At 42.6% G+C, this 72,089-nt stretch overlaps 1 pseudogene; it reads left to right on the forward strand.

The window, feature by feature from the left end:
* Nucleotides 1-7,957: 7,957 nt before the first annotated feature.
* LOC143019014 (uncharacterized) lies at nt 7,958-34,095 on the forward strand (annotated as a pseudogene).
* The last annotated feature ends 37,994 nt before the right edge of the window (nt 34,096-72,089 follow it).

The raw sequence follows: 72,089 nt of genomic DNA on the forward strand, positions 1-72,089 counted from the left end.
CGCGTATTCACTTGCTCCCCATGCCGCCTACGTAGGCGGCACCGTATAAAAGGGGCCTCTTCAGTAGGGGCCTTAAATCTCGCGGGCAGCAGCCGATGCCAGCCGTACGACGTGTCGTAATAATACTCACATCATAAAATATAGTCACCGCTTATATCGATCGTTCTCTCTTTCACCCGTGAATTTTGATAACCATAGAAAATGTGATTACAGACAGTTTAGAGAGTATGTCATTACGGAGGGGCAACTACAATAAATATAATCAAGACGCCGATATGGCAGCCTAGCGTATCCACTTGCTCCTCATGACGCCTACGTATGCGGCACCGTATGGAAGGGGAATGGGAAGCTCAGTGACAATCCTACGTGAATTGCAGGATGAAGATGAACAAATGTTTTGCAATTACATGAGAATGAACATAAGCAGCTTTTCTCTTCTCCTTTCGAAAGTGGAGCCATATATACAAAGGCAAGAGACAATTATGAGGAAAAGCATAGCACCAATAGCACGTCTTGTCGAGACCAGTACACACTAGCACTATGTGCGGACATGGTGGTAAAGGTAACTTCGGTCTGTACTGAGCGGGTTTGCTAACTTTGCTCGCACCTCACCTCGTGCGTTTGGCAGCGATGTTAGCCCTCCATCCACAGCCCGCAAATGGCGCCGGGAACGGACAGTTTGATGGTTTGCCCGATGAAATTGCCCGTTGTCGAGCAAAGCCTTCGTGCCCGGCAGACAGTGCTCGACCGTGTGGACGTGGCATAAAAGTCCGAGCACATCTAACAAAGGTCACGACCTCAGTAGAAGCCAAGCCCTATTACGTCAACACTGTTAAGCTAACACTCACTGTCGCCGGAAATGATCTTGTAATCCGATTTTTTTTTTTTTTTTTTTTTTTTTTTTTTTTTTTTTTTTTTTTTTTTTTTTTTTTTTTTTTTTGTTGGCTCGCCCCCAGGAGGCTTTGACCGGACCCTTATCATGCCGTTCCTGAAACCGACGGCTGATTTCACTTCCCGGCAGGTCCCGTCATGCAGAAAGATTACATTATAGATGATAAACTGGAGGGATAGCCTGCGATCGAGCTTAAACTCTTCACTCCACAAACTTTGAGAAAAACTGAAAGGAAAATATACTAAAGAATTTGTAAAATAGATTAAATACTTAGGTAAATAAATGAATAAGTAAAACACATAAAACAAAGGCAAAATAAACTAGAAAGTAGCAAATCAAAATAAACTACATATAGATATAAATATAAATATAAATATAAATATAAGTATAAATATACTGTAAATACAAATATGAATATGAATATAAATATAAATATAAATATAAATATAAATATAAACATGAATATAAATATAAATATAAATATAGATATAAATATAAATATGAAAACAAATATGAATATAAATATGAATATAAATATAAATGATTAGGTTAATAAACAGATAAACCAGTAAAACGTGTGTTGAACCTCAACGAATGGACGTCTTGAGCAGCTTTCGGGCTACACTACCTCATGGTGACCTAAAGAAACTCGTCTCCTGGCCCTCACTACGGCCTGAGTATTGCATGGCATCCAGTACCTAAGCTCCTCACTCCTACAGACATCCACGGAATACTTCTCGTGCCGCCACCGACGTCACGGACGTGAACTGCGACGGAGCAGAAATATCTTGAGTGTGTTTGGTGAGGGAGGGGGTGGGGGTAAGTCTTCTCCCTTTCTTAGCTCTCTTTCTCTCCCCGTGGGGGGGGGGATTGTTGCCTTTACAGAACAGCTGCTGTGCCAGCCTCCACCATAAAATCTCTGATCAACTACAAAACGTTCCTCTCCCTCCCTTATTCACGAAGCTGTTTTTTTTTTTTCATTCTTCTTTTCCAAGTTTCTGATGTCTCGGTTACAGCAGTTTACGCTCACTACATACAATAACTCTTCGCCTCCTCCATTCCCGTAGCAGGTTCCTCTGCTTTAACCTACAGGGTGGTCCGAATATCTTCTTACCCCTACCAATAGAGGTACAAGTATTACAGTAATACAAAATACATCTCCTGGATTCAGGCTGCCTGCAAGTGTATAGGCACATGAGCGTGTGACGTCATATATGACGTCACTGAAAGATTCGGCAAACCAGTTCCTCCGAAGATGACAATACTGCGATGGGACCATTTGGTTCCAGTGTTCTTATTTTGTTCTATTGTTCTTACAGTAAATAAACTGAACCCAGGAGATGTATTTTGTATTACTGTACTGCTTGTACCTCTATTGGAAGGGGTAACAAGACATTCTGACCACTCTGTACTAGTTCCTTCGCTCCAACCTACCCACTTTTCGTCCTTTCCCATGATTACGCAACTCACACATTTCGTCCTGTCCGACGTCACACGCTGAAGTGACACGATTTTTCTTGCCGTCGCGTCGCCAGAGTAAAATCCATTAAGAAGGTTCTCCCGGTTGATGTCGCTTCTAAACCTATTCTCAGCTTCACATTCTTCACATTCTTTCTTGGGCGTCCGTTTGCATTTCTTCTTATTTCAAGACATTTCATGACTTCGTTCCTTTTCAGTTTGCGCGCGTTCTTACGCATAAACGTTTTACGACCCATTCGAATGAAGTCGTCCTCTCCTGGTGCATGACCATTACCATTTCAACTCTTCGTGATTTCTTTTTCTTTTTCATTAACTTTTGCCTGTGATTCACAGGTGACGCGTGGTCGTCAGCCCTGTGACAGGGGGAGGAAGAAAAGAAATGGTCTCAAACTGTCAGGAAGTAGATTTAATTTGGAAGTGGGTGGAAACATATTCGCCAACCGCGTAGTAAATGAATGGAATAAACTTCTTGCAGAGACAGTGCAATGTAATACAGCTCGAAAATTTAAGAGTCATTTAGATAAACACCTAAGCAACATGTTGCAGTGCCTGCCATTTACCTTATTCTAATTATCTATTTATTATTATCATTATTTATTTATTTTTATCATTATAAATTATCATAATTTTTCTGTTTGTTTATTATTTATCATTACCTATTTATCTCATTTATTCATTGACTTATCTATTTATTCAGTTATTTATCTATTACTACTATTTTCATACCCCACCTATTTATAGACCAAAAGGTCTCCTGTCTGCATGCTTTTTCTTTTTAATCCTTTACAAGACTGAGGAGGAAGGACTGAGTGACTGCCGCTTGCACCTTTCCCACTACTGCTCTTCTCTTTTCCATTGTAATCAGTTTTAGAACTCGAACACTTTGGCCTTTTACTACAGACTCTATGTATTTGTATATGTGTTCGTGCGTGCATGTGTGTGTGTGTGTGTGTGTGTGTGTGTGTGTGTGTGTGTGTGTGTGTGTGTGTGTGCGTGTGTGTGTGTGTGTGTAGCGTATATGTGGCTGAAGTGGTTGAACATTCCCTACTAATTCAAATTTGCATAAAGTAGCTTAGTCATTTAATGCAAAAACTCCAAATCTTTTGAAAGCTGTCAGCCAGAATCTCCGTATTTCATTTATTTTTTGTTTATTTATCTATTTATCTATTTATTTATCATTATTATTATTATTATTATTATTATTTACTTCAATGATGTTCATCACATTGTGAAGATGAAACCTAACCATAGGTAAGCTTGGGAGGTGTGTGCGTGTTGTGGAGGGCGGGGCTATGCTGAATGACAGTTTGGTCGCCTTTACAGTTCCACGTAACGTTCCTTCTTTGAAGAGTCAGGGATATCCTTCCCTGTGGACAGTGCACATCTGTACGGTTAAAGACCAAATATTGTTCAACTAGATTCTATTACATCAATTTGAGCGGACACTTTCATCCGTCAAAGTATGACCTTGTAGATTTTCCAATTATTTACACACCGCTTTGGTTCGAGTAGGATATGTCTTTCATACATGGTAGTCTGGTCAGCACTGTAATTGATTCTCCTTACCCAAGTCTCTAGGTTCTGTACTGACCTTCACTACTTCCGTATACGTTCCCTTCCATGCCCCTACCAATTCGCAATCTTTAATCTGCGGAGTTCATCCACAACTTTCCTTTTACCTTAAAAACTCCTTTCCTTTGTCCCTGTGACGTCAGCCTCCCCCTTTCCCTTCTCCAGATATTTTCCTTTCTACAATACAGATCTATCCATTTCCCCACGTCGTTCTCCTTTTCCGATTTCCCTTCGGACGTTGGCGTCAAAGATGTTCCTGTGCTTTTCTCCCCTTGTTCCTTCCTTTCTTTCCTCCCTCTCTGCATTTTTATTCTTCCCTTCTTTCTTTCTGTTTTGTAATCCTCTTTTGTCGCCAGCGTCGGGGAAGGCCTTATCCCTCCATTCCTACTTCTAACCAAGGTCTGTCTGTCTTTCTGTCTGTCTGTCTGTCTGTCTGTCTGTCTGTCTCTCTGTCTCTTATCACCTGCTATCAAATATATGCATGACCTCTCTCTTCCGTTCGGATGGAAGTGACACCATAAACAGAACGCGTGGCTTGGGCAGCCCGCGTGTCATACCATCTTCCTTGCTTCACAAGGAATACAATACAATTATATTACCTCATGGATAGTGTTATAGAGGTGCGCACACATCCGGGACCTCGTCGCCTCTTCTGCGGCACAATTCTTGCTCGCGAGGTCAACCTTAGCCTGTCTTTATCATCTTAGAGTCCTTAAAGAGTCATCCTTCAGCTGAATAAAATCGTCTGGGGACAGACGTAATATACAATTTGAATAAGTTGATAATATGGTCAACTATTTGTCACTCCTTTAAAACCCGTGGGAAATTAAATCTGCTGGATAAAGTTCTAAAAGAGATAACCTAAAATCAAATTAAAAGACAAAGTGAATACGGCAATATCGCGTAGGAGTGCACTTCTGAAAATACACACGCACACACTATATATATATATATATATATATATATATATATATATATATATAAATATACATATATATGTATATATTTATATATATATATATATATATATATATATATATACAGACACACACACAAACAAATTATATATATATATGATTGGTAAGACTGAAAATTACACGATTAGGAGCAGAGACTTTATTACTGACCTGTTTCGCCTTATGAGCCTCATAAGGCGAAACCAGTATATATATATATATATATATATATATATATATATATATATATACATATATATACATATACATATATATACAAATATATATATATATATTACACACACACACACACACACATATATATATATGTATATATATATACATACATAAATTATATATATATATATATATATATATATACATATATATATGTACAATATATATATATATAATATACATACATAAATTATATATATATATGTGTATATATATATATATATATATATATATATATATATATATATATAAAGAGGGTGAGAGAGAGAGAGAGAGAAGAGAATTTTTGTATTGCTCAGATGTCGCGTACGAAGTCCTACAAGCTACATAAGCTGACTATCAGTATCAAAGGATGGGCGTCACCAGAGGAACCACGAGAAGGAAAAGCCAAGGGGACCTTTGATAAAACCAGAAGAAAAATTGTGACAGAGACCGCTAGCCCCAAAAATCTCGTACAAAACGTGAGTTGGCGAAAAACTTCACAGTCGTTGCAGAATATTGCGAATGTTCTCAAAAAGAAAAAAAAATAAGAAAAAATAGAAAAAACTCTAGTCAAGCCGAGCTGATCTCCAACATGGCCGAGAACTTTTGAATTTTCTCGAGCAAGCTCGAGACGACAGAAGAGGATCCTTGAACAATCCTGAAGTTCCTCGGGCAAACTAGAGTCGAACCAAGCTGACCTCGAGCTTGACTTGGCAAATTTGCATCGAGCCGAACAAATATGACTCTCGAACTTGGCCGAGTAAACTCGAGTCAAACCAAACTAAGAGAATCTCCGGGACTTTGTCGAACTAAAGCGATTCTCATACTTGGTCGAGCAAACTCGAGCCAAGCCGACCAAAAATTAATCTCGATCTTGACCGAGCAATCTCGAGTCAAGACGAGCCAATAAAGGTTCTCGAATTTACCTGAGTAATCTCGAGTCAAGCCGAGCAAAGAAGAACCTCGAGCTTGGCCGAGCAATCTCGAGTCAAGACGAGCAGAAAAGAACCTCGACCTTGGCCGAGCAATCTCGAGTCAAGCCGAGCAACCTCGAGTCAAGCCGAGCAAAGAAGAACCTCGAGCTTGGCCGAGCAACCTCGAGTCAAGACGAGCAAAGAACCTCGACATTGGCCGAGCAATCTCGAGTCAAGCCGAGCAGAGAAGAACCTCGAGCTTGGCCGAGCAATCTCGAGTCAAGACGAGCAGAGAAGAACCTCGACCTTGGCCGAGCAATCTCGAGTCAAGCCGAGCAAAGAAGAACTTCGACCTTGGCCGAGCAATCTCGAGTCAAGACGAGCAGAGAAGAACCTCGACCTTGGCCGAGCAATCTCGAGTCAAGACGAGCAACCTCGAGTCAAGCCGAGCAAAGAAGAACCTCGAGCTTGGCCGAGCAACCTCGAGTCAAGACGAGCAAAGAACCTCGACATTGGCCGAGCAATCTCGAGTCAAGCCGAGCAAAGAAGAACCTCGAGCTTGGCCGAGCAATCTCGAGTCAAGACGAGCAGAGAAGAACCTCGAGCTTGGCCGAGCAACCTCGAGTCAAGACGAGCAAAGAACCTCGACCTTGGCCGAGCAATCTCGAGTCAAGACGAGCAAAGAACCTCGAGCTTGGCTGAGCTATCTCGAGTCAAGCCGAGCAAAGAAGAACCTCGAGCTTGGCCGAGCAAACTCGAGTCAAGCCGAGCAAAGAGAAACCTCGACCTTGACCGAGCAAGCTCGAGTCAAGACGAGCAAAAAAGAACCTCGACCTTGGCCGAGCAAGCTCGAGTCAAGACGAGCAAAAAAGAACCTCGACCTTGGCCGAGCAAACTCAAGTCAAGCCGAGCAAAGAAGAACCTCGTGCTTGGCCGAGCAACCTCGAGTCAAGCCGAGCAAAGAAGAACCTCGACCTTGACCGAGCAAGCTCGAGTCAAGACGAGCAAAAAAGAACCTCGACCTTGGCCGAGCAAACTCAAGTCAAGCCGAGCAAAGAAGAACCTCGTGCTTGGCCGAGCAACCTCGAGTCAAGCCGAGCAAAGAAGAACCTCGACCTTGGCCGAGCAAACTCAAGTCAAGCCGAGCAAAGAAGAACCTCGTGCTTGGCCGAGCAACCTCGAGTCAAGCCGAGCAAAGAAGAACCTCGACCTTGACCGAGCAAGCTCGAGTCAAGACGAGCAAAAAAGAACCTCGACCTTGGCCGAGCAAACTCGAGTCAAGCCAAGCAAAGAAGAACCTCGAGCTTGGCCGAGCAATCCCGAGTCAAGCCGAGCAAAGAAGAACCTCGAGCTTGGTCGAACAATCTCGAGTCAAGCCGAGCAATCTCGAGTCAAGCCGAGCAAAAAAGAACCTCGACCTTGACCGAGCAAACTCGAGTTAAGACGAGCAGAGAAGAACCTCGAGCTTGGCCGAGCAAACTCGAGCGAAGATGATCACGCAACGGATTCGGCCGACTGAATCTTGAACTTGACAGAACACTTGACCCGAATCAAGACGAGCGAGCGCCCACGCTGCCGATCAGCACCGGGTCTCGAGCATAGCAGGACAGACACTAACTACACGGAGCTAAGTCCGGGCCTGACCGCTCAGACTTCGTGCTTGACCGAACACACTCGAGTGAAGCCGGGGAGAAAAGTAAATAGGTGAGGGGTCTTTCTCCAGCTCTGACATGGGTAAATCTTACAAGAATTTATTAAGCTGAAAGACAAACCTAAAGGACATACGGTCGAATGTTTGATATCCAATTGCCTCGACGAGACGATTAACGTTCTCTTCCTCTATCTGGGTTGACGTCTCCCAGCCTCATCTGCCATTGGTGAGCAAACTTCGTAATTCTGCAATTAAAACAACTCCGGCAAGAACGATGGCGCTGAGCACCCTCGAACGAGCTCCCCCTGAGTCCACCTGGGATTATAAAACCGTGCTGTAGGTAGAGTCTCACTTGAGTAAAAGCAGCAATGACTGCAACAGCTCTGTAGGGAAGAGGGCAAACGCAGAGTATGGGAGTCCAATATATTTTACGCTTCGCCCTGCATGGCTTCTTCAGAAATAACATCGATATTATTTGTTATTTCTGAAGAAGCCCTGCTGGGCGAAACGTAAAATATATTGGACTCCCATACTCTGCGTTTGGCCTCTTCCCTACAGTCTCACTTCATCTTCGGTGAAAAGTGGCAAAGAATTTACATTTGGAGACGCTTAGCTGCAGAACCTGACAGCTTTGTTTTTGGTACAAGGCCATTTAGGGCAAGTGGCTGTCACTGTTCGCTGCCTCGGATCAAATCCGGGCCTTCGTGGTTAAAATAAGAGGAGGTGGAAAGGTGGCAACGGAAAAGGATAGACGAGCAGAGGAACCTCAGTGTGAGTGCGTGCGTGTGTGTGTGTTCGCGCGCGCGTTTGTGTGTATATGTGTTTATGTGTGTGTATTGGTGTATGTGTGATGTATGAGTATGTGTCTGCATGCATATATATATATATATTATATATATATATATATATATATATATATATATATATGTATATATATATATATATATATGTGTGTGTGTGTGTGTGTGTGTGTGTGTGTGTGTGTGTGTGTGTGTGTGTGTGTGTGTGTGTGTGTGTGTGTGTGTGTGTGTGTGTGTGCGCGTGCGTGTGTGTGTGTGGCGTGCTTACGTATGTGTATAGTGCGTGTGAAAAAAAAAGTCTCAGTACGATTATTTCTCGTTTGACCAAGCCAGCCAGCGTGATTCCATTGGAGTACGTGGGCGGGATGCGTAGGGTGAGAGAAAGGGCCCTGCTCTCGCGAGCTCGCGTTGTCATTGTGTTCTTTACTCTCCTGGCATGTTCAATCCATTTCGTTTGTTCCAGTGACGAGCAGACAGACATACAGAATTAACATTTGCATTGTTTTGCAAAACGCTTGTCCAGAATGAATGGTCGTTGTTAATAACACCATAGCGAATTGGGGTATTGGACTAATCTGGTCTTCCTAATCTATATAGGAAGGCTTTCAATAAGGAAGTCATTTTGATATGAATGTGGTCGTCAGATCAAAGCAGCTTGACAATGTTTGATAATAGTGAATAGTGACAGTTATGGACTTTATCAAGAGTACACATTTCGTTGTCAGGTATTTGATAGATTTATGACAGCTCAGGGTTATATGTACGGGGTGTCCAGTCTTGGACCGTAGTTGCTGGAAAAAGCTGTTTAATGACATAACAGATTTCTTGAAAAGAACACACAAGTGACAGAGACTCACCACAAGGCCTCGAAAGCAACAAAAAAAAAAAAAAAAAAAAAAAAAAAACAAATTGCACACAGTATGTCTGCGTGTGAACACCGAGAGTGACCCAATACCGGAATGTTTAAACAAAACAGTTCTCGAAATTAGGTAACACAGTTCTTCGGGTGCAAGAATTGTCGCGTTGCTGTTACTGGCAGTGCTGGCCCTACCTCCCCGTGCTGGACTCCACTATTGCCAACATGAACTCTGGGCTCAATCTTTACTGTTATGGTCATCCCCACGAGCATTTGCATGAACTCTCTCCGTTCTGTTTATGGCCTACAGACCCGGGTCTTCTTTCCCTGCATGCACACTTTCTCAGCATGAAATTCGCCATTATGCTGTTAGCCATTTCTTTCCTTCAACTACGTCCTTTTCAAACAGAAACACCCGGCATTAGTTGAGGTAACATATTGTGGAAATATGATACAATGAGAAAGAGTTCGTTATATGATGTCGCTGTCCTTGGAGTATAAAGAGCTGCTTGTCAGTTGAATTATATCGCTTAAGAGGGGGTTTACACTGTCTAACGGTTCGTCGAACGCGGTTCGACAGACACGTGTTTAAAGTGATGTGTGAACGTGTGAACGGGGTATTTAGGGTTTAACCTACGTGTTCGACAACCAAATACCCCGTTCACACGTTCACACATCACTTTAAACACGTGTCTGTCGAACCGCGTTCGACGAACCGTTAGACCGTGTAAACCCCCTCTTACCCGTTTGGGGAGAGGGTGAGCCGTGGCTCGGTTGGTAGAGTGTATGTCTGGTAACCGCGCGGGGATTCGTCTCCTACCATGATACAGGTTTTATATTTTTTTACATTTATTCTCTTGTGTACATTTTTTTAAGAGTATGTAGACATTAGGTCGCTTTGATCTCTCGGGATTCGAAGGCTTTTGGACTCTTATCCCTCGGTTAATAACCTCCTTAGATCTCTCCTTTACTATCGATATGACTACCTCTTCAGTACAACATCGTCCCTATAAATAGAAGTACTGGTTGCTGCCAACAAAGTACTTCAGGTCATCGCAGTCATTGGACCATCTGTTATTGAGGGGACTTCGGACAAACTCGATTGAGGTTCATAGAGGCCTTGGAGTTCGTGAAAGGCTTTCTCCATTTATATATACTCTATTTATCTATCTATCTATGGAAGATGTTATGATGCATGAGGTGGAATGGACGGGGGGATGGGGTGGTGTGTGTGAGCAAAATTTTGACGCAGTCCGAAGGGATTTCTCCCCGTCCTCTCCTTTATATGGGGGGACGGAGAGGGGGGGTCGCCGATTTGATGAAGCGGCCTTGCTGTGGATGTGCTGTGTCTTGCGACACTGCTTCTGACCCAGGGCAGTGGACAGGGTGCAGGGATGACCCGTCATCTAGGAGGTGCTAAGATGGGAGGAAGGGTGGAGGGGTGTGGAGTGTTTTCAGGGATGGAATGGGTGGGAATGATTTTATGCCTTTTCCTTTTTGGCTACCTCCCTAGTAAGGGGGAAAAAGCCTTGGTATATGTATTTATCTATCTGTCTATCTTGATGGTACAACAGGCACAGTTTCTGCTAATTAAAGCTTCCTGTGACTGAATAAAACAAAAATGCCCTCATGTTTGAATAGAATTAAAGTCTTCTGAAATGAAGATAGCAATGGCATGCGAAAAGTTTCGTTCAAGTCTGGCCACAGGCTACCGAAGTAGTGTCGTTTTTCTCTTCGAACTTAGAAAAATAGAGAGAAAATATTTAGGAAGGAAAACCATCAGAAGAAAGGAAAGGAAAGAAAGAAAAAAAAATCTGTGGCAACCAGACGGACTAGAACATATTCCGACAGCCTCTAAAGCCAAAGTCTCCGACAGATTTTGGAAGGTCTTGACAAACTTTAATGTATAACAGTATGACAGTGTCTGGCAGGTTTTGACGGACAAAAGACGCATAGGCAGAGACGAAGTCAGAAGAAGAACACACAGGGAAAATGTACAGAAATTATTATTAACAGGGAGTCTAGACTCGATGTCAACACGGAAAAGGACAGACAAAATTAAGATTTCGAGTAATGGAGAGAGATTTTAGGAAACATGATATATTTGGACAAATTTCATTCAGATAGGCTTTGCCCCTAAAAAAAATGCCGGGCATCCTACTTTATAGACTCATCCCGTCCTTATAAACCGCAAGCCTCTGTGGAACAACATAAAGATTAACAAATAACGTGCCTGAGGTTGTCGGCTCCTCTGCATTGTTGTTGTCGTTCAATAAAGACAATGATAATTATATTTCGTAGAAATAGCGAATTTTCAGATTGTTGAAATGAAAATTTCATTCCATAAGAGGTAAAAAGTCTTTTTTGCTCGTGTATGATGAGCGACAATAATCTCTGAGTAAATCCAACGTTAGAGTCAGTTGTCGATCTCACGTAGACGCGCAGCAAAAATAAGGGATGTCGTGAAGGCAACATTACTCATTGGCAACTCTTCGTGTACGTTAACAGTTACCCGCGGGAATGTACTCCTGTCCAGTATAACGTGTGCTTTGGTGAGAAATTAATGTGTGTGATCAGTTTGTTTATGTTCATTCGGTGATAAAGCATGAAAAAGCCTGTGGTAACAAAGGAGGAATGACAAGTCATCTTGGAAACTATCAACTAAGTTTAAGGTATGTGATATGGCATAGACTTCTGTTTTGCATATTATGATATTTTCTATTATGATTATCTACACACTGCACGAGATAGATTAGATTATAATCAATATAGCTTGCATAGGAGTAGAAATTTGATGACGGATACCTAAACTTCTTGCTTTCACGAGTGCTATTTGTATATTCGAAAGTGCCAAACGTCAGTTGTATTTCATTGTAGAATACGAAGTATGTTACACAAGTCTAAGAACAACACATCTTAAAGATATCAATTAGATAAGAAATAAGGCATAGTAATTGAAATGAATATAAGTCGACTACAATTAACCCTTTCTTGTTAAAGTAATGGCGATAGCATATTTCAATTTCGTTGTTTCTACTATTTTATTCCATTACTTTATTTGTGAATTGTTTTATTATTTATCTATTCGTTTATTCTTTTTTTTTATAAAAAGAATTGTCTTCTTGATACTGATACGTGGATTATACTGTTTAGGGAGTGACCAACATGTAAAGATAAAATCGTATTTATTATCTAAACGTTATTCTCGGCGCGCAATTCTCTTGGGAAAGCGTTTCAGCAATTGTCTCATTTGAATGGAGGTGTACCATAATCCGTTCTCACAACAAACTCTAACTACTCACCTTAATAATTAGCAGCTGATAATATTTATGTGAAATTAAAAAGTGTGACATTGTTTCCTCCTATGTGACCGTAGGAACAGTTATAGGCTTTAGCTTCATTCTAAAAGGTGATAATGACACTGATGTCGAAATATGTTAGGATCTTAACGAGGCAGTATAAGGAAGCGCCGTTGCCACTTCTCGTTCTCGGTGCAGTCGTCAGTAGCGCCTCCGTTGTGCAGTGCAATGCAGACAAATTAACTATTCTTTTTTTTTTCGTGGGCTATTAACCTCGTTCTGTTTACTACGGGATTATCTTTATATCCTGGCTGCCACTCATGTGTTTTATTCAGCTGCATGTGACTTTCACCCTCGTCATATTATGTAGGGCATATTAAAGAATGTCGCTTTTGAAGTGGTTGTTAGGCAAAATTATCACAGTAAACCTGCTATGTTGTGGAGGGATGTGTGTGCGTGCGCACGCTCGCCCGTTTCAAGTGTGCCTACGTATTTTTCATGTTGCGAGTGTGTTTTCATGTGTGTGTTCATGTGTGCATATGTGTATTTTCATTGTGTTCATGTGGGCATATGTGTATTTTTATACCTGTGTTCATGTATGCGTGTATGCATTGTTTGCAGAGGTGCCAATTTTCTGATAAACGAGGTTTAACTAGTGTATACATATTAATGTTATATACAGACAGGAGATTTTCTTTTATGCATACCTCATTGAAAGTGATGGCTAGTTGTGCACTTACTATTTTCTTAAGAGTATTTTCCATATGTCTTATCATGGACTTTTTTCCTTTGAATAGTTTATGACTCCATAATTAGCACGGTAAACATTATAGCTGAGTAGCGATTTCGGATACAAGACCCTTCTTCAGTAGTTTGGGATATTCTTACTATATGGTTAGGGAAGGGTGTTCCGAAGAATAGTGATGATGTTATAATTACTTATTACATAAAATATAATATCATCACGCCGTTCTTGAGAATATTCTTCCCTAACCACATAGTAAGAATGTTCCAAGCTACTGGGGAAGGGTCTTGTACCCGATATCGCGATATAGCTATAATAACTACCTTGTGAAGTCATAAACGTAGTTGGAAAATTGAAAGCAATGGTCGCACGCATTTTCTTCCATGGCTTTTGCACATGTGTTGTGTTTATAAGGCAGACGTGATTACGTTTGGTCCCTTAAGTCGGCTTTCTCCTCCTTCTTCCCCTCCTCCTCCTTCTCCACCTCCTTCTCCTTCTTCCCCTCCTCCTCCTTCTCCACCTCCTCCTCCTTCTTTCCCGCTCTTTCTCAAACGTTCGGGTCCTGGGTCGGTCTCCTCTGAAGAATTATGCCAGCGAACTCTTCACCTGTCTCGAGTCCTCCGATGCTATTAGGTGCAGAAATTGCTGTTATTAGTGGTCGATCATACTACATCATTCTTTTTATATATACTAAGCAGGAGAGAGATAGAGAAACTGGGGGGAGGTGAATGGGAGGAGAAGCATGGGGAGGCGACGAATAGGATGCATGATATGAATTATATTTGTGTAATCACGTGATCCAGGTAGGTTCATAAACGAGTAGGTCTATAACAGACATATGTTTGAGCGTGTAATATGACCTTATTGCATGAGGAATTGGTGCAACATTTAGAGTTTTTCACAGGAAGTTGTTAAAAGGATATTAAATCTATCTGAGGAAGTCAGCGCCGTTTTCGTTTCCACCCCGAACAATTTTTAATTTGTGAATTAAACGCCACGAGTCTGATGAAATCGAAATGAAAAATAATTCCAATGGCAAGCACTTTCCCAAGTTTATGATTGCCAGTCACCGAGGTGCAGACACACTTGATATATGACTTGTGCAGGGCACACGCACTCACGCACACACTGACATAAAAAATAAATTAAAAATTCGAGTTAGGAGATGGTTAGTTGCGACCGTGGTGTGCTACCTTTGCCCTATGTGCTTAGACTTCCCTAGCTAGTGGAAATAATCAGTTCGAACGCCGGACTGCGTCGTGAGTAGCGTAATCCAAACCGAGACGCTGAAAGACAAACATGAAAAATATAATTTCAGTGTAGATTATCATGGATTACGAACTATCTCACGAACGTGTTGCTCATACAATTATGTTGCCATGTTTGTCATTATTTGCATGCAGCGTGTTGATTCTATAGCTGAATTGTGATGGGTTTCTTCTAACTATAACTTTCTAAGTCAGAAGTCTGTGAGATGGTATTGCCCGGCGAATTATAGAACAACATCGAAGTAACATTCAGTATGTCGCTCTGGGGTAGAAGCAACTCCATCTCCGTTATAGCTATAGCTCTCTCTCTCTCTCTCTCTCTCTCTCTCTCTCTCTCTCTCTCTCTCTCTCTCTCTCTCTCTCTCTCTCTCTCTCTCTCTCTCTCTCTCTCTCTCTCTCTCTCTCTCTCTCTCTCTCTCTCTCTCTCTCTCTTTCTCTCCATGGTGTGTCCAGGCATGATATTTAATTGTATCTTCTCATCTGGATTTGCACTGCGAATGTTATATGTATTAGGACTACCGTTTGAGCGCATGTGAAATTCCATCTACTTTTGCACCCGTTGTTTGATGTCTGTTTTAAGGCTGTGCCTATGTTTGTGTGTTGGTGTGTTTAGACATTCTGACAAGTTGAAGTGGGGAGGAGGAAAGACCAGAGTCGTAATCCGAGTTTTATTCCTGACTTGTTTTGCTACAACGTTTCTCTCTCTCTCTCTCTCTCTCTCCAAAAGAATATTGCTACAGGGCTAGACACGGTTTAAATTATCCTAACTGTTGTTCATCATCACTCCACCACCATTCCATTATGCATAATTATTTTGCTCTCTTTATTTTATTTATTTATTTTTTATTTTTTATTTATTGTAAAGTAAGGCATATTTCCGCCGAATCCCTGTAGCACTATTATTTTTTTCATTTTCCAACAGAGTTCTCTTCCCTTCCCACAAATACTAATCCCGCGTGAACAGATGGTCTTTTCTAGATAGTTCATAGTGTAGAATCCTTTTTTTTTTTCTTTTCTTTAAAGAAGAAAAAAGGAGCGAAACTAATCAAGAATAAAAAAAAATTATGACACCAGTCGTTCCCCTTCCCACCCACTATATTATATATATATATATATATATATATATATATATATATATTCTCTTTCATATTTGCTTATTCTTGCTTCTCTACACCAGGCACGGTGTAGATATACGGATGAGTGAGGATGACATTGTATGGATGATACTATTATGCAAGGAAGGGAGGGATGGCGGGGGGGGGGGTGTAGGGGTGCTTAGGTGCGAATGATATTTTGGCGCAGCCCAAAGGGATTTCTCCCCGTCTTCTCTTTTTCTGCATGAGGGAACAGGGACGGGTGTCGGGGATTAAGTGAAGCAGCCTTGCTGTGGATGTGCTGTATCTTGTTGTATTCTGTTTGACCCATGGTAGTTGGTGGATGCAAGGATGATCCGTCATCCACGAGGAACTGAGAAAGGAGGGGTGGAAGGTAGGGAAATAGTTGGAAATAGGTACGTGCCTCTGATTCGGCTACCTCCCTTTAAGGGGGAAAAAGATCTCGGTATATATGTGTGTGTTTGTGTATATATATATGTATGTATATATATATATGTATGTATATGTATATACATATATAATGTATATATGTGTGTGTGTGTGTGTATATATATATATATATATATATATATATATATATATATATATGTATATATATATACATACCAACGGCGTTTTCCCCCTTTCAAGGGAGATAGCTAAAATCAAAGGCATAAAACTACTACTCATTTCATTCCATTACTAGTGTTGTTTGATCCTAGTTGTGAGTTCCTTGCCTGTTTGCCCGAGGTAAAACTTCTCACAATCTCTGCAGGGGATTTTGTATACGCAGCCACTTAAATCCTTAGGAGAATTCTTAATTATTAATTTCTTGAAAGTATGTAGATTATTAAAAGCTACTTTGATATTCCGTGTTTTAACTCACCGAGAAACTTGAGTAAAAGTTTCACTGAAAGGTTATATTAAAAGATTTTTGTATCGTAGGGAGGTGCGGGTTTTTATAATTTTTTTAACAGAGGCAAGAGCGTTGTTTAAAAACATTCAAGGGTATTTTAATTTCAAACTGACATTGGAAATATACTCAACTTCCTCATCAATAAACTCATGGCAGCACATACGAAGGGCCCGTAAAACATAGAAGATACTTAGCGTTTTCATTATGGGCTAGATAATAATTAACATATGGGTGAATATTTATAGTTTTTTATATAAATACTAAATTTAAATTCATTATGTTATCTGTGAATAAGGCAATCCAGAAACGGTAACTTACCATTTGTTTCTATTTTTACAGTGAAGTTAATGGAGGGAACAAGTTATTAAGATATTCTAAAAATGAATCTAAACGCTCCGCACATGGTCACAGGCAAAGAACGTCAAAATACTCATACCAGATAGCGTTAGACGGCAAAGTATCACACAATATTTTTTATCCATATATAAATTACTGATAATAGGCGAAAGAGGATTGCCCATTGCTATACCATTTTTTTTTTTTTTTTTTTTTTTTAAGTAATATTCACTATTGAACTCAAACTTGCAATCTCTGATACATAATTTTACTAATTCAATAATAACTGCCAATGGTGATGGAAATGGTATTTTATCCAAATGCTCAGTAAGAAATACAATAAGATCATCAATGGAGATATTGGTTAATAAGGAAGTAATGTCAAAGCTAACGAGTTTGAAATTATGGTTGAATTTTTAATTACTAAGCTTTCGACTAAATCTGTAGTATTTTTTATGTTAAAGTGTAAAAGCCTGCCAACTAAAGGGCTTAATGCACAGACCATTTAGACAAATTATAAGAAATAGATTTGACAGAGCTAATTATGGATCTTACTGGATTGTCTAACATGTATGTTTTAATAAGTCAATACATATATGGAAGAGAGGCGTGATGGAAGTAAATCGCCTTATTAACTTATCTTCCCCTTTGAACAAAGATTTCATTTTTTTTTTTTTTTTTTTTTTTAATGGGCGTTTACATTATTGACGGGGTTGGTTTTCAGTTTAGTATATGTGGTATCATCAGACAATAAATAATTCCTTTTGGACAGATAGTCATCTCGGTTTGAAATAACAATAGTTTTATCCGCTTTAGTAGCATGCAGGTCTTTACATTTTTAATAGCCTTCAATGCTTTAATGAATCTGTTAGGGCGGTTAGGATAATTTTAACTATTCATTGAAGTACACATAATACCCTATATATGATACTCTTTCGCTGGCCGTGCATGGAAGGGGCGAGAGATCACGACAAAGAGAGCGAGAGAAAGAGAGAGCAGGAGGATGTGTATGACGTGAGGGACGAAGACGACGTGAGGGGTCTGGGATGGAGAGAACTGAGATGCGCGCAACGAAGTGTCGGTTCTTCGTGGGTTTGCAGTGGTAATCGAGCGGGATGCCTAATGACCCCTGACTCCCGGCAAGGAGAAGACCCGGAAATGACGTCATGCCTCGTTGGGGGCTGAGGGTTCGGTAGCCACGGCTCTCGGCTAATTGGTCAGTGAGACGAGCTCGCAAATGGGTCGTGGGGTGCTCCTCAGTCGGTCTTGTATCTTTCCTTTCACGCCGAACTCAATGCCACAGGGAGATCGACCATGTTGTTGGTTGCTGTTAGTTTTAGAAAATTGGAAAGGTAGTGCGCCGCAAGTAATAATTGAGTGATTGATGTTCATTTGATGACGGAATTCAACGAAATAATGGCAGGATCCATCATACTGTGTTCAATGCACTCACTAATGTTAGTTTGAGTGATGGCAGTTACTGGGCAGTTAATGGTGACTTTGGGGGAGGGGAGTTGTGGCAGTTGATGGTGACTTTAGGGCAAGTTGGGGTTGAGGGGAGAGCTGTTATGAGGAGGATAGACTATTCTAATATCGGGGGGTAAGCCACGTTCCGTGAAAAATCTGAAATTGATGGCCGTGTGATTACTTTCATTTGTTTCATTGTCGCGTATTGGGGGTGCGAGGCGAGGTACTAGGCAGGAGAGTGTGCATGCATGAATGTAATGATGGTATTTGATAGCGCTGATTGCAAGCTGCCACTCTGTGGATATATTAAAAGCCGAACGAGAAGGCACTTGCTGTCTACCCAGCCCTCGAACCCAGGGGCCAAGTAACGGCCTCCGCTCCACGTAGGTTCCCGCTCCTCCTACTCCTCCCCCTCCTCCTCCTACTCCTCCTCCTCCTCCTCCTTTACTTCGGTACAGTTCCCCTTTACTTTCTCCCATGTGTTCCTTTGCTTTCATTTCGATCGTCTTTTCTCTGTATTTCCTCGGCCGAGCCCAGTCATCTAGTAAATATCCTCACCTCTAATCGCCCCGTCTCAAACTTTCTCCTTCACATGCATATATATATGTACACACAGTCTTCTCTCATCTCTCCCTCACTTCTTTATATATTTTTCGCCTCACCTCTCCCAATTACCCTTCTGATTCCAAGCGTCCGATTCTTGATTCTCTTTCCTTCTCTCTCTCTCTCTCTCTCTCTCTCTCGCTTTATCTATCTCCCCTCGCCATCTTCCTCTCTCTCTCAAAGCTGTTGAAGAATTTTATTTCTTCTCATACCATCAGTCCAAACGTTATTGGTACAGAATAAAACTCCATACTCTAGCCTTAACATTTAATTTGCCACCTAACCACACACACACACACACACACACACACATATATATATATATATATATATATATATATATATATATATATATATATACATATAACAGCTATTGATCACGAGGCTAACATGTGGTCTAAGGCCATGATTAACCATATACATACACGCGCGCGCACACACACACACACACACACACACACACACACACACACACACACACACACACACGCTGTTCCGTCTTCGAACGTACAACTGTGTCGTACACATAAATCTTTCTTTTCTGCGTGTCCCAATGTTCCTGTCACCCTTTTCGCATCTCACCCTTTTCTATCCACCCGTCAACAGCTTTCATTCCTGGACTCCAGTTTACTATTTAATTCGTTTTGCTTTTACATGATTGATTGATTGATTTTTTCTCGGTGTCATGTGGACATAAGGCATTTCCTCTCTCGTCTCGCTTCTTCAGCCAATGTTCGCTCTCTTTCCCCCTTCGCCTCTTCTCTCCCACCACTCCGCCTCCCTACATCTCCCTCTCTCATCTTTCTCTTCTTCCTCTTCTCATCTTCCTCTTCTCCTTCACTTCCCGTTCTTCTTTCTCTTTCGCAGCCACAGCCATCTTCTCTTACTCCTCCTCACCCTTCGAATCCATTTCCTCCCCCTTCTCCTTTTTCTCTTCCCTTCACTTCCCGTTCCTCTTTCTCTTCCGCAGCCACAGTAACCTTCTCTGGCTCTTCCTCATCCTTTGAGTCCTTTTCCTTCCCCTTCTCCTTTTTCTCTTCCCCGTTTTCTTCCTTCTAGTTACCTCCTTCTCTTCCTCATCTTCGTGCTCCTCCAGAAGATTCTGTCCTGAGACTTTGCGGCTTCGGTCGCTCCGAAAGAACCAGACGCAGGCATCCAGAAGCTCGTAATGTTATTAACGGTGATTGGGAAGGTCATTTGCAAGATATGACATTCGTTGCTAAGTTTCTTAATAATCTCCAACTTACGTGTGACAAGAACGAAGGCGGCCGCTTCTGAAGGCACCAACTGCTGACTGCGACGCCAAGACACCACGTCTTTGTAAGATTTACACTCAAAACAGCTTCGGTCGATAAAAACCAGCATGTCGGGAAAGCCTTCCCACATTTTTTTCAGTCCTGTGTGGAAGGGAAAATGTAAGGTCTCCTAGAAGCCGAAGTTTTCAATTTTCGGCGGAAATATATGGGGAGGACATTCGTCTGTTTCAGAATATCCATATATCTGGCAGAACTTGCTATTCTTGGGCCAGCTAGGCCTGGAATATTTAAATCGAATGAAATATGTATGTAAGTCACCGGCCGTTGGCCATCCTGCCTTTCCTCCTCCTCCTCCTCCTCCTCCTCCTCCTCCTCCTCGTTTCCCTCTGTCGAATGGGAGACGGTAGAAGGGGAGGAGAGTGACAGGGATGGAACTAGATTGCTGACATGGGTTGCCCGCTTTCTCCTCTTCTTCCTCCTCCTCCTCCTCCTCCTCCTCCTCCTCCTCCTCCTGTCTGTCGAATGGGAGACGGGAGAAGGGGACTTAGGAGAGTGACAGGGATCGAACTAGATTGCTGACATGGGTTGCCCGCTTTCTCCCCTGTGGTGACCTCCTTCCCGTTTGCCATATGTTTTGGGTTCTATGCGACATCTCTCTCTCTTTCTGTATTTATTCGTTCTTGTTGAATTTAAGCTCTCTTACATTTCTACGTTTTATTCATATCTCGAGTTTTATTGGCGTCGTAGTTTTGGTCCACACACGTAGTTCCTTTCTTCCTCTTGCACGCTGTAGATCCTCTCCCTTCATTATTCACGTCCTCTTCTCTCCCATATCCTTTCGTCTATGTGTCTGAATATTTTTCTCGTTTCATTCATTTTGTGTTAGATATATAATTTCTCGCCTCCCATCTCGCTTTCCCTCCCTCCCCCTCCCCCTCGACCTACTCTTCCCTCTATCCCTCCCTCTCTCTCCTCCCACTTCCCTCACCTCACTTTCCTCCCACTTCCCTCCCTCACTTTCCTCCCACTTCCCTCACCTCACTTTCCTCCCACTTCCCTCCCTCTCTCTCCTCCCACTTCCCTCCCTCTTCCTCTCTCCTTTCTCCCTCCTTCTACCTTTCTTCATTCCCTCCCTCCTGCCTTCCCCTCCCAACCTCTTCCCTTTGCTCCTTCCTTCACTCCCTACCTCCCTCAGTCCCTCCTTAGCTCCCTCCTTTCCTCCCTCTTTTACTCCCACATGTATCAATTGTCTGTATTCCTTCGTCCCCAAGGGTCGTCCCTTCCACTCCCGGGCCTTGCCCTTCTTGTCTTTTTCCTTCCCCAGTAGTCTTTCCTCTGGTGTTCGTGTTTCATTTCTTTTGCTCCATTGTGTCGAGTCAGTCGGCTGCATGGCGATCCATTTTTTCTCTTTGGCTGCATGGCGATCCTTATTTTCTCTTTGGCTGCACAACTCAACTTTTAACACTGCGTGTCATCCTTTTATATCCCAAAGTAGTTTCCAGCAAAGCCAGCCACCCACCCACCCAGTCAGTCAGCTGACAAAGCCAGGGAGGTCTGTCCGGGCCGGACCATTTCGGTAATCGCCTTTCGTCGCTCTCCTTCCCCCACGATTCAGTTTCCCGTATCTCTTCTTCTGACCATCCTTGCCTCTTCTGTCTCACCTCTTTACCATTTGTTATCCCTTCTGTCCACTTATTTCCCCTGCGTTTTCCTCCCTTTTACCCTTTTGTCCTTCTCTTCTTTTCTATCTTCCCTCTTCCTGACTCTCCTCCCTTCTCCCCTCCATTCTTTCCTCCCTTAGCTACCCCCATTCTCTCCCCCATTCTTTCCTCACGTCTCTCCTTCCGTTTTCCTCCCTCCCTCTTGCCACCTCTCCCTCCCTTTTCCCTCTCTTTTATAGTTCCTTCTCCCGTTTTACACCCATCCTCTTTCCTCTTCTTTCTTGTCTCCTCCCCCCTTTCTTTCCCTCCTCCCGCCTTGCTTACCTTCTTCCCATAATTGTTCCTTAATTCTTCCCATTTATTTTTTTTTCTTCTTTTTTTCCTCTTCACCCTTCTCACCCTCCCTCCATTCCTCCCATGCCCTCCTCTCCAACCCCCTTTCAACCAGGTAAGGTCGTGGTGGCATCCGGTAAGAGAGTTTGTTATGAGGCCTTAGTCTGAGGTATCAGAGTAGAATTTTATATATTTTTTTTTTTTTTTTTTTTTTTTTTTTTTCTTCCTAGCGTTAAATCATCTGAGGATATTCGGATGAAATGTATACAGGATCAGGAATCTTTATACCATGTCAGGAAGAAATTAATCTCTGGATATCCAGCATGTAGCTGAAAACGGGTACCGCAGTTAGAACCTAAGACCTAAGAATCTTAATCGTGAATACTCGAGAGCAGTCGTCGTCGTCGTCGTGGAATCGAGCGTCATCGAGCAATTATAATAAAACACTGCCAAAGACTCGAGTTACGCTGAGCCTTCCCAACACAATAGCCCAAGTTTTCCTCATTCATCTCTCGCTGGCACATGCTTTCGTTCACCGCAGGAATTTGCCGCAAGGCCCACGTCGAAGAGGAACGATGCATTATGAAGCGGAGATTAATTGAAGGAAAGAATGAACAACTCAGAGTATGAGTTTGCTTTAGAAAGTGTAAATGGTGATAGGATTTGTTGGCGAAGGTTTTTGGGATGTTGATCGATATAAAGTGATATACTAGGTTCCCATCGGGTAAGTGTCGAGGGTCAGGCCATGATAGAGATGGAAGAGTGGCGTTGTGCAACCCCCACCCCCACCCACGAGGGGAGGGGGGGGCCATCAGGCGAGTTTGGTGTTTGGTTGCAGAGATGGAATGAACGACTCAGATGACGTAACAATGCAAAGTAAGCTCAGAGGATAGATCTAGCAACTGGCTCCGAGTGTGTATGTGTGTGTACATGCGTGTGTGTGTGTACGTGTATTCACTTGGTCTTTGGATCACGTGTTGGACTCGTGATCGACAGCTATTTCCCTGCTGGAAGAGAGCTCAGAACTCGTAGGTCCGATCTCTGGGTAATGCTATGACCTTGCACACACACCCAACTCCCCGCCCACGAGAGTCAGAGTAACGACCCGAGGCACAGCGATACCGAAATAATTTCGGCCCTGAGGGGGTTTCAAACTGGGTACTGCGAGCACTATCGTACTTCCCAGTTCAGCGCTCTACCAACCGTGACACCGAGTGTGTGTACCCGTGTGTGTGTGTGTGTGTGTATGTATGTATGTATGTATCCGCGCGTACGGGGGCTTGTATGCATACATGCGTGTTTACAAAAGAAATCCTCCCAGGAGTCCCTCAGAGATTTGTTCCAAACAAAAGTGAACGGAAAGAATGGTCGAGATGTAAGAAGTACGCTAATATAGGGGTCTGTGTGTGATTTGAAGAGTGAATGGAAACTTAAGAGCTCAACGAAAGGGACCATAATCTAAATGAAATGGATCAGGAGGAAGTCTTAGAGGGGGTTAAGGTCTAACGGTTCGTCGAACGCGGTTCGACAGACACGTGTTTAAAGTGATGTGTGAACGTGTGAACGGGGTATTTGGGGTTTAACCAACGTGTTCGACAACCAAATACCCCGTACACACATCACTTTAAACACGTGTCTGTCGAACCGCGTTCGACCGTGTAAACCCCCTTTTATGCCGGGTAGGAAGTGCATGTGTTGACTAGTTTGTAGTGTTGTTGGTGCTGCTGCGTTGGTAATGGAATTAATGTTGACATCTCACGAAAACAATTTGGACTACAAGGGTGACTCGCATAATGTTATATCGCACAGAAAGTGTTTATGTATGTACCATACCAAAGGCTCTTTCCCCTTAACACGGGAGGTAGTCAAAAAACAAAGGCATAAAATCCACTCCCACCCATTCCATCCCCACAAACTCCACTCCCATTCACCCCCCTCCCTCCCTCTTATCTTGGCTCCTCCTGGATGACAGGTCATCCCTGTATCTCGCCCACTGCCCTGGGTCAGAAGCAGTGTCGCAAGACATAGCACATCCACAGCAACGCCGCTTCATTAAATCGGCGACCCCTCCCTCTTCTCCGTCCCCTCAAGCAAAAAAAGAGAAGACGAGGAGAAATCCCCTGGGGGGGGGGGGGCTCCGTCAAATAATTTTTTCCCACATACTCCCTCACCCTCCCATCTCCCACCCACTCCCTTTCATGCATCACAGCATCATCCATACACAACCATTCTCCATTCACTTCATTAGTAGAAATTAAATAATCCTGTCTTATACATCATTGTCATTTGTTTAATGATCAGTCTGACCTTTCAGAAGTGGAGTTGATCTTTCACTGGTGAGTATCGCTAAATAAATGGTAAAATATCAAAATTCTGAAGTAAGGTGTCTATGTGGTCCGACGGTGCATCTTAGGAAAATAAAAATGAGGACAGACTAGATAAATATTATCGTGGCAAACCGATTTGTAGGCGACAATCGAAATAGATTAATAGACTGAGATGATTTTATAGACTAGACTTTTTTTGTAAAAATAAGTACGACAGTTATCCTGCTCTCTCTCTCTCTCTCTCTCTCTCTCTCTCTCTCTCTCTCTCTCTCTTTCCAACAGGATCGGTGTTAAAAGAAAGACACTGAGAATTCGAACTCTGTTACCAGTTTGACCGACATCGTGTTGCCCGTGCGCGCGTACCAGAGGAGGGCTGGCCGTACGTGGGAGGTTGTCGAGGAAAGGAGTGACAGTAATCCTAAAAGTCAGGGTTTGGTCTTATTAAGAGGCGGAGGAAGCCATAACTGGACAACGGTGATGGACATCTTTCCCTTACCCCAGTGATTCTTAACCCCTGGGTCGCGACCCAAATTTGGGTCGCCAAGCCATTTTATTGGGTCGCTAAGGGTTTGCAGAAAATAATTATTTTCCCACTACAAATATATTATAATTATATACTGTAATAATTAAAATACATGATGCCTAGTTTTAGGATTCTAAGCAGACCATGATTAGATAAAAACTCCAAAGCAGAAAATTTATTTGTAGGCTTGGGTCGCGATGCTTGATTTGTGCAAAATTTTGGGTCGCGATGCTTGATTTGTGCAAAATTTTGGGTCGCGATGCTTGATTTGTGCAAAATTTTGGGTCGCGATGCTTGATTTGTGCAAAATTTTGGGTCGCTGCCAAAAAAGGTTAAGAACCACTGCCTTACCCCAAGCGCTGAGGGTTCTCGTTCGGGCCGCTCACTCGTTGTCGTCTACGTTGTCAAGACGGAGGGAAGGGGTACGCTACGACATTGTTATCTAAGGCCTGGTCGTCGTTAGTTCACGTCTCCCATGAGGGGATCAAAGGAGTACTCTTGTGATGGATGATGATGACGAAACGGTCTCGTCCGAAAACGGCCACGAGGCGTCGGCTCCTCCCCTCTCCCTTCTCATCTTCTGCCTGACTTCTTCCGTTCTCCCTCCCTTTCCTTCGTTCTCCCTTTCACAACCCTATCGCATCTGTCTCGACTTCCTATTTCTGATATCAATCATCCATGTACCAAATACCTTCTCCCAAGAGACTTCCGTTCTTGTCCGTTCTTTATTCCTCTAACCCCCCTCGTTCTTTCTTCATTCAACCATCTTAACGATCTTTTGATACTCCTCCCCATGCTCTAGCCCCAGATCAATCCTTCTCCTACCCATGCTCTAGTCCCAGATCAATTCTTCTCCTGCCCATGCTCTAGCCCCAGATCAATCCTTCTCCTACCCATCCATGCTCTAGCCCAAGATCAATCCTTCTCCTGCCCATGCTCTAGCCCCAGATCAATCCTTCTCCTACCCATGCTCTAGCCCCAGATCAATCCTCCTACCCATGCTCTAGCCCCAGATCAATCCTTCTCCTGCCCATGCTCTAGCCCCAGATCAATCCTTCTCCTGCCCATGCTCTAGCCCCAGATCAATCCTTCTCCTCCCCATGCTCTAGCCCCAGATCAATCCTTCTCCTACCCATGCTCTAGCCCCAGGTCACTCCTTCTCCTGCCCATGCTCTAGCCCCAGATCACTCTTTCTCCTACCCATACTCTAGCCCCAGATCACTCTTTCTCCTACCCATACTCTAGCCCCAGATCAATCCTTCTCCTACCCATGCTCTAGCCCCAGATCAATCCTTCTCCCCATGCTCTAGCCCCAGATCACTCATTCTCCTCCCCTCCTGCCTCACCCCCTGCTCCGGATCACAATCCTGCTGCTGCTATTGGTTCCCCTCCACCTCCACTCCTTTCCCTCTCCCCGTTTCATACCCTCCCCTTCTCACTACGTTTCCTTTTGCACTTGATTCCTTTCCTCTTTCCTGTCCCACTTGTAGCGTAACCTCTAACAGTGTCACTTCCCCCTTCTCCCCTCCCCTTCCTCGATTGCTATGCTCTCCCCTCCAGCGCCTCCTTCTTCCTGTTATCTCCTATAAACCCATTTCAACTTCACCTATTGCCCTTTACTCTCGTCCAGTCCGTTTTGTTCCCCTCTCTTTCACCTGATAGACCATCATGATTTTCCTTCTCTTTAGTTCTTTATTTGTGGCCTGTTGTTTCTTCCTGTTCCCGTTGCTATCCCACTTACACACTTCCTCCTCCTCCTACTGTTCTTCCACTTCCTTCCCCTTCTCTTCCTCCTCTTTCTCCTACTCTTCTTCCACTTCTTTGTCCTTCTCCTCCTACTCTTCTTCAACTTCCTCCTCCTTCTCTTCCTCCTCCTACTCTTCTTCCACTTCCTCCTCCTACTCTTTTTCCACTTCCTCCACCACTCCTCTCACTCCGATTTTTCAGATACACTTCTTTCTCTTGCTCATTCTAACTCTGCTCTTTTTTCCTCTTCTTTCTCCCCCCTCCTATTGCTCTTCCTCCGCATTCCCCTCGTCTTCCTCCTCCCCCTCCTACTGCTCTTCCTCAACATTCCCCTCGTCTTCCTTCCCTTCCTCGCATCCCTCTTCCTCTTTTTACTCTTCTCCTTTCTCCACTCCCTACTTTACAAAAAATGTCCTCCACGCTATAGTCTTTGCTACCCGTATTCTACACCGTGTTCCCAATTTCCTTTTGTCCTCCTTCACATTTCATTTCATTTCATTTAACCTCCCCTGTGTCTGTTCCTTGTTCTTCCGATTAGCCATTTTTCTGTATCTTTTACCCCGAACTGTCTTCTCTTTCTGAAGAACCCCTCGACATATTTGTAATTTAATCCTCGCGGCTATTTCGTTTTTTTGAAAACCGACGTTTTGTGTTGCGAGACAATGTCTTGTCGTGTAGAAGTGATATGATGGCAATCGAGATATGAATATGTATTGGTTGAATATGTATAAATATTGAAGAAGGATTGAAGAAGGACAAGAATAAGTAAAAATGGGGAGATAGTGAGGAATGGAGAGGAAGAGAGGAAAGAAACCAAATAGGTTGGCTGTTTAAGAAAACGGGAGAAATTATGGAAGAAAAGGGACATGACAAAGAAGGTAAATTGTGTGACTGTGTGTCCACATGAACACCAAAGAAAATGAGAGAGAGGGTGGGGACAGGGGGAGGGAAGGGGGAACAGTATGGGAATGAAAATACAATACTGGGTCACGTCTAACGGGATGGAGAGATTAATGTTAAAGGAAGATTTGTATATGTTGTAAGCTGGCAAGGCATATGGACTATCGACTACCTAGGACAGATCACCCGCTCGAGGGAAATCGACACTTGGAGGGGAATAGATGTCTGTATGAAAATGAAAAGATAGTTGTGTATAAAATAGGGCTACTGCCACCGGGTGATTCTTAGGGAAATTTATTTCGTGGGGTCGTGACTTAGGAGGTGGGCAGGAGTCTTGGAGTTGGAGGCTGAAATCAATGCATATGAATTCGTGATACAAGATTAGGAGCATTCCTCACCTCTTCATATCCCACCCCAGTCACTCCCCAGCAGTGTGAAGAGAAGGAGTTGACCGCGGGAGGTGGATTCCGAGAAGACGTATAGAGCGACATGATGTGCACAGTGCAACTGGACAAAAACGAGTGTTATGTCTATCGCCATCATGCGTGGTCATTCTTGCCCGAAGGTACATTTATGTCCCAACAAATGTGCAGGTATATAACCAGCCTCTGCAGGAAGGAAAGAAATCGCAGAAGATAAAGAGAGAGAGAGAGAGAGTAAGCGAAACAGTGTCTGAACAATAACCGGAGTGAAATCAGGTGCGGAGTGACGTTACCTTGTTAGGTATTCTGGATAATTGCAGGCTGCAACAGGCGCGGAGCAATGAGGAGGGAACTGATACGTGCAGTCGAGTGCACGAGCACACATATATAATACAGAGGGAACTGATACGTGTGGGTGCACGCAGTCAAGTGTGCACGCACACATACACACTGGCTCGATAGTGCAGTGGTACCGTTCTCAACCACTCACTCTGCGATCCCCGTCCAGGGCTTAAAAAAATCAGCATCGTTGCACTGCGAGCCTACATTCCCTCTCTTGTGGGCAAGTTGTGCGTGCGCGCGTGTGTAATGGTTATAGCATCACTCATAGATCGTGCCATATATGAGATCTGAGTTCCGATCAGGGTATATGATACCTGTCGATCACATGTCTAACGCGTGATGAATCGTATGATCGTGGTGACACACACACACACACACACACATATGCATACACAGCCATGGAGGACAGGCGTGTCTTCATGACCACATTCGGTGTGACAAAGGCTCTTCGTAGCTGCCTGAGGTGCTTATTGACCAAACCCCACTAGGTTTAGGGGAGTGACGTAATGCGAAGTCCTCCTGTGTACCGATGTCGACCCATTGAATAATTCTAATAGAAACGAGGATGCAGTTAACCACCGTATACAGTGACCAACAACATGGAGAAAGTGCTTCAAACCATGCTTACCACAGGGTAAGTCGCAGGGGTGGAGAGCAGCGCTGTTCAGCCGCGCTCATCTGACCCCACCCTATCCCAGTGCTGACGTTCCCAAGGACTAAAGTCAAACATTCCCTTTCAACCCCCAGCATATCGCACGTATCATGTGCGCGGTGTCAGGTGGGCCCCCTTTTGGAAACTGTCCCTAAAATCATATGTAGAGTGATGACGCCCTACGTTTAAGATATCATCTTCAAGCTGGCTAGCGAGGTTGCAAACCAGCAACGAAAAGTCATCCTTTCACGTTACTTTATCACCACTGATAAGGCCCCTGAACACCCGGTCGCTAGTAAACAAACACCATTTATAATTAACAACTCATAGCACATTACGTGCTTAAAATAGACTGTTGTTATATTTCAAAAATTGTATATTTTCAGTGTATGTCTGTATCACAGTTAGCCTCAGTCGTGTGCCATTCCTTTGTGTTGCGCATTTATTGCATCTGATTCATATATCGAAAAAAGGATGTAAGTGTTAGCATACGGTTTGTGTCGCCACACAAAGGTTTTGGTTCCTTTGTATCCATTTGTGAACCTCTGGCGTGGGTAGCTGCAAAGCCACTGTCCTCCTAGCCGGTGTTGCATTTAAATGCCGGATGTTTTGTCCTCACAAAACTGTCGCCCCGGACATTTCGGCCACATTTTTATACACCCAATCAAACACCTGATAAATCAATCATTTTGCGTTATAGCATAACATAAAAAAACATTTGGTATATCATTTTCATTACTAACCAAGAAAACATATAGACTTCTCCCAAATCAATAACACAGTTATTAAAGTCATTGACAGACTGGAAAAAGTACAATGGCGAGCCACAAACCTGATTCCAAAGATAAAAAATAAATCATACGAAAATCGACTAAAACATATGAATCTGTTTTCTCTAAAAAAAAACCGTAGACTCGGAGGTGACTTGATACAGGTCTTTAAAATTCTAAAAGGGAATTGACATCAAAAGTGCCAAAATTTTCACATTGAATGAGAATCAGACAAGAAACAATGGTCTCAAACTGTCCGGAAATAGATTCAATTTGGAAGTAGGTAGAAACAACTTTGCCAACCGTGTAGTAAAAAAGATTACAATAAGAATATAACATCTTGCAATTATTGTGAGCAAATATTCTAAATCAAAACCACAGTTCATCACCGATAAACTTGTATATCAAGGTCAGGTCTCCCAACTGGGGGACCTTCCTAGCACATAGGTGAGCGGTTGACCTCAGGTCAAAAGTGACATAACCTCTGGAATAACATTACTCGTTTTCTTCCGCTTAGAATAGACAGTAAAATAATGTTCTCATACATTTCATATTTGACTGAACCAAAATTGGGAAGCCATTTTTCTTGGTGGTGAAAATATACATAGATTCCAGTAAGGGTTATGCATTCATAATATAATTTTTTGGTAAGATACTTTTGAAATTCCCTTGTGAAGTCACAATATCTTTGTCTATGATAAATTGATAAAACAAAATTTCCTTTTTAAAAGCTAAATAAGTTGAAATAAGACATCATTTAAAAACGGTAATTATACATGGAGCCGAAACTTCCGGAGTCGACAATTCCATAAGGCCGAAACGTCCGGAGTCGACAATTTCATAAGGCCGAAACGTCCGGAGTCGACAATTCCATAAGGCCGAAACGTCCGGAGTCGACAATTTCATAAGGCCGAAACGTCCGGAGTCGACAATTCCATAAGGCCGAAACGTCCGGAGTCGACAATTCCATAAGGCCGAAACGTCCGGAGTCGACAATTTCATAAGGCCGAAACGTCCGGAGTCGACAATTTCATAAGGCCGAAACGTCCATATTTTTCAAAATGTCGTGGGACAAGCGGATGACCCTGAAAAATTCATGAAAATTAGCAATGTTGCGGTAGAAGTCAATAGATGCAAACACGGCGCACCCACAGTCAACCAGCTCCATTCTCCACTTGTTGGGACGTCTTCATACTATCATTGGGAAAATCAAATCCAAATTTGTACTACTATGGAGACTTAATTATGATATATAATTATATGAAATAGAAAATGATGATAGTCAAAAGAGGATAAAAAACTAATTAGAAATATCAATCATACTAAGTATTCATAAACTCAGTGACTCACGGCATGAGATACGTTCCCATTAAAAAAGATGATAACAAAGAGGAGGAACTAATACGAAGAATCAACTGTACATTGTGATAACAATAATAATTAACTAATTATAAATAGAAGTGAAAAATTAAAGTAGAAGAGAGATTAACTGAATATATGAATCATACTAGGTATTCAATAATTTAATGGCCGTAAATACAGTTTATCTGTGCTGGTTTCCTTAATGAAAATGAAGCTATATGTAATTCTATTAGTATTTATTTCCTCTATAGCCATACCTACAGTCTATTTGTGTTAAACAATCTTAATTAGGTTAATTGTTATTTGTTGTAATGGGTTAGGGGGTAGTTGTCGTATGTGGCAGTTGTCCAGTGGGCAATTGTCTGGGGCAGATGTCCTTGAACCCGTGCACACCCGCGCGCGCGTTAGTTATATGTCAATTTATTATCATTTACTATTTACCTGCTTGTTTTTTATTTAACCATACCTATGCGTTTGTTTATGTATTTTATTTGTTATTTACATTATTATAGTTTTATTTATTAATTTATCATTATTTTTTTCGCTTCCGACCTAAATATGGACCAAAAGATCTCCTGTCGACATGCTCCGCCTTTGTAATCCTTTATTAAAATCAGCAAGAAGATGGCACGGAATAGACAAAGAAAGGGAAGCGGCGACAGAGAAACGAAATGGGAATGACAATGGACCTAAAATGGGAAGCGATATAAAACTGCAGAAGGGAAATGTAGTTTAGATAAGCAAGAATGGAAGAGTGACGGCTATCGGCCCTACAGAGTGCATTCGTGGAACCGTTCGTAGCAAAGGGAGAACCGCTTCCATAGATTTTTAACCTAATCTCTCCCAGAAAATTCTGACATTAGGCAGACATGGGCATGATTATGGTTTCTAAATAAAAAAAGGATCCATGGCTCTGATTACGTAATCATAGCCAAATCATAATAAAAAAAACTAGTTAGCTCGTGTAATCATAATCAAATATTACTCTGCGGTGATAATCATAATCATATTTTTCTTATAATATTAAATTATCAAAATGTGATTACTGTGATTTTATTTATTTGTAATTTCCATGAAGAACTTCACATTCAAGCGCAAGTGTGTTTTAAAAGCTTAACACAGTTTTACTTGCCTCCTATGATATGCGAGTATCAGTTAAATGCACACAAAGCCTATACATGTTTCAGCATGCTTGAAATGCAGTCCTTGTAAAGATTGTTCCTGCCAGGATGGTGTGGGAACGCACAGCCACGGGGTAACATATTTAAACATTTTTCAGTGTATCAACCGTGGAACTGTATATCATTGTATTCACCTTGGTCTTTGGATCACGTGTTGGACTCGTGATCGACAGCTATTTCCCTCCCGGAAGAGAGCTCAGAGCTCGTATGACCGATCTATGACCTTTCACACACACACACACCCAACTCTCCGCCCACGAGAGTCAGAGTAACGACCCGAAGCACAACGATACCGAAATAATTTCGGCCCTGGGCAGGATTCGAACCAGGTACTGCGAGCACCACCGTACTTCCCAGTCCAGTGCTCTACCAACCGCTCCACCGAGTCGTGTGTGTGTGTGTGAGTGACTGTGTATATGTGTATTGTAGTACGGTATGATCCATCACGTTTATACATGCATATGCTGCTGACTATGTAAGGTAAACACGTTTGTACATGATCACGCTGCTGGAGCAACAATGATCCCCGCCAAAAGGATATGGACAAGTTACTCCTTTCCTTAATTGCTAGCTCTCTCCAATCTCTTTCAAGAGTTGTAGGATCCTAACTTTTAAGCTCTTTCTAACAAGGGCCAGGCCGGCTACAGTATCCCAAGCTGCGAGGAGCTCATCAGTAAGATTCTTCCTTTGCAAACTCAAGAACTACAAAAACATCTCAATAAGAAAGTTCGTTCTGTTGGTTATGTCTGTGTTACAGTTGACCTTTGGACAAACAGGCAGATACGGTCGTATATTGGGATCAAATGTCATTAGATTGATAATTTCCAACTCCAATCAACAATGTTGGCCTGCAGAAGATTCAAATGACCCCACACTGCTAAAAAAAAATTATGTCACATTCACCGAAACCATCACTATATTCAATCTAGAAACACAAAGATTTGTGCTATTGTAACCAACAGTGTCTGGAATATGCTTAAATAATTTGTGACACTTCCCGGTCTGGACGGTGCGGACACTAATCAAGACAGTGAAAGTATAATACATAAATATCCTTTTTACAGGATTCAGAGGGATATGTTTTATTTTACTTACAAGATAAATAAAGTTGCTATAATGAATATTGTTATCTATATTAATTAAAATTAGTCGAACGCATGTTCTAAGGGGTGACTATAGTGTATCCTGTGTTTGGCGGTCAAGACGATCACGAGTCTTACAGGGGTAACTACACTACAGAACACTACAAAAGTAAAGAGGAGGATGACACCCTTGGCATTTCTGATAATAATGAGAAGTTCCTGGAGTTATTGCCTGAGAATGTCAGATATTTTTTTGATAATTCACAAAACACTGCAAAAAATGGTCTCGAGGAAGCAGGGCCTGTATCAGGATTTACTGGAAAAGCCTCACATCTAGCATCACACATTCATCATTCTGCAGTGGCATCTGACAATCTCGAAGGTGAATTCAGATCTCAGGCCAAAAATGCAACCCGATGGAACAGCAGTAACAATGTTACTGTGCTAAAATATGGAACTGTGCACTTATAGATGTAGTTCGCTACCTATCTAGGCATTGTACTTAATCATTGCTAATAGTTTTTATAGATAACCACAGAAAAATGTGTATATAAGCATAATCATACACAAAAAGAAAAATCGCTATCAAAAATAGCGAAACTGAAATAATCATAATAAATTCATAATCAGAAAAATTACATACATACATACATACATATATCAAGGCTTTTTCCCCCTTACAAGGGAGGTAGCCAAAAAGGAAAAGGCATAAAATCATTCCCACCCATTCCATCCCTGAATACACTCCACACCCCTCCACCCTCCCTCTTATCTTAGCACCTCCTGGATGACGGGTCATCCCTGCACCTTGTCCACTGCCCCGGGTCAGAAGCAGTGCCGCTTCTGACCCGGGACAGAAAAATTAAAAACAAATAATCACAATTTAATCACAATAGAAATAAAACAAATAATCACAATTTAATCACAATCAAAATAAAACAAATAATCACAATTTAATCATAATAAAAAATTATTCCAGACTATAATCAAAATCAAATCATAATAAATTGATATAATCATGCTCATGTCTGACATCAGGATACATTACCGTTGTATTAACCATAAACAGAAAATTGCTTCGTGTTTCAGTGAGCTCAGAGGTGAACCAGTATTCCCCCAGTGCCTGGTTCGAGTCCTGACCCCGACAGATTCAAGGTGCGGCTGTGATGCTGAAAACCTCTTGCGTTCTGTTTGGCCAGAAAGATAAATTATATATCGTTCTAGATCAGATAACAACACTGCGCACAATTTGCCACAGGAGTACTTTGTGTGCCGACCTGCCATTGGACACTTTGCGATTAATTTTGCTTTATTTCCGCAGCTTTTATCTCGCGAATTGCAATTACCTCGGAGGTTTTCCCAAAAATGCCTCGCAGATATTTTATGCACGAGTCGACGCGTTTATTTGATCTTTATCTGATATTACGTATTCATTAAGGGAGTGGATCCTCTTCGGATTTAAAACTGTGATTCCGTGCATGACGCCGTAGCAACATTGATCAGCCATGCAGTCTTTACACAGGTTTAGCTTGACTGAAGAGCCATTGTTTTTTTCTCTTTTTCCTCAAAGAGTAACGACAGATGGTTAGGGCGTCGTTATGCGGTTCATTGAATTCCAGGCTACAAAGTCATCTGTAAGGGGCACCGTCCTATCAAAGGATTACAAAGGCTGAGCATGCCGACAGGAGACCTTTTGGTCCATATCTATGTCGGATGCGAAAAAATCATAATAATAAATGAACAAATAAAAACTATGATGATGTAAATGATAAATAAAGTACACAAATAAATGCAAAGGTATAGTCAAATAATAAACAAATAGGTAAATAGTAAATAATGATAAATTGACATAACTAATAATGCACGAGGAGCTAATATGAGAGGTGGGGAAGGGTGGTGGGTGGGAGTGGATGCGTGCCTTTGACTTTGCTCTTCCTTATAAGGGGCAAAAGGCTTTTGGTACACAGGTAGATAAACTTTAACGCATAAGGATGAACGACCCAAGGGGCAAAATTCACAACCCGCACACGTCGTATATCACGTACTAACACATTATTTGATAGACCACATAATACAACCATTTCACATGACACTCCAAACCACATTATACCATACCAAATCCTACCACACTACTCGACACTATTTCATTATACCGCACATCTACATACTGTACATGAGACTGGCACATGGATTGTAATGATACACGAAATTAAAATCATTCATGAAGCACCATCATCTTCATCATCGCCATTACCATCACCACCGTCATCAAACTGCTGGCGTCTTGTAGAGCTGTTTAAGGAGTCAGGAAGTGAACGAGCTCAAGTTTGCGAATGAGTAAGGGCAAGCGAGAATAGACGATGAGAGCAAGTGGGGCCCAAATGCGCGCTTCCGCAAGTCCCGTTGAAATCAGAGATGTGACTGTGAAGACGGTAATGTCTTCCAAGTAATAAAGTGTTCTGTGTTGGGAGTGACACTGAAATTTAGGGATGGAGAGGATCCATGAAGATCAGGAGTCGTTCAAGGGAAGGGAGAATCCATACAGAAAGGGGAGAGTGGTGGATTCATGTGGCGTGACTAACGTACTCCAATTCGACAATACAGTCATCCCAAACTATGGCAAAAGAAACGAAATAGATTTAATGTACCTGGACTTCGAGAAGGCTTTTGATACCACTGCGAACGAAATATAAGTGGTAGCGTATTAAGTAGGACGATCGTAAAAAGAGAGCTGTTCTAAATGGTAAAATTTCTTGATGAAAAAATGTTACGAGTGGAGTTCTTCAGGGTTCCGTTCTTGGGCCACTTCTATTCATAATATATGTGGCTATGGTGGTGGTGGCAAAGGTTGATTGGAGTCAACGAGAAGGACATTCGTGGGAGTTCCATAACATGTCTGTTTAGCTCGGCCCTGCAACACTATTTAACCATCCGCTTTGCTGTATGAATAATTTCTCCTGCGGGAATGGATGAAGTATCCATATGCCGAAGCAGCTTTTAGACGACCAGCTTGTACAGTTAAAGTCTTCATAGATTTTGGTTACACAATGGGTTTCTGTCACACATCCTGACACCTTCTTTCCACCACCACGATCGACCTCAACAACCACAAGCAACGCCAACCAGGAAAGGTGATTTCCAGTACATAGATATCCACCGCTTCCACTATCACCACCACCACAACACCACCATCACTACAACAACAACAACAACCACCTTAACCATCACCCTCACCACCAGCAGCTCAACACCACCATTTCCTTAACCACCAAAGAAACCTCACGGGCATCTCCACCACAACGACATTGCCATTAGCTACCTCCCCCCCCCCTCATCGAATTCCACAACTAATTAGGTTTCCAGCAACGGGAGTGTGGGGGCTTCCGTTCTTCTTCGGTGCAGACAGTGTTTCTGTTAACCCATTTGCACCCAGGATGGGGTTGTCACTTAAGTTTGTCCCAGCTGGTGCCATGCGATTCTATTCGGTGAAGGGTAGGGATGGGTGGGTGGGTGAAGGAATTGTTTTTATTTGGGTCTCACTGGACCTTGATGTGATTCTCTCCTGGAAAGTTGTCCGGACAAAGTAGCTCTGATTTTTTTTTTTTTTTTTTTTCTCTCCTCAGCGAATGCATTCGAGTGTCCAATAAGTACTAATGGTCTAGGAATATTATATTCATCGGGAACGTTAAAGTAAATCTATTGTCCTACAGAAAACGCAGTATCTATTTCTATTCTTTTCGCCCTTGTCGGCAATACGAACAGCCTATGTGCAAAACGTTCCCAACATTGTTTCCAGCAACGTTTTCGTTAGCGCGGCGCCGCTGGTGTGGGATGGAATGGCGAAGGAAATTGAGTGGTTACTCACAGGTCCACTCCAGTCCCGCACTGAGAATTTTAGGTATCGACACTGTCTGTTTTTCTGCTGTCCGTCTTTGTTTGTTTGTGTGCATGGGTGTTTGTGTGTGTTTTTCCACGACCTCGCCGAGTGACCCAACCTGAGCTTTCAGGCTTCGGAGAGGAGGGTAAATGTCTCTCTTGTCCTATTTATATTCTGTATATCCACTTTTTTGTACTCACTTTTCTGTTCTCCTTGATAATGTGAATATATCACGAAAGCGCTTGGACTCCGTGTGTTTTTCCTGTTCCTAGTGGACTTTGCATACGTGCGTTTATGTGTGTGTGAGAGAGAATGCGTGTGTGTGTATGAGTTTATGTGTGTGTGCGAGTGTGTGTATGAGTTTATGTGAGTGTGTGTGTGTATGAGTTTATGTGTGAGTGTGTGTGTGTATGAGTTTATGTGTGTGTGTGTGAGTTTATGTATGTGTGTATGAATTTATGTGCGCGTGTGTTTGTATGTGTGTGTGTGTGTGTGTATACTGGAATTTCTGGAACTTGGTACTTTGTTTTTAATATGAAAGTTTTATTCTCAACTGTTACGGCACAAATGTCCGGAAAAGTAAAATCACATAATGGAAACTAAGGAAAAACAATTTCATTGCCCCTTCTTGGATACAAGACTTTCAAGATTTCCCGAAACGGTTTGCAGGACTACAAAAGTCTTAATCTTTTCAACGTAATGTTTCTTGTGTAGATTTCAACGTTCGACCACAGTGAACTGCCCAGTCGAGTCTGTTCTGTCTTGTAACGGGCGAATTCATTTATCACAGGTCCTGGCCACGAATGAAATATGCAACACTGCCATCAATCAGTTGATCAAACTTGATATAATTGTCTTATTCACACTCCCAACATTCATCATGTCCTCCTCGCTCTTCACTCCCCTTTATTCTTCCTCTCCCCTCCCATTCCGTTCCCTCTGCTGACCGCGTCACAGCGGGAACCGCGGGGGGAAATGCCAGGTTCAACTCGTTTAATAACATTGAGATGATATAATCTTAAGAGTTTCCAAGGTTTATTCGTTCAGAGAGCCCAACGTCTGAGTCACCGACCGCTCTGGGATTGTTGGTTACCATCCATCCAGCGGACGAATCCGGTCTTCTTAATATGTGCAGTGTCCAGCCTTCCTAATTTGTGCAGTGTGGACAGACAACCTCGCTCTCGTCTCGCGCACGTGACCCCGAACTATGAAGTTGTATCACAGTAAACAAGTTCATTGATTGAATGAGTTTGGAGAGGTAGTGAGTATGAGCTTTGTGTGGCACTTGTTTAAGGAAATATGGGATCCTATTGTAATATATTGCACAGGGAAGCTATCAGATTAGGCAATAAGATAACCCCAAAAGTGACACCATGTTATTTCCTAAGGAATCCAGAATGAGAAATGTGTGTGTGTATGTTTTTTTTTACATAAAAAAAGAAAAAACGAGCGTCTACTTTGGACAAATTTCTTCATTGCATTACTTGAGAATCATGTCTTTTCTACTGCTCATAAGCGTACAAATTTTGCTCTCGCCTTCTTCCACGAAATATTTTCCATTTTTTAGCTTTCATTTTGTCCTGCAGGGAAAAAGGAATATGCGACGAAAATGTTTCTGCAAAACTTGCACACTCCACTTCCCCTCCTTTCGTGCCTTCCTAATTTCACTGCCCCCCCCTCCTTTTTTTTTTTTTGTCTTTCTTTACAAACCTTTCGGTTATTGAATCATTGCCCCAGCTGAACAGAATGGTCTGGCGCTAACCAGAACAAAATCCATGAACATCGTTTTGAAGGGCTTCATACTTTCTTCATGCTAGTTCATATTCCTTTAAGTCATCCATCTGCCCCAGTATTTTTGTTATATTATACTACTGCCCTCCCCTTCTCTCTTTCTCTTTCTGTCTGTGTGTGCGTGTGTCTCTCCCCCTCTCTCTCTTTTCCCTCCTCCCTCTCTTTCTCTTTTCTCCGTATGTGCGTGTCTCTCCCCTCTCTTTCTTTCTCTCTTCCTCTCCTTCTCTTCCTCCCTCTCTCTATCTGTCTTTCTGTGTAGGTGGTGGGTGTGCGCGCGCGCGCGTGTGTGTGTGTGAGCTCGTTTGTTTGGTTATCAATGCGTTTTTCTGTGACTGTTTGCCTAGCTGCCTACCTATCCACCTACCCAAATACCTACCTACTTACCTATTTGACGGCATTTCGTTCAGCCCCTCTTGTATGCCCTCCCTTCTCTCACTTCCTTCATATTCATTTTATTGTTCTTTACCTCAGTTTACCATACCTTCCTCATTTTTTGCTCCTCCTTTCCTCCTCCTCCTCAAATACCTTCGTCCCCCCCCCCTCCCTCTCCCGCCTCTCTGACTTGCTTCCACATAAATCTCGTTGTCGGGAGCTCAACTTGTCCCCTTCCCTCCTCCAACTCGACCGTTCTCTTACCTCCTACACAGGATCCTTTCAGCTTAGCCGCCCTCTGCCATCCCCTCTCCAACACTCCATTCCAACTTCCTCCTGGGAAGACCCTCCTTACCACTTCAAGAACGTATGTGGTCTATAAGCTCCCTCTGGTTCATAGAGCGCCAATCTTATTAAATTATTTTTTTTTCCTTTTTCATAAATTTCTATTTTTCTCTTGTGCATGCATTCATTTCAGTATATCAGTCTCTAGCACACTCTAGCGTTATCGCTCTCTTTTGAGTGGTGAGTGACACAAAGTCCAGGTGATTTACGAAGTCGAGAGTTTTGTGTGAACAGTCCTCTCCGTACCACCCGAATATTGAGACGAACGAAAATTTCCTTCGTCGCTCTGAACTTGTTTGGATTAATAGCAACGCAGGAGTACATACATGTATACATACACCAAATGCTTTTTTTCCCCCTTACAAAGGGGTAGCCAAAAACAAAGGCATAAAATCACTCCCACCCATTCCATCCCCACATACTCCACTCCCATTCACCCCTTCCCTCCCTCTTATCTTGGCTCCTCCTGGATGACGGGGTCTTCCTTGCATCTCGCCTACTGCCCTGAGTCAGAAGCAATGTAGCAAGACACAGCACATCCATAGCAAGGCCGCTTCATTTGATCGTCGACCCACCCTCTCCGTCCTTTCATGCAGAAAAAGAGAAGACGGGGGAGGAAAGGTAAGTTTGCCAAATGTTTTCCAATACCGAGGGGTAGTGGTACCTCCCTATGACATCTCTTGTTGTTGCTTAAGCAGGCAAGTGATAATGATAAGTGTCCTCGGCAGTTGTGATACATAACATTTAGAGACTTTTGTATCATTATTTTTATACGACAATATTGAGATTCCTTTGACAGTTAATCTGAAAAATCACGATGAATGGACCATTTGTCAAGTGTGCAAATGTCTCGTAACGGTTTTTCAGTAGTAGTTGCGGAGGTGGTGGTATTTGACCATTAATTGTTGTAGTGGTGATTAGTGATTGTGGTGGCGGCTGTAGTTGGGGCAGTGCTTGTGGTAAGGGTCGGTGACCGGGAAATGATTGATGTATTTGGGGTGAGCAGATTAGTCAGGAACAGAAGGACGGGTGCGTTGGGGGAGTCAAATGTCGTGGGGAAACGTGGGTTGGGGAGTCCAATGCCGTGGGGTAGCGTGGGTTGAGGAAATCAAATATCGTGGGGAAGTGTGGGTTGAGGGACTCAAATGTCGTGGGGAAGGGTGGGTTGAGGAACTCAAATGTCGTGAGGAAGCGTGGGTTGGGGAGTCAAATGTTGTGGAGAATCATGGGTTGGGAGAGTCAAATGTCGTGGGGGAGTCAAATGTCGCGAGGAAGCGTGTGTTGGGGGAGTCAAATGTCATGGGGGAAGCATGGATTGAGGGAGTCAAATGTCGTGAGGAAGAGTTGGTTGGGAAGGCAAATGTCATGGGGAAGTGTGGGTTGGGAGAGTCAAATGTCGTGGGGAAGCTTGGGTTGGGGGAGTCAAATAGCGTGGGCTGGGGGAGTCAAATGTCGTGGGGAAGCGTGGGTTGAGGGAGTCAAATGTCGTGGGGAAGTCAAATGTCGTGAGGAAGAGTGGGTTGGGGAGCCAAATGTCATGGGGAAGCGTGGGTTGGGGAGTCAAATGTCGCGGGAAGCGTGGGTTGGGGAAGTCAAATGTCGTTGGGAAGCGTGGATTGGGGGAGTCAAATGTGGGGAAGCGTGGGTTGGGGGAGTCAAATGTCGTGGGGAAGCGTGGGTTGGAGAGCCAAATGTGGGGAAGAGTGGGTTGAGGGAGTCAAATGTCGTGGGGAAGCGCGGATTGGGGGAGTCAAATGTCGTTCGGAAGCGTGGGTTAGGAGAGTCAGATGTGGGGAAGCGTGGGTTGGGGAGTCAAATGTCGTGGGGAAGCGCGGGTTGGGGGGTCAAATGTCGTTGGGAAGCTTGAGTTGAGAGTCAAATGTGAGGAAGCGTGGGTTGGAGGAGTCATATGTCGTGGGGAGGCGTGAACACATGAGAGGGACGATGTCGAGGCCGATGACAAGAACAAGAACAAGATCTAGGAAAAATAATAATACAAAGATTCGGCGAAACGAGAGTTAGGGGAAATGTCACGGGTCCTGTCGGAAGTTGAAACAAGGCGTTGATAAATGGAAGGAGAGAGGGAGAAGAACAAATAGGAAAACGAGGGACAAACACGAAGCAGAATGGCTTGGGGGTGAAGAGGTGAGAGAGCATCGGTCAAGGGAATAGAATAAAGAAGAGGAAGTGAGATTACTGGAAAGAAATTAATTTTTGAACAAAAAAAAAGTATCAGAAACGTGTCGAAATGTCAGGAACAAGTTGGAATGGGGGGAGGGGGAGGAGCAAGATCAGAAGAGGGCGTGAAAGAAGACTAAGAGCAATGGAAAAAAAATTGAGAATTAAAAAAAGATACTCTGGAACAAATCAAAATAGCCCAGTGGATACCGTGTCGAACTCATGAGTAGGTGACCTCCACACCCCGGCCAGGTGGGTAGGCGACCCAACGTCGGCCTGAAAAAAAGCATGCCTCAGTTTTTGAATGAAGTGTTTTGTTCATGGATATTTTTTATTTATTTTATTTACCTATGCATTTATTTATTTTATTTACCTATGCATTTGTTTATTTTATTTGTTATTTACATTATTATAGTTTTTATTTATTAATTTATTTGTTTATCATTATTATATCCGACCTAGATATGGACCAAAAGGTCTCCATGCTCCGCCTTTGTAAATCCTTTGTAAAATCCTTTGTAACCTTCAGTGGAATAATGGGAAAGAGGAGGCAGAGGACCCAAAGAAAGATCTGGAGGAGAAGAACCTGGTCATTACAAAGGATTACAAAGGCGGAGCATACCGACAGGAGACCTTTTGATCCATATCTAGGTCGGATGCGAAAAAAAATCATATTAATAATAAAATAATAAATAAAAACTATGATAATGTAAATAACAAATAAAATACATAAATAGATGTATAGGTATAGTTAAATAATAAACAAACAGGTAAATAGTAAATAATAATAAATTGGCAAATAACTAACAATAAATGAAAATCAGACAGACAAAAGATAACAAAACAAAAACAAATAATATAAGATAATTATTATCAGAGGCCCATCCATTCCCACATGTGTTGATTGACCCCACCGGGAAGACGAGTCCTCGATCTGTCCTCGCAAACTTTCGAGCACCAACGTAAACAAATGTTTTAGAGTCGATATTTACTGTTTACTCGTACGAAAAGCACGATGTCGCTGATTTTGTCCTTGTTTGCTTCCGCCGCTAGCTCAAGTGTAAATACAGTAGTAAGCTCTTGATGAAACGTTCAATTTATATATGCTTGGCCACTCGAAAGGCTGTGTGTGGAAGCTATGTATACTTGCGAGTACATACTCGCATTGTGTATGAACGGATAGGTGTGTATGCGTAGACACTATGTATAGTGTGTGAACATTGTGACGAACGCGGATAAGGGGTCAAGGGAACACGGGCTGAGGGAAATACTTTTATTCCTAACTAGTTTCGCTTGAGTGGCTTCTTCGTTCCTCTGAATAAGCCAGTCAGGCGAAACTAGTTAGAAATAAAAGTATTCCCCTCAGCCCGTGTTCCCTTTACCCCTTATCCCACTATGTATAACATCTGTCGACGACCTATATGGAGCTGGATCAAAATGTATTTTCGATGGGTCGTATTGAATTGTCGAAAACCATTGATAAAATTCAATAGAATTAGCTTTGAATATATTGTGGAGAAAAGGGCGAGACTCGTATCCCAGCAGCGTTGATGGAATTAGAAGAATCCCGTCATTAATTATTTCCTGGTGTTTATCATCTTTATAACGATCGAAGAGCTTAGCACTTGTTACTGTTTGTGTATGTGGTGTATGTATATATATATATATATATATATACACAGTTGTCGCCAACGCAGTGCGTCAATAGTTATGTCAAATTATCAAGGACCCCCTGTAACCACTTAAAGAAAATTTAAATGGTGTTGGCCTGAGAGCATGAGGTAGAATGTGTGGAACTTAAGTCCTATAGAAAGGAAGATCTCAGTTGCCCGCCGTGTATTTTAGTGGGTGGATACACACACACACACACACACACACACACACACACACACATATATATATATATATATATATATATATATATATATATATATATATATATATATATATATATATATATATATATAATATGAAGAATGGACGATAAAATTCTCACCACCCTAGCACTCATATATATATATATATATATATATATATATATATATATATATATATATATATATATATATATATATATTGCCCCCCCCCCATTAGTCGTAATAACTTATGAGGGGGCAATATACTCCTAGAAGGAAGAGAGTTTCTATATCCCAGCTAGATATAACGAGGAAAAAAACTTCTTAGGCTCTGGTATCCCAAATAGAGTTTTCTGGACTGAAAGCAGCTGGAAGATGCTGGTTGATATATTGCTGCCTCAGACCTTTCTCTGTGGGGAGTGTGATTGTGGGGTGTTTCAGCTGAATGAAGTTTCCTGGCAGAAGCTAATTACATGACTAAGACGCCATTAGGTTCCTTTGTGCTCTTTTATTGATGCAATTGCAGCCCTTTAAGTCTGCGGATAGGCCAGTATGTGTGTTCCGCGCAATTTGCAGATCTGCGCAATCTTAAGATCGCGCTGCGCGATTTAACGATCCTATAATTGCGCGGCACTCTCAAGATCGCGCAAGCCTTTTCCCCACTGATGAGACATGCCTGACAGATCGCAAGATTGGGCATTTTTAAGATCGTCTCGGATCTCATTGACGTTGACCCATGCCTGAGCGGGGACCCACCAGGGTTCCAGAAGTCCTGAACCAACCGCGGGTGACTGAATGAAGATCGATCACTTCGTAACGAGGGCCCGGATATTATCTGAATGATATCTTGGGCGTCCGCAAGGGAATCTATGGTAATAAACAGTTGATATATGTAAACGGTATTTTATTAATTTTGTATTGTATATGTATTTTTTTAATCAAATTTGTATTTTAGATGTACTTTTTTAATCAATTTTGTATTTTAGATGTACTTTTTTTAATCAATTTTGTATTTTATATGTATTTTTTTAATCAAATTTGTATCTTGCATTTTTTTTTTATTTACCATAAATTCCAGGTGGGGGCAGATGTCTCCCCCCTGTGGACGCCCATAAATGATAATGATATATATATATATATATATATATGTATATATATATATATGTATATATATATATATATATATATATATATATATACATATATATATATATATATATCCATACCCAGTTAGCCACAGCAAAAATACATACACGTCATGACTTAAAAAAAACACAATATTCAACCAGTTCATGATGAATGTCATTCTAGAGCTTAAAAAAGATTGTCTGGTGCCAGGCAGAATTAATCTATGGAGCGCTTTATCGGCCGTGAAGAGATTATCCTCCATCGAGGTAATTGGGCACGGATTGATTGCATAGTACAATATTGCAGGAATCCCGGACCAAAATGTGAATACGATGAGCGGCTCAGGTGAAGTATCATTATTGCGGTAATCAGGAGAGCGCTCAAAGCCGAACTTTTTAATGTTCCGAAATATTTACCGTTCAGAGTGTGCGTTCTCGGATCACGTGTTGGACTCGTGATCGACAGCTATTTCCGTCCCGGAAGAGAGCTCAGAGCCGAACTTTTTAATGTTCCGAAATATTTACCGTTCAGAGTGTGCGTTCTTGGATCACGTGTTGGGCTCGTGATCGACAGCTATTTCCGTCCCGGAAGAGAGCTCAGAGCCGAACTTGTTAATGTTCCGAAATATTTACCGTTCAGAATGTGCGTGTGTCGCTCTTACCACTCGGGAGGGAGAGTTTGCACACACATGTGTGTGGTCTTGGATCACGTGTTGGACTCGTGATCGACAGCTATTTCCGTTCCGGAAGAGAGCTCAGAACCCCAGGACTTTCTCTGCGGGGAATGTGGTTCTGTGTGTGTGTGTGTGCGTGCATGCGTGCATGCATGTGATTCACCATGGTCTTGGAACACGTGTTGTACTCGTGATCGACAGCTATTTCCCTCCCGCAAGATAGCTTAGAGCTCATATATGACCGATCTATGGGTACTGCGGTGATCTTACACACACACACACACACACACACACACACACACACACACACACACCCAACTCCCTGCCCATGAGAATTGGAGTAACGACTTGCAGCGCAGCGGTACTGAAACTATTTCAGCCCTGTGCGGGATTCGAACCCGGACTGCCGTAGTGGCGACTGGGAACTCTACCACCGCGCCACCGAGTCGTGTGTGTGTGTGTGCGTACATGGTATCCAATTTCCTTTTTTTCTATTGTTATATGTATACAGATCGAGCGCCTGCGATATGAGAACAAACATATCCCTGACTATCTGTTATGGAATGTATGATATATTTGTTTCTGTCAGAGGATGCAAAAATATTGTATTGTTCCAATATTTCGCCAGCGTTTATTATGACATACGTTTGGATTTCACGGTTGAGGTGCATATTCTCGACAATTGCAAAGTATTTATACGCGTACCTACGTAATCTCATACGTAAGTACATTTCTCTCTTTCTCTCTGTCTGCCTCTTTCTCTCTCTCTCTCTCTCTCTCTCTCTCTCTCTCTGCCTCTTTCTCTTTATCTGCATCTATCCATTTCACCCCCTCCTTCATTCACACACTCACTCCCTTCGTCCATCGCTCCTTCCCTGCTCCCCCCTCCCCCCCAATATATCTTCCTATATTTTCGAGATATGGTGGGGGAAGATGTCATCCATTTCGAGATTACAGTATACATCATCTGTCTTCCTTCACGTTTGTGTTCGATGTTGACATGAACGAATTATTCCCGTAGTGGCAAGTCGCTGAATTCTGCGAAACCTTTTAGAAATGAGCGTTGAGGTAATCAAAGGTCAACTGCTACAGCAGCAATGGAAACACTGAACGGCACTGAGGGAGTTTGAATTGGAGTTGGAGGAGGAGGATGGGCGTTGGAGAGGGAGTTGGAAGGGATTAGGGTTGGCATGGGATGGAGTGGGCTTGGGGAGGAAAGGCCAAAGGGAGTTTCCCTAATATAAAGGGAGACAGGAGTGGGAGGAAATAAGAGAAATGATAAGTGGGTTTGGAAGCGAAAGGTGGATAAAAAATAGAAATAAAAATCGAAAGGGAGAAGAAAATGTCGGATAATGCTGAGTTAAACCCAAGGAGGAAAAAAAAAAACGCCTGATGAATAAACAATGTCGGACAAAGAAAATATTTTGCAGGTGTTGTGGCGGAAGCAGATGGTGCGTCAGAAATCGTGCTAGTCAGCAATGCTCGCACGTCTGCGCACGCTACAGTTGTCACAACGTCAATATGATTTTCTTGTACACGTGATACGTTTTCTTATAAAGTGTTTAGATTACAGGTACATTCTTCTATCGATCTATTTATATACCAAGAGCTTTTCCACTTTATAAGGGGGGTAGCCAAGTCAGAGGTTCATATCTACTCCCACCCATCTCCCTTCCCTCCACCACTCCCGTCTTAGCTCCTCATGGATGACGGGTCATCCCTGCATCCGCCAACTGCCATGGGTCTAACGCAATGCAGTAAGGCACAGTACATTTACAGCAAGGCCACTTCACTTAATCGACAACACCCTCTCCTTCCTTTCATGCAGAAAAGGAGAATACGGGAAAAGTCCCTTTGGTCTTCGTCATAATATCATTCACACATTAGCACCCCAGCCCCCACCCCCACCCTTCCCTGCATTGCATAACAGTATCATCCATGCACAGTCATCTTTCATTTATCCCTATCTCATGCCTTCTCTCTTCCTTGCTCAGCAGACATTCCTCTCTTTCTCAGCGCCCACTTCACACCATCCATCCATCCATCTCATCCTCGGTCGTTCCCTCAAGCCCACACCCTCCACCTCTGCTTTCCATACCTCTTTTACTAATCTTTCATCACTCATTCTTTCCATGTGCCCAAACCAAAAGATAATCTTTCATCAGCCCTATCTACCATCTCTATTTCCACTCCCGCTCTCCTCATCAATTCCTCGTTTCTCTACCCAACCATGTAATCCCCACCTTACTTCTCAGACATTTCATCTCAAACACATTCAAACTTTTCCTCTCTGCTTCTCTTAAAATCGAAGTCTTTGCCCTCATACAATGCCGTCGGCACATACAATATCCTCTTTGCATCCATTCCCAGTTGTCTATTTCTCATAATGCTTTTTAATCCCCCCAAGGGATTTATTTGCTTCTCTCAATCTACAAATTAATTCTACCCCCATTCCTCCATTTCCTGCCACATCCGACTCCAAATACATTGCATTTCTTTTAGAATTTCAGTATATCAGTCTCTAGCACACTCTAGCGTTATCGCTTTCTTGTTTGTTTATTATTTAACTATACCTATGCATTTATTTATTTCATTTATTCATATTATTATAGTTTTTATTTATTATGATTTTTTCGCATCCGACCTAGATATGGACCAAAAGGTCTCCTGTCGGCATGCTCCGCCTTTGTAATCCTTTGTAATACCTTAAGCTATCCGCTTACTACAGCCTCTCTCCATTTAGAATTACTTCCATCTCGCTGCCACTCTCTACCCTTGTACATCTCATCATCATGCGTTTACCCACATTCACCTTCAACTTTCCCCTATCGGATATCTTTCCAACCACCGTCGCTAACTTCCCTAATCCCTCCTCTGACCCTGCCACAAGGGAAGTGTCGTCAGCAAACAACAATTGGCCCACCTCCCCTTTTCTCCATTCTCTCTCTCCTCTGTCTCTCTCTCTCTCTCTCTCTCTCTCTCTCTCTCTCTCTCTCTCTCTCTCTCTCTCTCTCTCTCCAGTTTCCTGCCCATTATCCTTATCCTTGCCTTTACGCCCCTCACCACCCCTTCCATTTACATATTGAACATCCATGGCGACATGACACATCCCTGGCACAGTCCCACCTTTACCTCAAACCACTCGCTCTCTCCATTTCTCATTTTAACACAGGCTCTACTACTCTCGTAAAAAATCGTGACAAAGGATTACAAAGGCGGAGCATGCCGACAGGAGACCTTTTGGTCCATATCTAGGTCGGATGCGAAAAAAATCATAATAATAATAAATTAATAAATAAAAACTATAATAATGTAAATAACAAATAAAAACATAAATAAATGCATAGGTATAGTTAAATAATAAACATACAGGTGAATAGTAAATAATAATAAATTGACGTATAACTAATAATAAATGAAAATCAAACAGGCAAATGATTTTCATTTATTATTAGTTATATGACTGCATTTAACAGCTTTCCCCAAATCCCATACATCTGCAAAAACCTTGAATAGGTATAACCAAAATTGTCAGACAAGAGATTTTTAATTTTGTATAATGAAAGACTGGGCGGGTCAAAGCTTTAGTCCGTAACTGTATATACGGATAATCATCTCAGATTATAGAGTCATATGTGTACAATCATAAAATATTCTTTAATGTTGTAGTACGTTTGTGTGTGTATGTATGTCCACATGGATATGCATTTCAATGAATTTTGTGTGCATATATATCTCAATTGAAAGTAACACTTTTGCTAGAATAATTTTCAGTAAGATTACTGGGAGCTGGCCAACAGGAAGCGCGCCGAATAAGAAAACACATAATGGCTAAAGAACAAACATAAGAACATAAGAATGAAGGAGACTGCAAGAGACCATAAGGCCTACACACGGCAGCTCCGTATCCATCACCACATGTCATCCCCATCCATAAAGTTGTCTAATCGTTTCTTAAAACAACTGATAGTTTCAGCGCTTACTACATGGTTACTAAGTTTATTCCATTCGTCGACCACCCTTTTAGTAAACCAATTCTTGCCTATTTCCTTTTTTAAATCTAAATTTGTCCAGTTTATAACCATTACTGCGAGTCCTGCCCTGTTGTTTAAATACGATGACCTTGTTTGCTTAAAAGTGGCAGTCTGCCGACAAGATTGACTAGATAAACACCATATGAGGACGGAGCCTTTATTTGTACGACGTTTCGCTTATTACAGCTTTTTCAAGTACAAGTTGAGATACAAATGCTTGAGATTAAATAAGGGGAAAGGAGGGAACGGGGAGAGAAAAAGGGGGGGGGGAAGGAAGAGGAGGAGGAGGAGGAGGAGGAGGTTGGGGGGATTGGACACTGGGAAAGGATGAGAATGCTGGCCCAAACGTCCGTGAGCGAAATGTCCACAAAGGGTGGTTTAAGTATTTAATATTTTTTTTTTATTTTTTTTTTTATTTTTTTTATTTTTTTTTTCCTCACATTATTCCCCTAATACCCATGGCCAGCAAAATATTAAATACTTAAACCACCCTTTGTGGACATTTCGCTCACGGACGTTTGGGCCAGCATTCTCATCCTTTCCCAGTGTCCAATCCCCCCACCCTCCTCCTCCTCCTCCTCCTCCTCCTCCTCCTCCTCCTCCTCCTCTTCCCCCCCCCTTTTTCTCTCCCCGTTCCCTCCTTTCCCCTTATTTAATCTCAAGCATTTGTATCTGAACTTGTACTTGAAAAAGCTGTAATATGCGAAACGTCGTACAAATAAAGGCTCCGTCCTCATATGGTGTTTATCTAGTCAATGATGACCTTGTTTGCATCACCTTGTAAGGCCAAGAGCGGCGAGGTAATTTTTTGCAAAGGTATCATGATCCGACTGAGTTATGCATGAGGACGAAATAACAATCGCTCTAAGCCGCTACGTCGCTTTGACTTCCTCGAGGGTAACAAAGTCAGACGCGGAGGAAGGAATTTAGAGCCGGTGAAAGGGAAAGTTTGGGGAGGGTGTTGCGGACCTTAAGAGAGAGAGAGAGAGAGAGTGAGAGAGAGAAGAAATAAAGATGAAGATTGATGAAACATGAATCAGAACACGATGCAGAAAAACTGATAAAGATATAATGTATGCTCTTTGTATATGTATTGGGAGTTTTTGAGAGATTGTAGAGTATATGTAAGTAAAGTGTGTGTGTTTGTGTGTATACACACACACAAATACACACACAAACGAACACAAACAAAAATACACACCTTTTAGTGTAGTGTTCTGCATTCAACTCCCACATGTAAATAGTTGTTTTCCGTTCTAATCACAGGATTAGCAACTTTATTATTTTTGTGGAAAAATATAAGCTTAAATGCAAAAGTAATAAAAGATGAATCCGTTTTTTAACTTCAAAGTTCTGGCTGGAGTTTCTTCCCACGTCGCCGTTGCCTTGGCAACCGACGATGGAGGTGGGTTCTCCTCAGGTGATTTAAATAAATTGGCGGGATTTTTTTTTTTTTTTTTTTTTTTTTTTTTTTTTTTTTACTGCGCCTCTCCAGAATTCTCGAACCAAGAAAGGTTTTGACCTTTCGGTGAAGGAGAGAACGAGTGAGTGAAGAACCGAGAGGATAAATGTGTCCTGGCCGAAGAGAAGGTGCTTGTGTCTTCCAGGCTGAACAGAATCTCCTGGTCGAGGGAACGGAATAACCTTCCTGGAAGAGGACAGACAGCATCACCCGTGGACTGCGGGTATCGTTCTTACCTTTAATATATCATTGACTGTCGTCGGGCGATTTTATTCAGCTGAGAGAAGGCCGGGAACCCTGTGGGTCGCATGCTGGAACTGCCTAGTATGGTCTCTTGCAGTCTCCTTTATTCTTATGTTCTTATGTCATTCGCAAGAGGAAGAATCCAACGCGGAAGTGGAGATGAAGAGGTATTGATAGAGACGGGAAGGAAGAAGAAGAAAGGGACAAAGACAATAAATGGGATTAAACGAAGAAAGGTATAATCGTTCGTAACAGAATAAAAAAAAGGGGGTTTGGGGAACGAGAAATGGAGTATTTCAAAGGGAAGGTAAAAATATGATTTTTGTGATGACCGAAGCTGACAAATTGCACCTGCCTTTATCGGATTGTAGTATTTTTTCATTGCTCGCAGTTTACCAATGAAATGAATGCGGATGCTGAAATAGAATATCACGAATTGTGTCCGTTGTAGCGGGGTCGGGAGATGGAGGAGGAGGAGAAGAGGATGGAGAAGGTGACAGCTATATACTGATGCACACACACACACACACACACACACACACACACACACACACACACACACACACGCACGCACACACACACTTATACACGACACGCACACATACACACACATACTCGTGGAGCAATAGTAGAGTTCCCGGCTGCCACTACGTGGTCCTGGTTCGAGTCCCGCCCAGGGCTGAAATAATTTCAGTATCATTTCGCTGCGAGTCGTTACTCCAACTCGTGGGCGGGGAGTTGAGTGCGTGTAAGGTCACAGCTTTACCCATAGATCGGTCATAGTTGAGCTCTGAATTCTCTTCCGGAAGGGAAATGGTTGTCGACCACGAGTCCAACACGTGATTCAAGACCATGGTGTATAACACACACACACAAATTATTTCCAATAGTCGCCCCGGGAATCGAACCGAGACCTAGCCTGATGCGAAGCCCTCACCTTACCAGTTGAGCCACAGGAGCTATAAAAGGACTCGAACTTAGAATTAACCTAACTCGCGAAGAATCCAGGTCGACTGCTAAATGCCGTCATTACCTAATTTTCACCGAGGTCGACAGACGGGCAAGCGGCAAAGCTGGTACGTTGTCTCCGTAACTTCGAGAACATTCTTAGCAACGATTTGGAACGACTGAGGCGCAAACCTCGGTCGTCTTTCTATTCGCTGGTTTTAGGAAAGGAAATCAAAATGCGCAGCAGCGTTTACTAACGATGTTGCCAAATTTTACTTTGTCACAACTTTAAAACCAGAACGTGCATATAATGAAATGTGTTTTGTTTGTCTTCAACAAGAAAAAAAATCCCATTTTCTGGCGTGCAATTAATTGATAGCACCCCTCCATCTCCATATGCAAGTTGGGATTTGTGTTCGTGCGTGCATGTGATTCACCATGGTCTTGGACCACGTGTTGTACTCGTGATCGACAGCTATTTCCGTCCCGGAAGAGAGCTCAGTGCTCACGTATGACCGATCTATGTGTAATGCCGTGACCTTACACGCACCCACACACACACATCCAACTCCCCGCCCACGAGAATTGGAGTAACGACTCACAGCGCAGTGGTACGTGCGCACGCGTCAGACCGCATTCTTTTAAGCAAGTAGAGTTCAGAGTTCTTCAGTGGCAAACCAAGCCTTCTCTCTCTCTCTCTCTTTCTCTCTCTCTCTCTCTCTCTCTCTCTCTCTCTCCAGATCTCTTAATCAGTTTTCAAAGCAAACGCTCTCGCGTAACCTGCTGGGCTTAACGCGTTTCCGATAATGATTTTCTACAAATATTTCCTGAATTCCCGACTACTGGCCCGATTGTCAGGTTTACTAGATATCGCCTCTGCCTGGCAGGGCTGTTTCGAATTTAATTTCCTTAATGTCGGGTGCGTATTGACACGTGCAATCTAGGTGCACCATCTAAAAACGGAATGAATATACATTCAATTCACTTAAGTAACTTTGTGTACATTCCATTTCCATTTTCGAACACACGCACACACACATACACACACACACGATGTGGAGGGTGGATTTTGAATTTTCGAGGAACGTGCTGGGCTGAGGAGTTTGTTTTTGAAAATCCTCTTCCTTCTCCTCCTCTTCTTCCTCCTCCTCCTCCTCCTCCTCCTCCTCCTCCTCCTCCTCCTCCATCTCCTCCTCCTCCTCACCTCCTCCTCCTCAATCTCCTCCTCATCCATCCACTTGATGATCTTCGTAAGAGGGAAGAAAAGTTGGTGATGAAGTTTGTGTTGTGTGCGTATGTAGTTCGTGCTCGTTTGTTTTTCTCAATTAAGAGTATTGTCGACTTTTAATGTTGGTTCGTTGCCCGTCCTTTGATGCCACCGCCAAGCTCCATGACCTCATTCCGACTTCTTAAGAGAGAAGACACTTTCGAAAGCGTCGCCTACGGACGGGGTAACTCGAACAGGTCCATTGCTCAGCACTTTGGTATCTGTCAATCGTATACTTGCACTAAATTCCATGTCCCCCCCCTCTTCACACACATACACACACACACACACACACACACACACACACACACACACACACACACACACACACTTACACAAGCACACACACACACACACACACAGATCCTTGTGGTATTCTATCATAAAATCAGGTCGAAAAAAGCGGCAAGGATTCATCTTCTCTCCTCACACTATATAAGGAGGAGGGGGCTGTGTCGCTGTGGTCGTAGGGATTCCAGCAATAATAAGAGTAGTAGCAGCAGCACTAATAAGGTGAAAGGTGTCATAATCAGGGATGGGAGTTTCCGATGCTGCATCAGCATTCCTCACCCCCCACCTCTCCCTCTCTCTCTCTCTCTCTCTCTCTGTCTCTCTCTCTCCCTCTCTCCCTCTCTCTCTCTCTCCCCCCCTCTCTCTCCCTCTATCTATCTGTCGATCTATTTAACCCTAATTCTCCCCTCCTTATCTTCCTCCTCCTCTTTTATGCAAAATCGCACACACACACACTTCTTTATTTTCACTTGTTTACGCCCGGCGGCCTCATTACAGGCAAAAAGGTCTCCCGTGGACATCCGTGCCTTGCCATTGCAACCCAACATCGGTCCCCTTTCGGTCGTGGCGACTGTACCCCCGATTCACTCGCTTCCCTTCCAGTTTCAATTTCTCTTTAGTATACCCTCACCAGGCAGTCCGTTGGCCTTGGCCGGCATATCCGAAAATAGAAATAGACGATTGAATAAAATAATTTAGCAAATAAATTCCTCTCGTTTTCACTGTCCTGGCAGTGGTATGAGGATGTTCTGTGTTAGATTTCCTCCCTTACAGTCCGTCTACTCCTCCACCATTCCTCGCTATTACTTCCCCTTCCTTAATTTTCCTTTTTTTCTGTTCTTTCTCTTCTTCCGAACTCTCCCCTACCATAAAGTAAAAAATGTTGGTCCCGGCGCTAATCCTCGCCCACCCCACCCAACCCAACCCGCCCGCAGCCACTACTCTATTGGACCGTTCTTGCTCTCTTTTTTGCAGATCCGCGGGGGTACACACATACACACAGACATACACATACACTCACACATACACGCACTTTCTCTCTCTCGCGCGCACACACACACACACACACACACACGTGCACACACACACGCGCGCACTCTCGCACACACACACACACACACACACACACACACACACACACACACACACACACAAACAAACACAGACACGCACGAATGCACTAGCACATATGAGTGATTGAGAACTCAACATAAAGATACCCCTAGACTCAGCCCAGAGTCGGAACGTCCTGCTCGCAGTCCGCTTTCCGTGCCTCCAGTTGGTCGGGAGTACCTGGCTCGGGTGGCTGGCCGATTGACCCGGTAAAGGCGCCGGCAGCATCCTGCGTCACCGTGGTACAGTGCAAGTCTCCCATCAAAAGACTGGGGCTGCTGGTGGGGTTCCCAGCTCGGCCCCGTATAAAGTTGATTAAGGTGACGGGCATGCGTGGGGATAGGTGTGTGTGTGTGATTCACCTTGGTCTTGGATCACGTGTTGAACTCGTGATCGACAGCTGTTCCCCTCCCGGAAGAGAGCTCAGAGCTCATATATGACCGATGTATGGGTAATAATGTGACCTTACGCGCACACAACTCCCCGCACACGAGAGGTGGAGTAACGACCCGCAGCGCAGCGATACTGAAATTATTTCAGCCGTGGGTGGGAGTCGAACCCGGACCGCTGTAGTGGCCGCCGGGAACTCTACCACCGCGCCTTCAAGTCATGTGTGTGTGTGTGTGTGTATGTGTGTGTTGGTTTTCACTGCGGATTGCTATCGCGACAGTCTAGATGCTTTCAATAAGGGATCTAGCTGTCAGACTTCCATTAGCTTCGCTTACACGTGCTACTATTGTCCTACAGGCCACTCTTTCGATTTGCACACATGTACGTAAAATCACATACACACATACACATACGTACACACACGCGTATATCCCACATATACACATTTTCTTTCTCACCAACAGTACCTGTCTTTCTGCATCTATATGTCTGCTGTCTCTTTTTGCGTTTTCTTTTTCGTGTATTTTCACCGACAGGATGGATAGGGGGCGGGCGAGGAGACCACGATTGCACTCAGCCCTAATGCGGCTAATCCTACTTTTTCTTCAGCCTCTTCATTCTCTTCTCCCTCTTCTTCTTTTTTTCCGCCTTCGGGGTTGTGGCTGCTGCAGCAGAAGTATTTCACGAAAATCTCATGTTTACATGCTCCCTTTTTTCTTTTAGATAAATTATTTGGTTGATTAATTTATACACACACACACACACACACACACACACACACACACACACATATATATATATATATATATATATATATATGTATATATATGTATGCATTATCATTTTTTTTTATTCTTTATATCCTCCAGTTTTCCTGTACGTAACGCGTTTCCAAATAAATCGTTTCATTTCTTTCTTTCTCCAAATTCTCGTTTCTTAGGGAAGAATTAAGGAAATTACTAACTTCACCCACACTAGCTCCGTTCTTGTCTGTTCCTCAGATTTTCCCATTCATCTCATATCTTACTCTCTTCCCTCTCTTCCTTTCCTTCTCTCTCTTTATCTCTCTTTCACTTGTCAAATCATATTTTCCACCATTTTCAATTTTCCATTCTTACTCCAAGGTTTCCTCTCCCTTATCTTTCAAATCACATTTCTGGTTCACCAAATCAGCCCGATCATTGTCCCCCGTCGTATCGTATTTCACAGCCAATTATATATCTTTCGCTCACATATCAGCAATAATCGAGGTCATCATTCATTCTTGGAGCCTTTGTCCCTCCGGACTTTTTTTTTTTTTCCTTCTTCTTCTTCTTCTTCTTCTTCTTCTTCTTCTTCTAATTCTTCTTCTAATTCTTCTTCTTCTAATTCTTCTTCTTCTTCTTCTAATTCTTCTTCTTCTTCTAATTCTTCTTCTTCTAATTCTTCTTCTTCTTCTTCCGATCCCTTTTCGAAATTTTGTATTCCCGTCGCCGTCGCCGTTTTATCTTTGTTTTTTATTTATTCATGTGGCCCTTGATTTGTCTCGTTTTTCTCCTACGTTTACCCTACTGCCGTTCAGGCTGTCTGTCTTCTTCCCTTTAGCTGCTGATATGTGTATTAATGTTGGTAAATATCCTCTGGAATTTTGGGTCTGCCTGCCTTGTCTCTCCTTCGGTGTTTTGGTTGTACAGCAGTGGCGATTTCTTCCTCTTCGTATTGTCTTCTTCGAGTTTTGTTCCCATTTCCTCCGTATCCACGGGTCTTTAACTTGGCTGGAATGGCGACAGTGGAAACCCTTGTTATCATTTCCTACATTTTCCTTACTTTTGTTATTAAACACGTAATATAAAGTTTGTTGTTTCTATCAATTTGTCTAGTAATATTTTATCTAATTCTTTTGTCACCTAGGTTCATACTTTTTTTTTTTTTTTTTTTTTTTTACTTCTGTAGTCTTTATTTTTATATACCTTTTCTTCTGCGCGTGTATGTGTCTATGTTTCTTGTTTCCAATGTGTTCTTAGGCCGAAGACATCAGAGGAAGAGGGGAAAACAAAAGGAAACTCTTGAAAGGGAAGAATAATGAGGAGGAAATGTGAAGTGGGGGAGAAGGACGCTTTTTGGATTTTTTTTTCAGGAAAGGGGAAGGAAGGAAAAAAGGCGTTGGATCTCGAGATTAGTTGTGTAACCACAGACTGGTCACACTATTTCAGCAGGTCAAAGGTTATAATGGGGTTCATTAACTTCATTATTACACTGAAATGAGGGCATGTTGTTTTATATATGAACAGAATCACCTGGCGGCACAAGCCGGAGTAAGAAACTTATTAAACACACCGGTGTGATGCTGAAGAGGAGGTAGGTGAATGCAGCGCTGCCTTACTTGATATTGAGTCATTAGAAAGACCCAGCAGTCCTACCAAGAAGATTTTCGTTTCCGTAACCTCAAGTTATATAATTATAATTTTGTCTTCCGTTTCTCAGTCTTGTCCTGCTTTTTTTTTCTTTCTTTCTTCTTCTTCTTCTTCTTCTTCTTCTTCTTCTTCTTCTTCTTCTTCTTCTTCTTCTTCTTCTTCTTCTTCTTCTTCTTCTTCTTCTTCTTCTTCTTCTTCTTCTTCTTTTTTTTTGTGACTCCCATACTCCTGTTTATGTGTCTGTGTCGACATCTTCAGTTTATGTCAGTCTGCCGGAGTCTCCATCCTGAAGCGAATAAAAAATTCAAGTCATGAAAAACTTTTTATATAGATTCCCGTAGGATGACCTAGTGTCAGCATCTCCAGGACACCTCCGGCCTGTCCGTCTTTGTCTGCAAGAGTCCCTCCGAATCTCCCGAAGTCGTTCGGAGTTCGGCTTGGTCTGTCTGGGTTCCTCCGTACAAGAAGCTATCATAGTCGGTCTCCGTGTTCACCCAAAGCAAAACGACCTGTCTAGGAGTATTTCCGAGGATCTTTTGTTTTTTTTTTTTTTTTTTTTTTTTTTTTGGACTGAAGACGTTCTGCGAGATTCTCCAAGATAACTCCTCTTGTCTCTACATCTCTTTTCTACTGGTCTGTCAGACTATCATATCACCTAGAGAAGCATATTGAAATCTACCAAAATCGTCTGGATTCCGACTATGAGAAAGTCTAAGACTTTGACGGTTGTAATTGGATGTACCTGTTGGAATCCGTCTGGATTCCATCGATGTTTTCTATTTTTCTGAAAATAAGTTGGTTTTCTTTCCAGGAGAAATTTTCTTCATTTTTGCGCGGACTTTTTTCCTCTTTTTCTTTCTTTCATTAAAGTGACCAGGAAAACTGCGCAAATATCGGGAACAATTCGTGGCTTAATTCTAACGAAATTTTCGTGTCGTTGCTATGCCAATTTCAGGAGATTTGTGTTAATGGAAGCATGGTGCTAGTGTTCATCCGCTTTTGTTGTGCTCAATCACGGACAAACGACCAATCAGAATTTTAGTAACAGATAGTTCATCTGTATTCTAATAAGATCTGTGCTTGTCCGCCCGTCTGTCCGTTCATGATGCTTTCTCCACGAAGGTTTTGAGTACCTTAAAAATACACCTGGGAGCTTCCTAATCGAAAGGATCATTGCGAATTATGTAGGTCTTAGTTATAGACATATAGAAAGAAACAAAGACAGAGAGAGGCAAAGAGTTAGCAAAAAGAAAAATAACAATAGTGGCGAAAAATGCACTCTACATGGCTGCTTGGAACCTCGATCGAGTATTAGAGAGATACAGAAAGAAAAAAAGGGAGAGAGAGCGAGAGAGAGAGGGAGGGAGGGAGGGAGGGAGAAAGAGATAGAAAGGAGAGAGATACACAAGAAAAATATATGTGAAAAAAAGTGTTTCACATTGCACGGCGCGTGGAACCTGGATTAGGTTTGTTCGAAATCCCCTAGATTGAGCTCGTCCGACATCCCCAGTCTACTATGTTATTTAGTTAGCAATAAACAGTACTTCTATCCTTGGAGACTATATGACAGTAAATAGCCTGAGTCACAGAGGTGGTCAAGGAGAGATATAAGGTGGGATAGCAGCAGAACGGAGGGATAGGTCCGGGAGCCTCCAAGGATAGGTCAATTTGATGTCGAGTCCACGCGCTGTCATTCAAGTAAATCAGAAAGAAATAAAAAGGCGTTTCCAGTGCTTGGACAGAAATATATATCGTCAGCCTCATAAAGAAAGTGCCTAAGTCATTTGTCCAAGTTTTCAGGAAATCGAAAAAAAAATCGTGTTTCTATGTTATAAATGTACGTAATGTTCCTCCTAACGTTGATACAACAAAGGAACATGTTTGTGTTTCTTACAATACTACCATTTCTTGATGGATTTTTTTTTTTTTTTTTTTTTTTTTTTTTTTTTTACACTAAAATGTGCTGACGCGAGTGTAATCATGAAAGGTAAGAGACATGGTATGGACCTGTCTGCTGAAGAGATGTTCATGGTGACATGAAATTAAAAGACAAATTCTGTACTATTGATTGCACTGGGGAACACACACACACACACACATTGTGAGAAAACGAAGGATAAATAAAACAAATTTTCAAATGTAATTTATTTTCAAAGTTAAGTTTTTCAAGTAGCCGGCCCGCCCTCCCAAGCCTTCCTCCAGGCCGTCGCGGAGACACCATCAGCAGGCGCCCCTCTTTCTCCTGGAAGGACGGCGCGAGGACCTCACTGACGCGTCCGCGCGCCACGCGACGACGTGCCGTAGCCCCGCCATTGATGAGAAACTAATTCTGCTCATCCTCCGCGATTTCGGCGTCGACGAGGTTCCTCGTGGCTTCCTCCAGGAGCGAGGGCCATTGCTTGTGTTGAGTTCCTCCTCGGCCGAAGGTGTTGCTCCCTCGAAGTCCGCTGCTGCAGGTTTCCCGTCGCCGACCGCGCCGCGCTGTGGTAAAAGAAAACTTCGCGGACACTTTCCAGAGGGGTTCGATCGAGCGGTGTACTAGGCACGACTGCTGGGAGAGTGATCCCCGATGACAGGTATTTACGACGAGAAGCCGAATGATGTTTGGGCTTTAACACATAGGTGTTCAGGTTTTCTATGCATGCTGTATATATATATATATATATATATGTATATATATGTATATATATATATATATATATATATATACGCATAAACACACACATATATACTGACTGAGTGGGTTATGGCGAAGTTACTTGCGGCAAAGGTCGGAGGGATGGAGGTTCGAACCCTGCCGCCGGTGAAGTTGAACCAAGGGCATGGTTCATTAAATTCTACTCCACAAAGTCTGTAAGGGGCACTGTCCTAGCCTCCCGATAGGAGGGAGTTTGTGACGTTAAACCATATATATGTATATATATATGTATATATATATGTATATATATATATGTATATATATATATATATGTATATATATATGTATATATATATATATATATGATAATGTATGTATTCATGTATGTTTATATAGATATGCGCTAGTTTTGTGTTATGTAGTATTTCTTGATATTAATTTGCTCTACTTTTGAGGCGCACCTTTGTCGGTGTTCCATTTCTGGCAGTTGACCCACGCTGCTATTTTCCTCCTCCTCCTCCTCCTGTCTTTGGTGGCCAACCAACTCGGTCTAGTTTATTCGCTCGCCGCCAAATGTCGAAGATCCCACGTTTCGTCTTTCCCCCCACCACCCTCACCCACCGTCTCCTTTTCTCTTCCTCTCCCTCGTGCCGTCCTCCTCTTATTTCCCAAACCTTCTCGAGTTCCGTCCGGCCCTCTCGATTCTCGCAGTTCGTCTTCTCGTGTCTCCTTGTCGAGCAGCAGTCGTGAGTTCGTCAGTCTACGCGAAGGTGTTTCTTTCTCACCTGCAGAAGACGTCCTCTTGTTTGTCACCGGTCCTCGTTCTCGACTTTCCTCTTTCTTCAGACGTGGCCCTCGTTCGTGATCTGTCCCTCTTCCTTTCTTCCTTTCTCTCCATATCCCACTTGCTTTCCCTCCCATCTCGGGATCGTCGTGACCGTTTCCACCTCTGCCTGTCCTCCACCCTTCCTGCCTTTACTCTCTTCACACCTCACGCTTTTCCTCCTCTTCATACAAACTTCCTCCGCACACTTCACATCCCTTTTTTTTCTTCTTTCTCTATCCTTCTTTCTTATTCTTCACTCTTCCTTACTCGCCTCCTCCTCGCCGATTATTTCCATTACTTTCCCTCTCCCTCTCTCTCTCTCTCTCTCTCTCTCTCTCTCTCTCTCTCTCTCTCTCTCTCTTTCAACCTTCTTTTTCCTCGCCTCCTTCCCTCTTCGACTATCTACCTTCCTGTGTCGTTCCCTTATCCACTCCTTTCCTTTATCTTTCCGACTTTCTTCCCCTTCTCATACTTCCAATTATGGTTCTTCCCACGAGCCTTATTTCTTGGATTATTTTGGCTGCTGGTACACGTTTATATTCCAAGGTTCACACTAATTTTCTGTTTGCTGTTTTTTTTTTCTCTTTCTCTTTTTGAGCAGAAAAGTGTCTTCTCGTACTTGCCTCGTGTTTGAACGTGTGACCCAATTCCATTCTTTTTGGCTCACAGAAATGACATACGAAAATTTATGTTTCCCTTAGAAGAATTACTTTTAAGTCTTTTTGTTTACAATTTCATACCTTTGGTCTTTGCCACACATGGATCAATAGCCGTTAATTGCTCTGAATTTAGGGTCCCTGACTTGCCAGATCTTTATATTTAGTTCTCACTACGGGAAAGATTTTTGCGATATAGATTCTTTGTTGCTTCCAGTTTCCAAAGAATGCGGTTAAGTCTCCTTCCATGGGTTACAGACTCCCGTTTTCTGTGGTCGGGCAAGCCCCACCATATGTTAAGAGACCACCATACATATCAGGCTATAATCTTCTAACACCGGCCCCGTCCCGTCTCAACATTTTCTCACCATAGGTTACAGGCGTTGTGGATTGAAGACGTTAGAGTTCTTCTCGCTCTACATGTGTGTGCACGCTAGGCATCGAAAGAGTTGATAACAATTCCGAATATATGTCATTAATATAGATTTAGAATTCATGGAACTATGATTGATGCAATATTTACTACAAGACTGTTGTCAGTAAGATGAAAGCACCAAGAAAATTTTAATCATTTTATGAAAGAGGCTGTTTGTTGCAATTTTGAGGGAACAAAAATCAACGTCTCTTTTACCCGCGCGTGCGCTTTACACGAATCAATGCAGCGGCAATAGTAGCGGCGGCAATTTGCTCTCGAAAAGTTTCACTTCTGAATGTTAACGAATTAGTTCGTATCAAGACTTTAGCACAACACAAAAGAGTATAAAGAATGATGCAAATGTGTAGTTCAGATTACTTTAAGCGTTTTCATGTGTAAATAAGTGTATGCATACATGTATACGTTTGCGTGTTGCAAAGGATTACAAAGGCGGAGCATGCCGACAGGAGACCTTTTGGTCCATATCTAGGTCGGATGCGAAAAAAATCATAATAATAATGAAATAATAAATAAAAACAATAATAATGTAAATAACAAATAAAATACATAAACAAATGTATTGGTATGTATGGGTGTGTCCATGTGAATCGATGTTCGTGAGAGTCCGGTTAAGATTCCCTTCCATGTGTTACAGATCCCCGTTTTCTGTGGTCAGGCTCCACCATATGTTAACAAACCACCGTTTATATTAGTCTATTATACAACGAGTCTTACTTGACGCGCTTTGAAGTGTCCTCTTCTTCCACCATGGAAGTGCACACAAATTTAGATCCTCCGTCTTCCCTTCTGGGAAAACAGAGTCGTCATAAGTGAAACGAGAGAGATGATTGATGGCCCAACACGAAAGATGTAGAGGGTCGAAAATTTGCGAGGTCTTCCGAAACAGATTGCGTCGGGCAGAGCTGGCCGAGAGGGCAGGCGGTAAACAAATTGGTCGACGTGAAACGACGGCTGCGCGTTTTAGGTGTGCATCTGAAGCATTAAGTCCTCTTGTGGGAGAACATTAACCATAACGGGAGGGAGGGACAGTGGAAAGAGGAGCGATGTGAATAAGTAATGTGGGAGAGAGTGAAAGCGAGGGGATATAGGAGAGGTGGATGGTAAAGGAAGAAAAAAACAAATGGAAACGGGAAGAGCCGGGGTTTGGATAGAGAGAAAACGAGAATAAGCTAAGATAAATAGATGTGAAAATAAAATGAAGAGTGAGAGGCGAGAAAGCTTATTTTTTCATCCTTTCCCCCATTTCCATTTACGCGTCTTCTTTTTCTTTTCTTCTTCTTCCTCTTCCACATCTTTTTCTTCTCTCCCTGCTGGCCTCTTTACTTTCGCCCTCCCTCCTTACCCACCTCACCACCTTCCTTCCTTCCTTCCTTTCTTCCTTCTTTCTTTCTTTCCTTCCTTCCTTCCTTTCTTCCTTCTTTCTTTCTTTCCTTCCTTCCATCTTCTCGCCCGTCCCATTACCGTGTCACCCTGTTTCCCACCCTTTTCCTCCCATCCTCATTACCGGTACCTCGAAGTTCCTTTCCCCACTTTCTTCTGTTCGAGTTCCCCCCCCCCCTTCTTCATGCGGCGTCTTCTTTACATTTGCGTATCACCAAATTGTGGGGAGGGTTCCAGTTTGCTATTGATCAAATCAGAATTGTTCCACGCTGGGCCTAACATACACAGATAAATGTTCACATATTCGAGTATTTCCGGCGAGGAAATTGTTTTACGGCTCCCAATGCCTGTGTATTTATTTGTTTATTTATTTATTTATTTATTTATTTATATAATTTTTTTTTATCTTTTATTTGTTTATTCTTATTATTCATTTATTTGTTTATTATTTATTTTATTTATTTATTTATCTATTATTTTTATTATTCATTTATTTGTTTATTATTTATTCTATTTATTTATTTATATATTATCTATTTATTTATTTATTTATTTATTTATTATTTGTTTAAGTTTTGAGAACAGTGGAAGAGATCACCACCCACTTGAGTGTTACCCTCGTGAAATTACACGCAAAGAGGCTCGTATGCAAGAGAATGCGGCGCCGCGAGACGTTAACGCCTATTCCCAAGAACTAGAGGCTTCAAATTGAGTTATAAAACGATTTACACGAATTCATAGCCAAGACAGCTATTACACAGAACTACGAGTGAAAATCCAAACTCCAAATACGACACAACGAATCAAACATTTCGTTTTGGAACCAGACCAGTCACAGCAACCTGTTATTGTATCACATTTAACTTACTACAAGCATTTGTGTGTGTGTATGCAAATTACTTGGAAGATTTGTTGACTCGTGTTTCACTCTGAACGATGTTGAGCCTCGGGAGCGGATCTAGGCTCAGTTCTATGTTCTCTTAGCGATGTACAAAGAGTGCACCCGTGGAGTCCGCGTAGCTCAAAGGTACCATGCGCGTCTGGTAACTCCATTCGGAATTCGGCGTCTGTTCGAACCTTGGCCGCGGCTCAGAGGCTAGGAAGGTCATCCACTTTAAATAATGGAATATGGAATATGGACTACCTAGGACAGAGAACCCGCTCGCACTGGGTCGGTAGTTGTAGGAGAGGAACAGATGTCTGTGGGAAATGAAAAGATAGTTATGTATAAAAGAGGGCTATTGCCACCGGGGGATTCTCAGGGATATTTATTGCGTGAAGTCGTGGCTCAGGAGGGATGGGCAGGAGACTTGGAGTTGGAAGCTGAAATCAATATATGTAACTGTGAGGTTACTTTAGGGTCCCCCAACCGCTGTTCACCTCGGACCTGAGGTGATTTGGATATCACAGTGCGATGCATCAGCGTCCTCTAGGTGTCGTCATTACTGTATTGGTACACCGCGGGCACCGTCTTCTGCGTTCATGTATGAAGTGTTCCGGACTGACTGCATTCTGGAGGTTCGTGTGGGTACCAGCCCCGCAAACCACGGGGAATAAAGGTGCACCAGTCGTATGTCCTTCCCATGTTCAAGTCCAGGTTCCCGACCAAGCCCATTGGCTGTTCCAGATGAGATCTAGGTTTACTTGTAATGGGCCTAACTCGTGCTACCGGCCAATGCCATTGGTTGCTCTAGATGTGATCTAGGTTTCCTTGGATCGGGCCTAATTTGTGCTCTTTCTAGTCAAAGACATTCACTCCTCCCCACTGCTCACTCGTTTCGCTTGACGCTAGACAGAACTGGAATATCCAAACTAGGTTATCGGAACGAGACGGGAATCGAGATGTGTAATTCATCGGGGACTTCGCCTTAATTATCCCAGTCGAGCCAGAGCCAAATCCACAGAGCGCGTCGTCCTCCGCAGGATTATTCATGACGTCGGTATCGCCGTTGATTTCCTTGGAGGTTCGAGTTTCGTTACAACACAGCCAGCCAGGGAAGCAAGCTCTACACGCGCACGCAAACATACATAGCACATCCACGCATTTCAAAACAAAAAGTCAGGACTCGCTGCATAGTTACGATATAAACAGAATTGTTTCTGTGATTCACAATGGCAATGAATCACTTGTTGGAATCGTGATCGACAGCTATTACCCTCCCAGAAGAGAGCTCAGAGCTCATATATAACCGAACTATGGGTAATGCTGTGACCTTACACGCACAAGCACCCAACTCCCTGCCCAAGAGAGTTGGAGTAACGACTTGCAGCGCAGCGATACTGAAACTATTTCATCCCTGGGCGGGATTCAAACCTGGACCGCCGTAGCTACGGCCGGAAACTCTAACCACTAGCACCCTCGGGCTCAACCACACGAAGATACACGCGTTTGCATATCATTCATAGAATGGAAATGTTCGTATAACGCTTGTTACAAACAATGTGACCGTAATGTCACTACAATATTGAATAGATATTTTTGGATTTCTGTGGTGGCTGGTGTGGGGGCCGTTCTGGGATTGCTGTTATGTGGCTCCGAGGTTGCGGTTATGTGGCTCCGCGGTTGCGGTTATGTGGCTCCGAGGTTGCGGACTTGGGCTAGATTATTGCGATATGGGATTAGGGCTTATTGCATACGACTCTCATTTCCCTTCTTTCCGGGGGTAAACAACACCACTTCAGTTTACATTTTCTCCGCCTGCTGGAGCGCAAGTGAGTACCCACAGCCCCTGGTTTCCATTCATTGTCCTGGTCTGGTCACGGCTTCCCCTTTACTTGGCCTTTGGGGACTCTGTTTCAACGCCACCCACCTTTTTCTCTTCGCTTTCCTCTCTGACTCGTGTCGAACTTTTGTCACCCCCCCCTTTTTATTATTTTTTATTATTATTTATTTATTTATTTTATTATTATTATTATTATTATTATTATTATTATTTTTTATTATTTTTTTTTTTTTCCCAAAGTCTTTCAAAACTTTCGCCCTCGAGCTTTCACGGATCTTCTTGTAGACTATCATTCCGAGGGAATATATTCCACATTAGGTGGTAATGAGGAGCGTACGCCAGGTGGCACTTAGTTGCTACCAAGGCCGTTACTTTTGCCCCGTGCATTCAGACTGTTGGGGTAGGTAACAGTCACTGCTGGCTGTAAATCGTAGAGAAGTGTGGCATTAGGCAGTGCATAAAACCAAAGGCAAATTCTCTCCAGAAACATAAGGGAGACTTTCCTCTTCTCAATATAACCACCTGGTGGTACATACATACACACACACATACATACATACATACATACATACCAAAGGCTTTTTTCCCCGTATAAGGGAGGTAGTTAAAAAAAAGTGGGGGAGAAGCATAAAATCACTCCCACCCATTCCATCGCTAACACCCACTCCCCTCCACCTTCTCCCCTCCACCTTCTCCCCTCCACCTTCTCCCCTCCCTCTTATCTTGGCACCTCCTGGATGAAGGGGTGGTCATTCCTGCATCTCGCCCTCTGCCCTGCTTCTGAAGCAGTGTTGCAAGACAGCACATCCACAGCAAGGCCTCTTCATTACATCGGCGACTTTAGTCGTTTTATTCCATCTACCACCAGGCTGAAGAAGAGCCAGCCTGATATTAGAATAAAACGACTAAAGTAAAACGCAGCGAAATAATTAACAGAGGTAAATCAAGTTTACTTGCGGTCCCGAACGAAGTTGATAAAGTAGATAGAATAGTTTTAATCGACATGAAGGTTTGAACTTCTGCAGCATGTTTGAGATTAGCCCGAACAAATTATTTGTAAGAGGCTTTGTGGTCCCCAAACATCCTCTGGACCAAAGAGGATTGCCTGACATTAGCCAAGTAAAAATCCTCCAATTATACTGCCAAATTCAAGAGGCTTTCATTCTTATAGGTCCTTGGAGTCGGCTTTTTGCAAAAGTCTGTTCATCAAGAACAAGACGGAGATTTTTTTCTTGTTCTTCCTTCATGGTATTGATTGCATCCTGCCTTCGCTGCAACTCAACTCGTGCACATGAACATATATAGCCAGTCACACGTGCATGTAGTTGTATATATTCCTGAATATATTCACACATGCACATGCGTATACACACACACACACACACACACACACACACACACACACACACACACACACACACACACACACACACACACACACACACACACACACACACACACACACACACACACACACTTCCAATCATTGCCGCTCGCTGGACCGCGCATAACTTTTACGAACACATGCCCTGTATTAATCATCCATGAGGAGAAATACCAAAGAAAAGAAGCTGGTTTTAACCAGACCCCCATTGTCATGCAGCACGCAAGGTCTACTTGACCAATCCTGGGCTTTACTCTGCAGCCCCCAAGGCGGACACAGAACCTTGAACAGCAGCCTATCCCCTCCCAAGATCACACTGAAAGAAACTCGGTAGTCGGCAGCGTTCAGATGAAAAGACTCAGGACTGTTTCTTGAGGCAGGCTGGGGTTAACTATGAAGAAACAATAGCAGCTGCGTTCCTGCCTGTGAACTAACACACTTCATACATATTGCAGGTACATATGTATATATATATATATATATACATATATATATATATATATATATATATATATATATATATATATCACAACTAACACCACAGTCGGACGAAAGAAAGAGTTGCGGTAGCGGAACTATATATTTAGATAGCTACCTGCAATCATCTTCAGTAGTACTGGAATTCTGGAATTCAAGAAAAGACCACCTCGCCTGCGCGGGATCGGGTTTTGTGGGAGGGGAAGAACGTCTGTTAGAAAATGAAATGATAGTAGTGTATAAAAGAGGGCTATTGCCACCGGGCGAATCGCGAGCAATTAGGGGCTAGATTGTTGTCATGGCATAGGAGGACTTGACCAGGAGCTTGGAGGGAAGCGCCCGACGCCGGAGGTTAGGAGATTGGGATTACCAACGGGGTTAGGATCACCAACGAAAGTTTAGAAAATGGTAGGAGGCGTAGTAGTAGAGAAAGGTGGAAAAACGGAAAAATCTTTAGTGGGAGGTAAACTGAAATGAGAAGATGTAGTAGAAGAGAAAGTTAGAAAGGAAGCGAATTTTAGTCGAAGAAAAAGTAAGTGTTTATGTTTGTGCGTGATTTGTGGCTCTGTTCGTGAGAGGTGTATGTGTGTATCTTACGAGAAGTGAGTTGATTTCACTTTCCGCGTGTAGAGGGCGAACCTGATAAGCCACAGGTGGGGCGAGCGACCCCTGATTATCCCCAGGTTTTGGGTTTGAATTCCTTTTAGATCTGATCAAGGGGCGGAGCGAGGGGGGCAGACGGGTGGTGTACACCCGCCTGCCGACGTCAACGAGAGATCAGTGACCAGAACGGGAGCGGCAAGGAGATAACTCCCCGCCGCCACCGCCGGCAATGGAAAAGAAGTTCTCTGGTGGTGGACCGAAGGTGAAGAAAAGCGTTGTCAAGGTCTAATGACGCCAATTGAATCCGATCCGATAAAAAGGCTCTGATGTAAGTGGGAAAACTGTAACCCAGTTGCTTGTGTTTGTGGAAACCAAACGACCGGGGGCAAACCTGTTCCGATAAACTTAATAATTTAACAACCAACATCAAGTTCAAAGTGGAATGGGTTACAGTTTTCCCACTTACATCAGAGCCTTTTTATCGGATCGGATTCAATTGGCGTCATTAGACCTTGACAACGCTTTTCTTCACCTTCGGTCCACCACCAGAGAACTTCTTTTCCATTGCCGGGATGAACACGTCTTCAAGTCACTTCTACACAGAGCCCAACAACAAGCCAGTGTCGTAAGTGACAAACGCATTGTGATCCTCAATAAGAAACTTTTTAGATTATGTAATAACAGCATTTGGTCTAAGTTTGCTTCTTCTGATAATGTCGTCAATCTTTCTAGCACAGTACTTTCAAAATCACAATTAGAAGTGTTAGGTCTTGGTTTGAATTTTGCTTTAAAACCGGAAAAACACAATGCTATGGACTTCCTGGTAGGTTTTGATAAGTTCTTGTCCCATAATAATTATGATAAAGACCTATTATGTCTCAAAGGCGTGCTCTTGAACAGCATTTCAGATTGTTTCAAGGACAACAATGGTCTACCCAAACGTTACCAAATGGGTATAGAAGAATTAAAAAAACTAAGTAACATAATTATCACCAAGGCAGATAAAGGGGGTAAAGTAGTTGTTTTAGACCTAGACTCGTATGTTGAAAAAGCTATGGAGCTTCTTAATGATCAAAATACATACGAGAAACTCACCAAAAACCCCTTAAAAGACATGGCTGCCTCTTTTAATAAGCAAGTTCGTAAGATCACCACTAGTGAACAAGTGTCCAAACTTAAAGTTTTTACTCCCAAGCTCCCTTATTTTTATGGCCTCCCCAAGTTACATAAAGAGGGTACCCCATTAAGGCCCATTATTTCCAACAGGGGTTCTTGTTCCAGCAAACTCTCTAAATGGCTTGCGGGTTTATTATCACCATTTGTGGGCAAATTTTCCAATTCCCATTTGAAACATTCAGAAGATTTCATCCAGAAAATAAAGGAGATTAATATAGTAGGCCGTCGCTTATTAAGTCTTGATATTATCTCATTATTTACGAACATTTGTGTTGATGATGTTTTGTCCTTTCTAGAAACTAAGCTACAACCATTCCAAGACAAATTCCCCCTTCCGGTTTCCAAAATCATTGCTCTTGTACGCACCTGCGTGTCATCTAATGTCTTTTCCTTTCAAAATCGGTTTTTCAGGCAAAAGTTTGGTTGTAGCATGGGTTCGAATCTTTCTCCTGTTCTGGCTAATCTTTACATGGAATACTTTGAGAGTGTTCTTCTTCCAACAATTAAACCCCCAGGTATGATTTGGTTAAGATACGTTGATGATATTTTCACTCTTTGGGATGAGAGTTGGGGTCCCTTTGATATTTTTCTAGATAAACTTAATAATTTAACAACCAACATCAAGTTCAAAGTGGAATGGGAAAAAGATGATAAAATCCCCTTTTTAGACATCTTAATCATGAAGAATGGGAATAAGCTTGCCTTTACTGTTTTTAGAAAGAACACTCATTCAGGTAGTTACCTCCATTTCTTCAGTCATCACCCAGATCACATTAAAAGGAGTGTAGCTTCGGGACTTTTTCTCCGAGCCTTTAGGATTTGTAGCCCCCAATTTTTAGAACACGAATTAACTTCCATCAAGTCCCAATTAACAAAATTAGCCTACCCTCATTGGTTTCTGGATAAAGCCCTTAGTCAAGCCAGAGCAAGTTTTTTTCAAACACCCTTCCACTAAGTTAAAGAAAGAGAGACAAAATCCCCTAGTCATCCCCTTCTCAGAGTCCATCAGTCAATTGTCCAAGTTTCTTCCCAAAGAGAAAGTAAATTTAATTCATAACTACCCTAACACTATTAATAAAAAAGTTGTTAATGTTCACCAGAGGTTGAAGGAAGAACATATCCCAGGTGTTTACTCCCTTCCATGTAAAGATTGTGACCTTTCATACATTGGCCAGACGGGAAGAGACCTACCGACAAGATTAAATGAACACAAAAGGTCGATTAGATATGGCCAAATAAATTCAGCAGTGTTTCAACACGTTGATAAATTTAATCACCGGAAGGACTGGGAGAAATCTGATCTCATTTACAAATCGGGGTGTGGGTTCAGAAGGAAAATGGTGGAATCAACATTAATTGATTATCTGCCCACGATGAATATTTCCAAGGGTCAATGGACCCCAGACATCATTTCAGGACTATTCATCACCAAAAATATTGTCAACAAGCTTCCTCCCCCTCCCCCTGACCCGACCTCGTGTCAGCCTCAGGTCAACTAGGGCTGGGGCAGTGATGTTCTGTATTTTCTCGTGTTCCCTTTCTTTTGTAAGAGGTTGCTACTTAAGATAGACTCCTCCCTGCTACTTTGTACTACTGAAGAGGATTGCAGGTAGCAATCGAAATATATAGTTCCGCTCACGCAACTCTTTCTTTCGTCCGACTGTGGTGTTAGTTGTGATTTATAAATGTGTTACTACATTTCTCACCTGTGATATATATATATATACATATATTTTCTATTGAATATCACAGCATACTCAGCGTTGGTGATCTTTTTCTTAACACTTTCAATTCTTCTAATTATT

Source organism: Oratosquilla oratoria, chromosome 36 (genome assembly GCF_046742065.1).
Source record: "Oratosquilla oratoria isolate Oo_2021 chromosome 36, ASM4674206v1, whole genome shotgun sequence".
In the NCBI taxonomy this organism is placed as follows: Eukaryota; Metazoa; Arthropoda; class Malacostraca; order Stomatopoda; family Squillidae; genus Oratosquilla; species Oratosquilla oratoria.